Source organism: Lytechinus pictus, chromosome 10 (genome assembly GCF_037042905.1).
Source record: "Lytechinus pictus isolate F3 Inbred chromosome 10, Lp3.0, whole genome shotgun sequence".
NCBI classification, from domain to species: Eukaryota; Metazoa; Echinodermata; class Echinoidea; order Temnopleuroida; family Toxopneustidae; genus Lytechinus; species Lytechinus pictus.
In genome coordinates this window covers 20,896,557-20,968,645 of record NC_087254.1, presented here as the reverse complement: position 1 = coordinate 20,968,645, position 72,089 = coordinate 20,896,557, and the positions used below count along the sequence as shown (strand labels likewise).

The 72,089-nt window shown below is 35.2% G+C and overlaps 3 protein-coding genes across 5 annotated transcripts; 1 reads left to right on the top strand and 2 right to left on the bottom strand.

Annotated features, from left to right (window-relative positions):
- Positions 1-7,159: 7,159 nt before the first annotated feature.
- On the bottom strand, positions 7,160-17,541 carry LOC129269257 (uncharacterized WD repeat-containing protein alr2800-like). 3 transcript variants are annotated; one of them, XM_064106144.1, is made up of 8 exons: positions 17,435-17,541; positions 15,788-15,996; positions 15,151-15,331; positions 13,216-13,322; positions 11,990-12,139; positions 11,065-11,145; positions 10,161-10,373; positions 7,160-9,401 (listed from the first exon to the last, which is right to left on the bottom strand). In XM_064106144.1, exons 2-8 carry the CDS (start codon positions 15,986-15,988, stop codon positions 9,282-9,284), a joined length of 1,053 nt encoding a protein of 350 aa, XP_063962214.1. In that variant the 5' UTR covers positions 15,989-15,996; positions 17,435-17,541; the 3' UTR covers positions 7,160-9,281. The 3 variants fall into 3 exon arrangements, with proteins under 3 accessions (XP_063962214.1, XP_063962213.1, XP_063962212.1); XM_064106143.1 differs by having other exon boundaries at positions 15,788-15,993; positions 17,435-17,518; XM_064106142.1 differs by having other exon boundaries at positions 17,431-17,513.
- Positions 17,542-38,506: 20,965 nt separating this feature from the next.
- LOC129269255 (uncharacterized) lies at positions 38,507-60,412 on the top strand. Its single transcript, XM_054906728.2, has 18 exons — positions 38,507-38,846; positions 40,859-40,912; positions 42,842-42,871; positions 43,739-44,172; positions 45,010-45,039; positions 45,421-45,681; positions 46,085-46,190; positions 46,881-47,071; positions 47,632-47,702; positions 48,446-48,700; positions 49,107-49,283; positions 50,165-51,912; positions 52,439-52,604; positions 53,092-53,181; positions 53,792-53,992; positions 54,971-55,138; positions 55,375-55,467; positions 55,875-60,412. Exons 1-18 carry the CDS (start codon positions 38,803-38,805, stop codon positions 55,986-55,988), a joined length of 4,233 nt encoding a protein of 1,410 aa, XP_054762703.2. The 5' UTR covers positions 38,507-38,802; the 3' UTR covers positions 55,989-60,412.
- A 1,829-nt stretch (positions 60,413-62,241) lies between these two features.
- LOC129269974 (meiotic recombination protein DMC1/LIM15 homolog) lies at positions 62,242-70,829 on the bottom strand. Its single transcript, XM_054907414.2, has 13 exons — positions 70,779-70,829; positions 70,456-70,500; positions 69,921-69,971; positions 69,500-69,595; positions 69,181-69,263; positions 68,088-68,140; positions 67,004-67,118; positions 66,416-66,507; positions 65,989-66,062; positions 65,122-65,236; positions 64,385-64,445; positions 63,629-63,745; positions 62,242-62,772 (listed from the first exon to the last, which is right to left on the bottom strand). The coding sequence occupies exons 1-13, from the start codon at positions 70,827-70,829 to the stop codon at positions 62,703-62,705; spliced, it is 1,023 nt and encodes a 340-aa protein (XP_054763389.2). The 3' UTR covers positions 62,242-62,702.
- Between the last annotated feature and the right edge of the window lie 1,260 nt (positions 70,830-72,089).

Sequence of the window (72,089 nt, the reverse complement as noted above, 5' to 3'; positions counted from 1 at the left end):
TTATAGCATTTCTTTTTCCAAAGTGATTTTATCTTGCCTGCCATGACCAAAATTAGGGTCAATATCATATCATATCGACCCTAATTTTGGTCATTCTACTGTGAGAATTTTGCTTGCCCAATTTGGGCAAGTAGTTTTGGTCTTTACTTCGAAACACTTGCCGACTCTAACTTTTACTTGCCCCGAGCAATGGGGCAAGTGCTTATGTAGCACCCTGAATTATTAGTATCTACATGTAAGCAATTCATAGGAGCACAAGCTGAAAGATTTTGTTTAACTGATCTAAAAAATGGACCTATGTTAATGACTGTTTGCAGTGAAACACGAATAGAAAACATTTCTCACTAATCAAATAGAGTGAGCGCGAAGCTCAAGCTGAATTTTTTTTATTTTACGACATGAAAATTTGACATTCTAAACACTTTTTGTAATTATAAATTATTATTATTATTTATTCTGCATTTAAATATACATGAATTATACAATCCAAATTACATAAACAATGGGATAATATATACGTGACATAATACAAAGGACCTGTAATAGAGAAGAAAGGGCTGCCTGGGTTTGAATACCGGTAAGGTTAACTTTTTAAAATGACCCACAGGTCTTCCTTCCCCAAAATAATGTGTGTAATAACTAAACAATTCATGCGAGCTCTGACAGTTTTAATTAAACAATCTAAAAATGGACCTGTTAATGTCTGCAGTAACTCATGAATAGAATAAATTTCTCATGTATCAAATAGAGCGAGTGCGAAGCGTGAGCTGGAATTTTTCAAATATTTGACCTGAAAACTGGACTGATTAAGCACATTTCTATTGCAGAACACACTATACAAGCACGAAGCATGAGCTGAATATTTCTTCAGATTTAGAACTAAAAACAGAACATTTGAAGCAATGTTACCATGAAGAGGGTAGGCATTAACCTGAAGCGATTGTTGTGAGTGAGAAGCGCAAGCTGAAAGTTTTTTTATTATACATGTACAACCTGAAAAATTTGACATTCTAAACACGTTTTTAATCATAAATCTTGGGTAAGTAATAAAACAAGTAATGCCAGCGCGAAATGCAAGCCCTTTTTTTTGGATTTAGACTTGAAATCGGACCTTCTATGCAATTTTTGTAATCATTATAAAAAGGGCAACAATTAATTCTGCGAGCACGAAGTGCAAGCCTTTTTTTTTAAACTTCAAAATGGACTTTCCATGCAGTTTTTGTAATGAGAAAAAGAAAAGGTAACAATGAATGATGCAAGCGTGAAGCGCAAGCCTTTTTAAAAAAGATTTTAGACTTGAAATCAGACATTCCATGCAGTTTTTGTAATGATGAAAAAACCCGGTAACAATGAATGATATGAGCGCGAAGGGCGAGGTTCAAATTTTTAATATTTTGACTTGAAAACCATAACATTTTTACACGTTTTTATATAGGGAACAAACTCATAGTCCGCGTATGTAATTATACAAGCTGTGTATCTCAATAAACAAAATGCGAACACACAGCCAGAGCTGAAATTTTTTATTTACTGACCCGAAAAGAAAGCTTTAAACACTGTCCAAAATGAATGAAAATTTTTGAGAGGATATGGATCTTACTAAATATATGATGCGAGCGAAAAGCGCAAGTGGAAAATTTTATGACAATAAGACCTTACACCAGGATATTCTAATCTCTGTCAGTACAGAGAGCTTCCAACGTTCACATTTCAAGAAAAAAATCACTATTTAACGATCACTACTTAACGATAGGAGTATGCAATTTGGCATTTATCAACAAAGATAATGGAACTCAAAGACCGAGCAAGATCAAGGTAGATGGAGCAGTTGGAACAGCTCTGCGTTACCCGACAGTTTTTTTCTTTCCTCTTTCTCCCTTTTCTTTTCCTTTCGCCTCTTTTCTTAATTTTTCCCCAACAGCAGCGCAGATTTACCGTTGATATCCACACCCCCCCCCTTAGCGACGGCCCTGGACACCCAATATGCCTACATAGGCATTATCAATCAGCTAAAAAAAACAAAGCCAAATGACAGAATTTGTTTTTCACAATTTAGGATCACGCATGTGTACATGTAAATAACCATTTTGATGCAATAATTTAAGGATTTTGATCTCTATTTCTTATAATTTCCATATACTGCATATCATCCCTTCTATACACATACACAGGTTCTGAGCAACAAACAACATAAAAAAGCAAAATTAGCCATTGGGCATGGGATATTTATAGAGCAGTCTACAAGGTTATTATGTTACCTTGCATTCTATTTCTATATCAAGGCCCTTAATTGGTAAATATCAATGTCAACTCTAGAAAACCACTGGGTGTTCAATGATCACGTGGACTGCTGATTTTTTTTACAAACAAATACATGTAGTTAAAGATCTTTTCTCAAAACATAGGTTTTCTTTACATCTTGTGTTATCATTCTATATTTAGCATCAGTCTACCACTAATCTCTATGACCTGAATTTCTAGGGGAAATTTGAAACGATGGTTTGTGTAGAATTTGAAGTTCAAGTTTAACCTGACAAACATTAATTTAAAAACTAGCACATCAATGATGTGGAACTCACCCGGCATCTCGCAAAGAATTTTACACAATTTTTTATTTCAGCCCAGTTGACACTGTAGTGAATTATATTGTTGACATAAATTGAGGAAACAGAATTGAAATTGATGAAGAAATGACATGTATAGAAGAAGCATTTTTTGTGATGTATGAATAAATTCCGTATAAAATACTGGAAGCATAAATTTTCTAGTCAAAATTTCTAAATTCTGTGTAGAACCTTGGTGAACCTCATGTAGCTCTTGCATTACATGGAACAAACAAAAAATCAAAATCAGTCAACAAATATAAGTATTTTTGTGAGTTTTGAAAAATATGCATAAATTATTATATTAAATAAGTTCCAAAATTCTGTGTTGAAATTTGGTGACCCTCATGTAGCTCTACCAGTGGATGAAACAAAAAAAATTGGTCAACAAATAAAGAAGAAGCATGTTTTGCTTAAATCAGCATAAATAATTTTCTACTCAAAATTTCAAAATTCTGTGTACAAGTTTGGTGAACATCATAAAATTCTAACTGATAGAAGAAAAAATCAAAATCAGTCAGCAATTAAAGAAGAAGCATGTATGTGAATTTTCAAAAATACGCTTACATTAATTTTGCGCAAATTAGCATATTTAATGAGTTTCAAAATTCTGTGTAAAAGTTTTGAATCCCCCAACTAATGCTATCATATAAAGCAAACAGAATTGAAATCGGACTTAAAATGAAGAAGAAGAAGCATTTTGAAATTCGGTCAACATATAAAGAAAAGGCATTTTCTGTGATTTATGAATTTTGCATAAATAATTTTCTCCTCAAAATTTCAAAATTCTGTGTACAAGTTTGGTGCACCTCATAAAGCTCTACCAGATGGAAGCAAAAAAAAAAATCAAAATCGGTCAACTACTAATAAAGAAGAGGCATTTTGTGAATTTTGAAAAATGCGTAATATTAGCATATTTAATGAGTTTCAAAATTCTGTGTAGAAGTTTTGAATCCCCCACCTAGTGCTATCATATATTAAGCAAACAGAATTGAAATCGGACTTGAAATGACGAAGAAGATGCATTTTGAAATAGTGGACGGACAACAGATGACGGACGCAACGCCACGGCATAAGCTCATCTGGCCCTTGGCCCGAAGGGCCAGATGAGCTCAGATGAGCTATGAAAAGAGAAAAATCAAATGAGTCTCACACTGAAAATTTCATGTAAAATGAGAAAATGTTAACACTTCACGGCTTTGCTTATTTGCACCAAACAGTGGTACATGTACGCAGATCGCAGTTGATGTGTCAACGATATTAAACACAATTTCTTTTGTATTTTAATATACAAAAATGTAGAAATTACTCATATCATAGAAAGTCTAGAAAATACATTTGTTTATAAAATCACAGGTCAATCTTAGTCAAATGACTGGTATTGATGACTCATAGTTCTATACATGTATGTAGACCTGTCATGGTTTTCGAGAAAAAATGATGGACCAAATTACGAGGATACACATCACTTTCTTATAAAACATTATTTTGCTCAGAAATTAGAATTACCCACATTTGTTCCACAGTCCAAACTGAGGAAGACCTAGTTGCTTGTGCAGCTACATGTAGTGGGATTTTTTTTTTTTTTGGGGGGGGGGGTATTTATTTTCAGGGCTATTTTTCACAACCTTCTGCTAATAAATCTGCTGCATTGGATAAGCTTTAACATTGCTGTAAATGGAGCTTTTCCAGGGCTCTTGTCAGGCAGCACTTGCACTTTGGGGGCAAATTGACCCGAGTCTGCATGTTTTTCTTCTCTGCTTATGCATGCAATTCTTATTAATGCCCTCAATGTCATTATTCATATTTATATGACACCTAAATAGATCCTTGTCATTTGATTGGTTGCTTGATAATGATCATTCAGTCATCAACCGTGCAATTTTGGATCCATTTATCGTGCAATTTTGGATCCATACGATCGGATTTTGTCCATTGCACACGTGCACTGCTGCAGGCATGCACAACAAGTAAGGTGTTTGCAGTGCGCATGTTTTATATGTACGCGACAATCAACTGACCGAGAATATTTTGCATCAAAGTTAATAAATTTCATATAAAAAATAATATATTTTTATGTGTCATATTAACCAAATAATGACTGTTCTTTTCATTCGTGCAATGGACAAAATACTTAATTGGGTGAAAGATGAAATGAATGATCCATTCAACTCCGCTACGCCTCGTTGAATGGATCATTTCATCTTTCACCTCATGAAGTATTCTGTCCATTGCACTCATAAACATTCATTATTTGTATAATATTGTTACTACTATCGCCTTGAAAACACTGGACTTGGTATGAGCCCTATGCATTGTACCATCAATTTACAAAGAACCATTCACTTCATTAAAAGTGCTTCTACCATTAACTTTGTACAAGTGGTCACTTCAAACCATTCAAATCTGGTCACGTGTATATTGTATAACCCTCAGTAGGGAGAAGGTTGAAGGCTTGTTCATACATAGCGTGACAAAGATCACCAACAAAGAGCAGAAGTATATTAGTCCCGGGGGGGCCACTTACATTGACGAGTGGATACCATGCGCGACCAAAAAAACACGTAAAAAGGATGTCTTTTTCAAGATAGGGCACATTACGTACGTAACGTGATAAGGGTGTCAAAAACACAAAAATAATGAAAAAAGGGTATCTATTTCGCTAGGAAAGCTACGTGTTTAGGGTCAAATTTGCGGGGATGATGAAACAATAAAATGTTGTATAAAGGATGTCCTTTTTGCCCCAACACTACGTGTTTAGAGTCCCGATTTGCGCGAGGTGAGGAAAGTGGGGCTGTATAAACCAAATGGTGTGTAAATTAGGTAAAACCGACGACCGACGGACACGTGACACAACAATAAAATATCGCTGTATACTTGTTTAGGGGTTCATTTCAGGGAATACTTGCCAAGAGTATAGTTTTGTTTCCAATACATGTTAAGGGTAGGGTTTCAGACACCAATACTTGTTAAGGGGTGCATTTTCAGAACATGGAAAATACGTGTTTAGGGTGCTTTTTCGAGACCCCGTGGTAGCGCATGGTATCCACTCATCAATGGAAGTGGCCACCCCGGGATATTAGTATACAAAGTCAATGAGATATGATAAGGGCAAGGGCTTGCATCTTTGTCCCATCCAATACACTAACAAATCATGACAATTAAAAACGGCCATATTTGACTATCAAAATTCTATATTTTATTCTATCCTTGGGGTTTTCAAAATTTCCTGAAATATTGTGTTCCTAGTGTGTGTCACTGTTATGAGTAAAGGTTGAACTCCCTAACTTTCAAAGAAATGACCCAACATTACGAATTTGAATACTGGTGACTAATATCCTATAAACAAGAACTTTTGTTTTGCAATGTACTGTGTGTGCATTGCCTATCGAGAGTGCCACTATTTGTAAGCACTTTCACCCATTGTATACAACATGTAGGTCATATAAAGTGTTACGTTATGAGATATGATGAACACCAGTCTATATAATACGCAATCAATCATCAGCTGTATTATGATCTAGTTCATGAATCTATAATTAGCAAAGTACATTCCTGCATAGAGTTATCATAACTGACTGAGAGGGGGAGGGGGGGGGGGAGGATGGAACATGATGTATCATGTATCTTGTATCATAACAAAGACAAGCTATTCACATCCAATGTCACCCCCCCCCCCTCTCCCTTCCTCTTGTATTCCCTAAATCATCAAGCCATGACAAGACAAGGTAAGGGTCTATAGTGTTAAAAATTTATTATAAAAAAAACTACATTTAATACTCAGTACCTACATGTACCTACATGTATATCATTCCCGGTGTCATTCTGATAATTTTCAACAGAGTACATGTATAATGTAACTGTGGGTACTACAGAATGGACCACAAAAATTCTAAATCTTTTGAAAACACAAATGAAAAAGGTAGATTCAAGTCACTGTCATTCACCAAATTTCAACACAAGAGGGCACATGACATATTTTGCCAATGGATAGAGAAAGAGAGAATAGCATATTGATCATTCTAGATCTATCTGAGATCTATTTTTCTTTAAGTAGGGGATTGGGGACGAATCAACGAAGACCGGATTACCAAGATCTACTGTTATTAAAAAATGGGATACAAATGTTCAAAGTGTTTCTTGCGAAAGTAAGAGGGAACTATTCAGCCTAAGTTGGGCTGGCAATACTACTGTTTTTCCCTTAGGGCGAACCTCGCGGCCAGTAAAAATAGTAATTGTCATTCCAACGTCAGACAAATAATGCCCTCTATTCTTTCTTGAAGCTTTATACAGATATTGGAAAGATAGGAAAACAGGAGAGAGATTAAGATAACATGAGAATATGAAGAAGGGGAAGGGGTGATGATATTGTAGATATCAGTAATAACACATTTAACACCAATAGAGGGCTCTATAAGCCTCCACAGCACAGACAAGTTACATCACACATGACATTACATTTTTTTTGTTTTCTTCCTAGTTCGTCAGAATTTGTTTCACTATCGCAAAGTATTTGATTGAGTAATACTTTTTTTTTTCTTCCTTCATTCTTTTTTGCCATTAAAAATAGAGAAACTGCATATTCCTTGGAATAGCAAACTATTTGAATAGAGGAGAAAAACCTATAACCACTCGTTTGAAATATAGGTATTTCATTATACAGTCCGACCTCTCTAATCCGGACATGTTGGGACCAGTACCTATCCGGATAAAGGATTTATCCAGATCTGGGAGACTCAATATTAAATACGCGCAGCTGCCTCCCAATAGTAGCTACACGTAATCTATTGTAGTGGGCACACACAAACAGTATTCACTGCAGTGTCAGTGCAAATTATGGCCGTTTTTTTTACAGAAATGAAATCGATTGGTTGCCAAAACTCTTGGATAATTTACCTGCTGAAATTGAGGTATACATCGAGCATACCTCGAAAGAAAGAGAATGACTCTATTACTAAGTTTAAAAATAGGATCATTGTGGCGGGCACTGCAACTTCGCAAAGTTTGACTGTAGGCTCATAGATGGCGCTGTCTAGCGAGCGTGTTGTTTTATCCCAGAAAAAAAGAGAATGTGATAAAATGGTCACTGGAAAAATAACCTAAGTTCTTTTGGTGATTTGGGTAAGATATTTTCATAAAGAAATAATGTGGTTGTAGGTAGACTATATTGGAAAATGTATGTAAACAAAGTGAGTTTGCGTGGGAATTTTGAGTTAAGATTGAAATCTCATTTCCCCATGTACTAGATTGAAAAAAAAAATCTTGGCAAGTGTGCGTCCAGATAATAGAAAGATCTGGATGAGATGAAGCCGGATAAGAGAGGTTGGACTGTATTTTTATCTGGACCCTATAACACAAATATTTATAATCAATCACAAAATTTGAAGGTTACACAAGCAACCAATAAGAATTATACCTGTCAAATTGGCATTTGATTGCAAACACAAATACTGCCAATATTGAGTCATGGTTTAGTGATATCTTTGTAATAGTTGACTGATGGGAGGAAGGAACATTGACAGTTTTCTTTTAAACAGAAGCATTTCCCAGCTGCAATTATATGATTGCAATAAATCTAAATAGCATTTAAATCCAGAAATTTAAATTGAAGAATAGCAGTAATTTCCATTTATATAAACTATTTTGTTCTCTTTGAACCAAACTCTAGAATGCTACTGGGCAATTCCATAGGTTGGTGGACATGAGCTCAATGTGTCTTTGTACATATAGCCCATCTGAACCGTAACGTGAGTAACCACTTTATCTGCACCCCTAGTAAAAACCATGTGTTCTTTATTTTTTTAATTATATACAAATTTGTCTCCCTAATATACTTCTTTGAAATGGATATAATCAACTTTCATAAAAGCCTTGTATGAGGACACTTTTCACTTATGTCCACTTTTCATTTTATGCATGTCCAAATCATGTAACATGAGTAACCGACACATTTCAAAGATTTGCCAGGAGCATAATGAAATTTCCCAAGTTTTGTTTTTATACAAAGGATAGTCAGACTGCGTACTATGTTGTGATAAAGAGATGCTTAGTTCCTATCAATAATAATGGAGTTACAGCTCCAAGTATGAGTCAAGGTGTCTCCAAATGTAACGTGGGTAACCGTGGAATAGCCCTACTGACATAAGCATAAATGCATCATTTATTGTGAAATGCTATGTTCTGATTATCCTGATTATCACTAACTTTTCAAGGAGTAAGATATATAAGATATGCTAACTGTATCATCTGTGATAAATGGATTTCCTAGAATTTTCCATTGTAACAGCCTCTTACCCGTTAAATAGTTAGCTATCTCATAGATGCTAAATGTGAAGTCTATGAGGTCTGCTTGAATGGTTTTCTTAGATTTTTAACAAACTAATCATCACCAACCTGTAAAAGAGGTACACATACCTATCTAAGAAATACTAAGTCAGTGATACTGATGAATTGCTACTCTTTAATTTCGCACCATGGTATAAATCATTAACCTACTGGAAACTTTGCTAGCTATTAGAGACACTACTTTCACTGTTTATCTATTCTTTGAAGTTAACGTTGGAAGGATCACTTACCTGCTGAAGAGCTTAGTTATCTAAGAAACACTACTAACTGTTTGATGATCTACGTTCTTTGAATTTAACGTTGTAAAGATCACTTACCTGCTGAAGAGCTTAGCTATCTAAGAGATGCTAATTGTATTGTCTGTGATGAACCACCCAAAGCAAACAATCTTCCACCATCAGTGCTATCCAAGGCTTGTACTGTCTTTCCTTTGAAATCAACTACATCAATTATCTGCAATAAAAAGGATGAAAATACTTTTAGAATAACCTTCACAAACTATCAACAATACACTACTTCCATGAATGGTTTAGGTAACTCTACAGAAATCACATACAAAACTACATATGATGTGCCACATTTCACAGTGGCATTTCTGATGACTAAATTTATCTGTGCAGAAATTGGAGGATTCAAACCTCCCAACCCATGTAACTACGAAATGGGGATAGTTTGCTTTAAAAAAATAGAGAAAAACAGTAATTTCCATTTGATTGTACAGTAAAGTTATCAAACAAAATTAGTAAATCAAAGTGAAAGAAAAATAGGAAAATCATATCAAAACAAGAGGTCAGATTGGTCAAATATTCATACTTTTCCCTCCAGATTCAGAATGGTTGAGATGTCTGAGGATTGTCAGGAAAAAAAAATGAATGGGATTTTTGTTCAAAGCCAGGGTTAAAAAATGGCTCAAGATTTTAAGGTACCCATGATCTAACATACCAATGATGGAGATCCCCTGGTCAAAGTCATTGAAAATTAGATTCATTTTTGCCAATACAGTGGCCTGAAAAAAGGGATTTCTCATTATTCTTTATCCACAAATTTTGTTTTTTTAAATATTTTTTTGGGCTACTTTTCACAACTTTTGCCTAAAGCTGCAACATTGGATTTTCCAGGGCTCCCCTTTTTGTTTCCAGGGCTCCTTTGAGGATTTCGGGGGCTAAATCGCCTCTAGCCTACATGTAATTTTTGTCCCTGATGTCAACTTACATCAAAGGTATCAGTCTTGATCGCCTGAACATTCATTGTACCACTACCACCAGCCAATACAGTGTTGTTATCACAGAACTGGGCACAGTATAGGAACTCTCCTTCCTTATTGTCAGTGTCCAGGTCCAGTGTTCGGTCAAGATTACCACTAGAGAAGTCCCAGATCTGAAGACTGTGGTTTTGGACCCAAGAGGCTGTTAAGATCTTCCCATCCTGTGGTCGATAAATAAAGAAAGGGATTTTATATCCTGCACTACGCAGCAAGCTTCATGACGCACCTGTGTGAAATATGAAATAATCCTGCACTGATCCTACGATGCTTTTACAGCGTGTTTAAGTGCACAATCTGCAATTTTTGCATCCAAGTGATCTCAAACATCACTGGTTTGCAGAATCTCCTTTTACAGCGCAGTGTTTGGTGCAAGCATTTTGAAATTTACTTTAATTTACTTCAATTTACTTTTCCAACACAACAAAAACTGATTGTCCAAGATCATGGTTTAAACCAATTAAAAAAAAAAACACCATGTAATGTTTCTACAGAAAAAAGCTTAGATGTTCCCTAATTGCCAAAAAACAAGCCCACCACCTCACTGCATCTACGAAAAATAGATTCAAATAAAAAATAAACATGTCAACATTTAAATTTAGGAGGAAAAAATGTCAAGATTCTGCCTCTGGATTTGACGCTCCTCACCAGTGCCGGTCCCAAGCTAAGAAAAGGGAAGGGGTTGGTGTAGGACTATCAACCTTACCCTTTAAAACTTTTAACCATTACAGAACAGCAGGCAAAGATCAAACTGAAAATTTGAATGTGAAAGACCAAGATGGCATTTGCTTGCTGCTAAACAAACCCAGCCAGTGTTGCAAGAACTAAGCTCAAGTGTATGAATCTGATAATCACCTGAATGTCTAGTCCACTGCCACAGACATGAGGTCCTGAGATAGTACGTTCAACCCCGTGCTCAGTCCTTGTATCCCATACCTGAAAGATCAATAATGATGGGTAAAATATTAATGATTTTCCAGATTTGAAAGAACCCTCAAGAAGTCTCTCCTTATGCCGCACTGGCCGTAGCTACTTTTTAAAATATTAAAATGCATCATATTATTATTTCATTTTCTGTAAGGGAACACCTCACTTAACACAAGCTTCTTGAGGTGCTACCTACTATTATCTTGTGTACATTTAACATTGGAATATCTAAATATAAATGAACTGAATTTAATTAAATTATACAATTCTTTATTCACTTTGGAGAAATATAATACAGCAGTGTTTTAATTAGGAACCATTTTATGCATGACAGGTGACCCTTCTGTGAGCAAAATCACATTTTCATTTATTAGTATTTCTACATGCTCTACTTGCCACCCTACCTGTTAAGATATGAATTCTTGTTATTAAGACTTAGGGGGTGTTGCAAGAAAATATTTGCAATAAATCGCAAATATTCTGTTGCAATTTTACAGTTGATCACTTTTAACTATAGCAAATCAGATTACACTCCTTGTTTCATGGAGCAGATTAGCAATCAATCGCAAATTTGCAATTAATTGCACGGCATATGCTTGATTTCGGGAACAAAAATAGACTTGCAATTGATCGCAAGTCTCTTGCAACGCCCCATTAGAATGCACTGACACTCTCCACTAGAGTATCAAATGGGTACCCAGTGTGGTGCAGATACAAATGTACTATGGCTAGAATTTGAATGGCTAGAAGGAAAAAACAGGGTTACCATTCAGGAGTAAAATTGTAGATAACTTCTGAACCAACCTGATGATAATGTAAACTTTCACTTCAAATTTTAAAAAATACTTCTCACCTTGAGACAATTATCCCAGCCTCCAGTCACAAAGATATGATTGTCATCAGGATGAAACTTTAGAGCAAAGATTCTCTGACCATGACCTGACTCGAGAAGATCATTACGCTCTGGGACCAAAGCATTGGATCCTTGATACAGCCTTGTGAGCTGAAACAAAAGCAATTTAAACTTCCATTACTTTAATCTTCAAAGAAACTACCAAGATCTACAATCTATACAAGCAATTAATAATGATGATGCTGATGATTATGTCATAATATTTCATCCAGGGTAGCCACTTCAGTTACGAAAACTGTTCTCCCAGCAGGAGCAGCAGCTTAACATGATAATGCTATTAATTAAACACTAATATTGGTGACAATAAACCAGTTGCAATTGATTTGAGGAAACATTACACAAGGGTGTACAGTTTTATGTCCCTTTCAGGTATGTGAGTAGGATAAGGGTAGCGAGGAAAATTCCTCAAAATTCCTCATATCTGTGATTTTTTTTCTTGTTGATTTGCAATGGTTTAAGGAAAACTTTTTGTTTGATTGATGTCTAAAACATACATTCCCAATTTCAATAATTCTAAGGGGGCAATAGTGTGTATCCGAGATATGCCCAAATACCCATGATTTTTTTTTAATCATCACGATAGTTCAGTATTATATAGTGCAGCCTTAAGGCCTGGTACCACTGGCCGACTGACACAAAACGTATTCATAACGGATACAGCGGACAGGAACAATTTTGGGGTGGCTCCATCCATTTTCATCCAGACAATGGACAAAATGGGTGAACAATGATGACATCACAGTGGATGGATGCTCAGGGATATAGAGTATACAACGGATGCATAACGTTTTCAAACAGATGGCAAGATTCTTTTCCGTTTTACATCCTCTCTGCATCTGTAAGTGCAGTGGGACCAAGCCTTAATATTTGCAACATAAGCAACCCTTCAACCAAAGTACCATGGACCATTAAAGCAAGTGAGGTGATGATATACATTTATTTCAAAATTGATAAGACTGGAAAAGGATACAACCTAAATTTTTACAACTAGAGACATTTTTACAAACATAAATTTACAAAACATTGAAACAAGAATGAAAGTTCTTCTTCCTCCTATTGCCAACATCCCCCCATAAGAACTGCTTTTATTACAATGAGGATTATCATATGGCACATCATAAGAAAATTCTTATTTTTGATTTGACCGTGACCTAGACATTCCTTACCTTGTTACTATTAGCATGATAGAGTCGCACGTTTTGATCTTTGCCAGCTGTAGCATAAGTATCTCCCTGAAGACTGAAGTCTAGAGCATTGATCTCGTTTCCGCCCTCTAAATAAAAACACAATCAAAGCACAACTTTCTCTTACTTCAGTCATCAATTAATGATTAACCACAAATACTTATCTGTTCCATTCCATTGGGGGAGAAATTTCTTATATTGCTGTACATTCAATGATCCCCCCCCAAAAAAATCATATAAACAGGATTTTTCCTTGACTATTTTAGACGTGATACGTACTTGACACATTAATGGTGTCAAAGTCAAACAAGAGTCGCTGAGCGAGCACAAAATATGCTCATCTGTAACCCGGAAAATGGAGTTATTGGTCAAGCAAGAACAGTGGACGGTGACGACTTGTCTTGACCATTGACCTTTTGACCTCAAAATCAATAGGCTTCCTGGGATCCATGCTAGTATCATACACACCAAATTATATGAGCCTAGGTTAAGTTAAACTGAAGTTATCATGTTTACAAAGAAAAGTGGACAGACAGCCGGACACCGAGCGTGATACCATAATACGTCCCGTAGGACGGGCGTATGATAATAAAAATAAAAAATCATAAAATGAGTGTATGCATCTTTTTGTATCAGTTCCTTATAAACTATTGGTCTTGATTTCTATGCAATCAAAATTTTGAATGTTTTGATTATTGCATGTTTTTAAGTGATCACATTTGATTAAGGGATAAAATAGGCAAAGCACAAAATTTTTTATAGAGAATAAATTATGACCTATGAGGGGTGATTTTTGAGAACTTAAGGTCGCAATCATGTACGTGTATAGCAATATACAAAAAAAAGATGGATACCTTACAAATCCACAGTTTAAGGAAATTTTCATCTCTCAAATAATTTGATACCATATTTAGGTGGTATGTCTTCATGCTTGGATAATCAGTATTAAGTATTCTTTGCAGTGAAGAAACTTTTGTTTTGCACCAAAGTAAGGCATGACTGCAATTAATGAATCCAGATTTCAATGATGTCATAATCCTGCAAGGGCTGCATTAAAATCCAGTGCAAAGCACCTTTTCAAAAATTAACATTAGAATTGTTTAATTAACACTTTTAGTATCAATTCTCAATTTAATTTCATCAAAAAGGGATTTGCAAATGCTTGCTAACTAGGATTATGACATCATTGGAATCTGGATTCATTCATTGCAGCCATGACATACTTTGGCGCAAATTAAACTTTACATCACAGAAAAAAAAAACCTTCTGATTATCCAAGCATTAATATAAATATATCAAATTATTTGGGAGAAGATACTCTTTCTGGCCATATAGGCCTATAACTATGTGTTCATGACACATTTTTTCTTAAAATGGGGATTTAGTGAGGTGTCAATTTTGTTTTTAATAACACTGTAGACAGCCTCCCCCCCCCCCCCTTTTCCCCTGAAGCAGATTCATAAATCTTGTAATTTTCTTTCCTATTATCTAATGCAGAAATGTGATAGACACCAATTTCTGTATGCCATTGTCATTGTAATACGGTGGGATTGATAAAATTCATATATTTTTCTCAGAAAACAACTCCAGGTGGGTGTTTCATTAAGCTGTTTGTAAAGTTAGGCACAACTCTAACATATTCTTTGGTCATAAATCAATTATACAGGGATATCACTTAGCACAAGAAAGGATCACCAGTCGTGTGTAAAGTCATTCCTATCTTACGAACAGCTTTATGAAACACCCACCACGGACCACTTGGTTCAGAAAGGTGACAGGTTAACATATGTGGTGATGCTTTACTCTGCCATTTCTGAACACTAAAATATTGTAGGGAATGTCAAGCCATGTTTGAAGAGGGCAGTTTTGAACCAATTTATCCTTGACAAAATTGAACATTATCATTTGATAGCTTACCAACGAGTGTATCAATTCGCTTGTTTTCAGCCATGTTCCAGAGCGATATGACTCCATCTGAGCCGGCCGAAACAAGTACATCTTGCAAACCAGGATGAAAGCTTAGGCACATCACAGGAAGAGTAGCACGGTCACCATGACTTAATATCTTCTGCACAGCACCAGTCTTGCTATTAAACAACTGAAATTAAGAAAAAAAAGTGTTATTCTTCTGTACATTGAGTCCAAGGCAATAAAGTGATACTATATCACAAGAAAAGAGTAACCAAATAATTCAACAAACTCCCACCCCCTACCCTTCAACAATACATGTTATTATGTATATTTTGTCATTTCATCGAACAAATAAATTCAAATTTTTCAAATGTAAATTCATCTGATTAATCAAAATTCAAAACAAGATTCAAACTATAATACCCCTTTCACATTGATCACATAGAAGATTTAACAACCAGTAAGAAGAAGCAATTGAACTTGCTGCATGTGAAAAATGTTTAACTGTAAGAGGATAGATTTATCATTATCTGTAACTTCATCCTTCATAAATCTGAAACAGCTCTCCGCTAGTATCAGATCAGAACTCTCCTGTAGGATACTGCATGCAAATAAGGTTTGTTATTCACTCCTTACAATGTACCTTTATTCCCCCATTGCCTGTTCCCACTGCCAGACTATCACCGTCATGTGAGAACTGTAAGCTATACGTTCCCATTGCTGCCTCATCAAGCTGGATAGAAATGAGTTCTTGAACCTTTGTGAACACACCAGCACTCTTCTTCTGTTCGGAGTCGATAGCCCGGCCCGTACGAATGGCCATTTCTAGACGTCTCCTAGCCATGATGACTACTGCAGAAAGACAAAATCACAATTTAATTGGAAATTAATTAGTAAATCAATTAATAAGGCCATAAACAAATAAGAGTAAAGCAGGAGTGTCAATCCATGGTTCGGATTGGGGTGCAAAAGTTGAAAACTCCAATATATTCAAATTATAAGACAAAAGTTCGCATGTAGAGCTCAGCAGACCAAGAATTGAGAATTGTATCTTTGACTCTATGCCAACAATAATTGTTTCTTTGTTTTCCAGTGCTTTTCCAAACCCAATTTTGCATAACTCTCATAAATTTTTCAAGTTGTCAAAATCAATACTTGCCCCCCTCCTATTAAAAGGGGCAATCACCCCCTGCCTTTCCCTCTAGGATCGACAGCCCTATAGTAAGCAAGCAAAGTGAAAAGTACATCAAAATCAGATTAAAATTATTGAAATTCACACACTTGCATTAAGATTGCGGCAGTTATATGCATATCAATGTCATAATCAAGAATACATGCACAAGAGAGCTGATATCATCATCTCCTCCACCAATGTGTGGTCGTGGGCATGGGAGAGATGATTTCTAGAGTTTCTTCTCTTTTCTAATTCATGTTTTAGAATGCAACTAATTATAATACGTTTATTCAGAGTCTAGATCTATATATAATTATAATTGTAATAATACTCGTTCGAACAAGAATCATAGTATCGCAGGCATTGCAACACCCTCTTAGTCTTAAGTGTTAAATTGCATTCTAATCTAAGTTAATGGTAAGATAATCTAACGTTAGAACCTCCGTGGAGACCAGGCCCAGGCCCAGGGTCATAACGTCTACCGATCAAACCCCAGGCCAGGCCATCCAGGGGCCAATTGCACGAAAGGGTCTTTCCAATTAAGGACCGCCTTTCGTGTCGCCCATCTTTTATGATGCGCTATAATATTAATAAGCGGGGTGTTTCTGAAATTTGAGATTTAAAACAAACAAATATTCGTAAGCTTGCTTTTAAATCAAATTTTATACAAAATTACAATTTCATGAGATATCAATTATCACATCATCATTTTATAAACAAACATTTTGTTTGTTTTAACGGACGAATAAAATAAGTTTGCAGATAATTTATTTGAGATGCGCTTCACATGGCGCATCATAAAAAATGGGCGACACGAAAGACGGTCCCAGCAATTAATGCAAAGACCCTTTCGTGCAATCGGCCCCAGACTACCACAATCATAACCCAGGCCAGGAAGCTCTGCCTCTAGGCTCTAGCTCAGCTCGAGCGCTCCGGCCCGCGAAGCGGGCCGGAGCTCCCTGTGTTACCACAAGCAGAGGCTCTAACGTTACTAGTCCTACCGTACCGGTAGTCCTACTTTCACTTTTTCTCTCAACTCCCCCACATCTCTGCTCTTTTTCCCACTATGATGGATATTATCTTATCAATCTGAAGACCATATACTATAATACTTGCAATGACTATGGGTCCACTCCTCAAATTCGGTCTGCAGACTATAGCTCAGCTCAGCGGGAGTCAAAGCTAGAAATTCCCGACAAATCGTCGATCGATCGAGACAGCGCGCCTATATAGTCCGGGGGCTGGGATGAGTTTATTCAGCTGATCGGGTACAAAAGGTTTGATGGTCCCATCATGTTGGCATGAAGGCAGTGATTAAGGAAAAGTGTTGCTGCCGGGCCATATCCTGTACGGAAGGCCCTGATGGCCCCAAATAGGGGCCCCAAAAATGTGTTTATTCAGCTGAAAAGGTACATGGCTAATTCTTTTTGCAATGGACCGAGTATACATTGAGATTTTAAAAAATACCCATGCCAGCAACTATCCTGTACGGGGGCCCAGACAGTAGGCCCAAAGGGCGGCCCGGCCCCGAACATGGGTTTATTTAGCTGAAAAGGTACATGGCTAATTCTTTTTGTAATGGACTGAGTATACATCGGGATTTCCAAAAATACCCATGCCAGCAATTTTATCCTGTACGGGGGCCCAGACAGTAGCCCCAAAGTGCCCATATATCCTGTATATGTCCCACAACTAGTTTATTCAGCTAAAAATGTATATGGATAATTCCTTTTGCAATGGAGGCAGTGTACATTGGGATTTTCAAAAATACCCATGCCAGCAATTTTATCCTGTACTGGGGCCCAGACAGTAGGCCTAAAGGGCCCCCCGAAAATGGGTTTATTCAGCTGAAAAGGTACATGGCTATTTCTTTTTGCAATGGACCGAGTATATATTGGGATTTCCCAAAATACCCATGCCAGCAACTTTATCCTGTACGGGGGCCCAGGCAGTAGCCCCAAAGTGCCCATATATCCTGTATATGTCCCACAACAAATTTATTAAGCTAAAAATGTATATGGATAATTCCTTTTGCAATGGAGGCAGTATACATTGGGATTTTTAAAAATACACACGCCAGCAATTTTATCCTGTACGGGGGCCCAGTCAGTAGCCCCAAAGTGCCCATATATGTCCCACAACTAATTTATTCAGCTGAAAACGTACACGGATAATTTCTTTTGAAATGGATGCAGTATACAATGCGATTTGTAAAGAAAAACTCATGCCAGCAACTTCATCCTGTACGGGGCCCAAACAGTAGGCCCGAAGGGCCCCCGAAAATGGGGTTGTTCAGCTGAAAGGGTACATGGCTAATTCTTTTTAAAATGGAATCTGCATACTTTAAGGCTCACAAAACTACTCATGCCAGCAACTTTACCCTGTACGGGGGCCCAGACAGTAGCCCCATAGTGCCAATATGCCCCACAACTAATTTATTCAGCTAGAATGTACATGGATAATTCCTTTTGTAATTGAGGCAGTATGCAATGGGATTTTCAAAAATACCCATGACAGCAACTTAATCCTGTATACGGGGCCCAGACAGTAGGCCCAAAGTGCCGCCAAAAATGGGGTTATTCAGCTGAAAAGGTACATGGTCAATTATTTTTTGAAATGGAATCTGCATACTTTAAGGCTCACAAAAATACACATTCCAGCAACTTTATCCTGTACGGGGGTCCAGACAGTAGCCCCATAGTGCCCCTCCCCAAAAAGTGTATTTTAGGCTGAAGACATACATGGATAATTGTCAATTTCAGCAAATTTACCCTGTATGGGGGTCCAGATAGCAGCCAAAAAGGAAACAGATGTCTAACAACCAATTTTTTTTCGGCAGAAGTGATACATGGATATAACTTTTTTGGATGGAATTTGTATGCACTCAGCTAAGGTTTTTAAAAGATACCAATCATGCCAATGCCATCAAGTTTATTCTGTATAAGGCCCAGACATGCAGTTAACCCTAAAAGTCCCTAGGATAATAGGATATACTAGTACATGGATAATTAATTTTGTAGTGTAATCAGTATACCTTGGTCCTTATTTCCAGTAATATATGCCTGAAAGGGGCCCAGTGTGCAATATATAGGCCTATACATGTAGTTTCATTTGGGGATATCGAATATATGCTTGGAACTGGCGGAAATACCACACTTGATTTACTGGGCTAAATACATAGAGGGATAATTATTTACATGACTACATTATAAGTGAGGGTTTACAAAATAGATTGAAACATGCATATTTTTTTCTTGAACTGAAATAATGACAGTAGCAGTAGCGAGCGAAGCGAGTGCGCAGAATTGCGTATCCCCAAATACCTCTTTCAAGTGAATTGTCATTATCACAACAAGTGCTATGGATATGGGAGTAGTTTGCCGTGTGCCTAATACTATCATCACTTTTGATGATTACAGTTAAAGGCCCGAATATAGTAAAATAGTATTTTAATTTATTAACCTGAAAGGTGTGATATTTTTGGTTAATTCTCTTTCCATTTCCACTTCTATGTATTTTTAAAAACTTCTTCCTCCTTTCTTGTTATTTTCCTCTTTTTATCCCTCATTATCCTTTGTGTCGCCATCAAAGGTACGAGGCTGCTTCAGCTTCCAAGATCCTACTTCATCTTCCCATATATTTCCCTTTTCAATTTTTTTTTTACGAGACGGCAAGGGCTTTTGTTAAAAGAATCATTTCTTCCATTTACTGTTATTCATTTCTCTTTTCCCTAGTATCATTATGATCGTCTCTATATCATGGATGTTTCCTCAATCAATTTCCTTAATCTAATTATCCTTTTTCTCATTTTCTCTATCTTTTATTATGTTCTTCCTGTATCTCCTAGTTTTTATATTTCCTCTTTCTCTTCCCTTCCCCTTCCCTCTCTTCTCTATTTTTTTCACTCTCCCTTTTCTTTAGTCTCTCCCAGTTTCCTTCTCTCTCTCCCTTCCTTTTCTCTCCTTTTTTTTTATCTTCCCCATTCCTTTTCTCTCCCCTCTTCACTCTTTCCTTCTCATTCTTTCTCTTTGTCCCCTTCACACTCTCTCCCATCTACATGCCCCTTCTCATTTTCTCTCTTTCCTCCCCTTCCTTTTCTCTCCCCTCCTCTAATCTCTTTTCGTTTTCTATTTCCTCCATTTCTTCCCCCTTACTTTCTTCTTTCTTTTCCACTTCCTGTCCTTTCCGCTCTCCCTTTCTCCTCTCCCTCAGTCCCTTTCCCTTCTCCCGCTCTTTTCCCCCTCTTTTCCCTTCACTTCTTTCCTCTCCGGCTCCCTTTTCCCATAGCCCCTCACCTTTTCCCTCCCCCCTCTTCTTTTCCTTCTCATTTCCTCTCATTTGCCAGTGACGTAGATCCGGTCCTAGCAGTGGGTGATCATAGAAATATTGAGATTAAATTCAAAATTTGGGGGACAGCCAAAACACGGGAAAATATAAGCATGTACCTGGCTAACATTACCATCTTTCTTGTTAAGCCTATGACAATTATTAAATACCTATATTATAACAGTTTTCTCAGTTACTGAAGTCGGTATAATATCAATATGTGGGCGAGCGAAGCGAGGTGGTTTGTAATCATCACAACAAGGGCTACAGGAGTATATTGCCGTGTGCCTAATACTAACATTTATTCATTTTGGTGATGATAGTTAAAGGCCGGAATAAAAGCTTATTTTGATTTATGAAAGGTGTGGTATTTGCGAATTCTCCTCTTTTTCTCATTTCGGTTAGTTTTCTTTCTATTTCCACGTTTATATATTTTTAAAACTTCTTCCCGCTTTCTTGTTATATTCCTCTTTTATCCCTCATAATCCTGTGCGTCGCCATTTAAGGGACGATGCTGCTTCAGCTCCCAAAACCCAACTATATTTCCCAATTACCTTTTATTTATTTTTTTTATTTTATACGAGACGGCAAGGGCTTTTGTCCAAAAAAAAATACATTTTTTATTATCCTTTCCTTTCCCCCTATTATATGATCGCCTTTATATCCTTCTGTTTCCTCAATCACTTTCCTTTATCCAGTTATCATTTTTCTCCCCTTCTCTATCTTAATATATATATATATATATATATATATATATATATATATATTGATAAGACACCATTCTAATGGGCCCTGCATGAATTCTGTTTTAAATCCCACACAGGTAAAATGCTGCCCATGGCAGGGTAAAAAAGCTGGCATAGGTAGTTTTGTGAGCCTTAAAGTATGCAGATTCCATTTTAAAAAGAATTAGCCATGTACCTTTTTAGCTGAACCCTATTCTCGGAGGCCCTTCGGGCCTACCGTCTGGGCCCCTTTACAGGATGAAGTTGTGGCATGGGTTCTTTTTTTTCTTTTTAAATCGCATTGTATACTGCCTCCATTTCAAAAGGAATTATCCATGTACATTTTCACCTGAATAAATTAGTTGTGGGGCATACGGGCACTTTGGGGCTACTGTCTGGGCCCCCGTATAGGGTAAATTGCTTGCATGGGTAGTTTTGTGAGCCTTAAAGTATGCAGATTCCATTTTAAAAAGGAATTAGCAATGTACCTTTTCAGCTGAATAACCACATTTTCGGGGGCCCTTCGGGGGCCCTTCGGGGGCCCTTCGGGCCTACTGTCTGGGCCCCTATACGGGATAAAATTGCTGGCATGAGTATTTTAGAAAATCCCAATGTGTACTGCCTCCATTGCAAAAGGAATTACCCATGTACATTTTTAGCTTCATAAATTAGTTGTGGAACATATTATACAGGAGATATGGGCACTTTGGGGCTACTAGCTGGGCCCCCGTACAGGATAAAGTTGCTTGCATCGGTATTTTGGGAAATCCCAATATATTCTCGGTCCATTGCAAAAAGAATTAGCCATGTACCTTTTCAGCTGAATAAACCCATTTTCGGGGGGCCCTTTGGGCCTACTGTCTGAGCCCCCGTACAGGATAAAATTGCTGGCATGGGTATTTTTGAAAATCCCAATGTATACTGCCTCCATTGCAAAAGGAGTTATCCATGTACATTTTTAGCTTAATAAATTAGTTGTGGGACATATACAGGATATATGGGCACTTTGGGGCCACTGTCTGGGCCCCCGTACAGGATAAAGTTGCTGGCATGGGTGTTTTGGGAAATCCCAATGTATACTCGGTCCATTGCAAAAAGAATTAGCCTTGTACCTATTCAGCTGAATGAACCCATTTTCGGGGGGCCCTTTGGGCCTACTGTCTGGGCCCCCGTACAGGATAAAGTTGCTGGCATGGGTATTTTTTGAAATCTCAATGTATACTCGGTCCATTGCAAAAAGAATTAGCCATGTACCTTTTCAGCTGAATAAACACATTTTTGGGGCCCCTATTTGGGGCCATCAGGGCCTTCCGTACAGGATATGGCTCGGCAGCAACACTTTTCCTTAATCACTGCTTTCATGCCAACATGATGGGACCATCAAACCTTTTGTACCCGATCAGCTGAATAAACTCTCCCAGCCCCCGGACTAATATGATCTCTAGTACCGGCCGTACCGTGCATGCGATATGCTCAGCGACCAATAACGAAGGAGTAAAATAAGAAAAATAAAAAAGGGGACTGATTCATATTTATATGGACTGCATGCATGCAGCAGTGGCGTAACTACGGGGGGGGGGGCATGGGGGGGGGTACGTGCCCCCCCCCAATAGGCTGACCCCCCCAAAAAAAAAACGGGGAAAAGGAGTAAAGGAGGGAGAAAGGAAGAGAAACGAAATGGGGAAAAAAAACCTATTATAGTGCATATCAAAATAAAGTTTACACTTAGAAAAAATCCTGTAAAATTATACATTTGTAATATCCTGAAGATTTTTTCACATTTTAACATTGGTACAGATCCATTTAAACAAATGACGATATAACTGTCGAAAAATATTTCCGCTTGAGTGAGCACCACTTACTTTTGAAAAGCTAGTGAAAAATGATTTGGGCAGAACTTTGAAATAGTTATATGCGAATAAAAGTAGAACTTAATCATGAAGAACACGTGTAATTTAGCTAGTAAAATTGATTTGAAGATATCTTTTACCTTTTTTAACTTGTTTCCTTGCCCAAAACACTGCGAAGAGTGCATTGCGCGCCCCACCCCACTCCCCCCACACACCGAGGACATCGTGACGATATTTGCTTTGACTGATCGAGCTGTGATTTACATATAAAATGTCTTAGGCTTGATTTTCAGTTTGTTAATCATTGTCAAGCTTGGAAAAAGTGTGGAGAAACAGGTTTAAATGAAAAATGAATTGTAAACCCACTTTAAAAGATAAAAACTTAGTGAAAAAATGCTGGAGATGTCTGATATAAACATTTGTTCAGATCCCAGGACCAAAATCCAATTGAAACCAGTTGGATTTCCAACTGGTTTCAATTGGTTTTAACTGGAATATAACAATTTCCAGTTGAAACCAGTTGGGCAACTGGAAATCCTAACTGGAACCCGTTGGGCAACTGGAAATCCTAACTGGAACCAGTTGAGTAACTGGAAATGACTTCCAACTGGAAATGATTTCTAACTGGAACCAGTTGGGTAACTGGAAATCCTAACTGGAACCAGTTGGATAACTGGAAATGACTTCCAACTTGAAATGATTTCTAACTGGAACCAGTTGGGTAACTGGAAATCCTAACTGGAACCAGTTGGGTAACTGGAAATGACTTCCAATTGGTTTCCAATTGGAAATTTTCCAGTTACCCAACTGGTTCCAATTGAAACCAGTTAATTTGCATATTATCTGCCAGTGTGCACAGATTAATGTTTTATGTGTCTGATTCATCATCATTTAAAATGTATCTATTTAATTCTTTTCTTTTTCAAGTAGCATACTTGTTTCAGATAAGTGTTTAGAATGCTTAGCAGTGAAAACCATGTTCATAAATGTTATAGATTATAATTAAAACAGATTATAAGATAATTAGTACACCACTAACTGTTACCAAATTACATCAAATACAAATACATATATTTGAAGATCTTTCATATAAATATATATACATTATGAAAGTCTATTTTATCAATGCCCTTTACATTGGTATTATAGACCTATAACACTGCTTCTTTGTTGGCATGAGCAATAGTTAGTGCTAAATCTAATTAATTTGTAACTAATTAAGTCATTCCAACTGGAAGTTCCAATTGGATCCAGTTGGAAACCAATTAGTTTCAACTGCAGGTTCCAGTTGAAACCAGTTGCCTCCAATTGGTTTCAACTGGAACCAACTGAAACCAGTTACCTCCATTTGGATTCAACTGATTTTAATAGGGAAATTGGAACAACTGGAACCAATTGAAACCAGTTGCCCAATTGGTTTTAACTAGAACCAGTTGGCAACTGGTTTCAATTAGTTCCAGCTGTTCCAATTTCCCTATTGAAACCAGTTGGCCAACTGGTTTCAATTGGTTTTGCTCTAATTGGTTTCAACTGGATTTTGGTCCTTGGATTCAGTTATGTCCTCAGATCCAGCCACTAAAAGGATAAAGAATGTGCTTATTAAGTGTTGAAATTTCAATTTGGGTGGCAAAAATTAATGGTTACAAAATGCTTGAATGTATCCGTTTTATTTCAATTGACTAAAAGTGCAAGGGATTTGTAAGATAAATGTATCGCAGAGTACGTTTGATTTCGCCCTTTCCCCTTGACACAGCGTGAAAACGAGCATTTCTGTGCCAACAGATATCTGCAAGCTTTACAAGAATGGACAATGCTCACTCTGCAAGTGTAACATTCTGTCAAAACTTTTACTTTCATTGGAAATACATGTCACTACACAGATAATGTGAGTGCCGAGAGTGAGCTGAATTTTTTTAAAATTCTGACCTGAAAGCTTGATTTCCAGCATTTTTGGTACCAATGATTAAGGTGGTTATCTAAAAGAACAATAGATGCGAGCGCAAAGCACGCGAGCTGAAAATTTTGATATTTCGATCTGAAAAAACTGACAGTTTAATTGACTTTTTAATAAAGAACAAGATAAATAGGCCTATCAAAATAAACGATTATTGAAAATCGAAGCGGGAGTTCTTTTGATGTTTATAACTGAAAACGGGACATTCTATTCACCTATTTAATCATGAAAAGTATGATTTTTTGCTCAAGAAATGATGCGATCGCGAAGCGCGAGCTGAAAATTTTTATATTGCAATCTGAAAAGCGGACATTTTGAGCACGATTTTAAATAAAGAACGAGTTGTGTTTCTCAATCGCGCTTACCGATTTCTGTGTATCATGACAATCTTATTTTATTTTTGCACATCCGGAATTATTGGGGGGGGGGGGCAAAACGATATGTTCCCCCCCCAATATTTTCATTGGTGGGGCAATCGCCCCTGACCCGGACCCCCTCCCCCAGGTTCGACGCCTCTGGAGCCAAACACTTTGAGAGGCACGGGTGTCGGCTGTGAAAAAAAAAGTACTGAAAGAGATCGAGAAGCGAGAGAGCAGAAATTATGAACGTTCAAACAAGAAAATATTATGTTTGGATTAAATTCCGGAAATAGCATCGCTTCTTACCCCCTTTTCCCTTCCCTTTCTACATTGTTAGAAAATTTATCCTTAAAATAAAAGAAGTTCCTGCAGCAGAGTCTCGAGAACACCTGTAATCTTACCAGATTGCGTAAGCTTACAGGAAATTGGTATTTGGTGTATGAAATCTTACAAATTTCCTTCAATAAAACACCCTTTTCCCCCTTTTAAACATACCTGTTCTGTTAAATTGCAGAAAAATTCATGTTTTATGAATTTACAGAATGATTCTGTTATTGCTTTCTGCAAAATCTTCTTTTTATCCTGAGTAAAATCACGGTTTTTTTTTAACAGTGTATATGCCCTAGCTGTCTGTATGTCGGTGGCAGAGTACGAAAATGGGTATCTATAGGCCTAAATGGTATACCCGAATCTCCGAACTATTAATGAGATACCCGTTTAGCGAGTAAAAATGAATGTGTGCTTGTTATAGTGTGTCCTATAGCGGCCTCCCTCTGCATCCTCGGAGTCTTATAAGTTCTGATGAAAACAAACAAATTGAAAAAAAATGAATTGACCTATCCCCAACGCCGATTTAGGAAGAAGGCAGACTCGGGTCAATTGTCATTAAGGTGGAAGGCAATATTGGCATAATTATGTTCCCACGGATGTTTTTTTTAAAAGTTGATTGTTCTTGAAATTTACATTTTACTCTCACTCGCGATGATTTGTTGAGAAACGTAAATTCATGATGGCTTCAGCCTTTCAGCCAAATAGGGTGGCAGTGGCGTAATATATATTATTTTTAAGAGGCACTTGGTATACGTATGGGGAACGTAATGTCCAATAAGTCGGGAGCGAGCCAAAATTTTGACCATTTTGAAATAAGTATCCAATTTTATTCTAGAATTAAAAAGAGAAACAAAATTAATGGAATGCCACCTATCCATTTCCTTCCCCCTTTTCTATATTGATATTTAAACATTTTCCATATAACTTAACGTTTATAAAAAAAAAAAACTTCTCGGTTGTTGTGTGTCCATAGTCAGGTTGTTTGTTCGGACAATCGATTTTAAACAACCAATTGGAAAAGTTATCAAGCAAAGTCTCATCAATTTTAGTACAAAATGTTGGGCAATATACAAGAGAACAAAATTGAAGAAGATTACAACTATTGAACTCATATTTTTGTGTGTAATCCAAAGACACACACAAATAAAAGTCGCTTCAAAAGTGTCTGGACATCCCATCCCATCCTACTCCTTTTAATGTTTTACATTACCCAGTCAACTGAATTTCAGAAATAGGAAAGCGTAATTTTACAAGTTATGTATGATTGCCAAATTTCGATTTGTCATGTCTACTGTCAATTTTCTATTGTATTAGATACATTATTTAGACAAGTACGGTGCAGTAATTCAAGAATATGTTGGTTTTTTTTTTCAGAATAAGAACAAAACACATGTGTATTTACACCTGAACATCCCCTGAAAATCACGAATATTCATGAATTGATGAATATTCATGAGTCTCATCTACATGTGACCTATGCATGTGACACGCGCGGTGTGCGCGTACGTACGCGTTGGGCCTTTTTAAAAATCAAACGGAAGCCATCATTTGGATTTGAAATGCAGCTGACGCGTACTCGCGAACTGAGCCAAAACTAGAAAAATAAAGACATTTGGTCCACTGAAAGTAGATTAAATGATCGACAAAAGAGAAATTACACTTGTACTTTGCTGACGCCGTACTTTCGGTAATTAGAGTTAACCAAACTGTTCTACAGCTACAGGAGGAGCTACTTGCAGAACTTGAACTCCGAGTCCGTCGTCCACCCTGCCTTCCTCCACCGGGGCAGACCCGGCGTGCTTGATACGTACCGTATCTATGCTGAGCTGAATGGGAATCGGGCGCGGGCCTGCGACAGTCGTGAAGCGGTTGATCAATGTGCCTGCCTTGTTTTTTTATGTTTAAGTTAAAATTTCAGTTCATGTCTGAAAGTGTCAATTGGGAGCAGTGTGTGTATGTCTGAGAATTAATTTAACTTCATATCATCCACCCTGTTTGTGTGAGACAGACTGAGCGAAGGGAGACAGAGAAAATGAAGCACAAAAACAAATCGATGGCAACGCCAGAAAAATCAGCAAGGCAGTCTGCGCCAGAGAGTCCCTTTCTCCCTCAAAAGAGGATAAATGACAGGTAGGTTCTTCTAGGTAACATGTAGATCTAAGGCTATGATTTATTTGAATTAAAGGCCAGGGGCAGGGGCGGTATTCTGAACATTCAGTTTTTTGTCTTTGTTTTTGTCTTTTCTCAGAGATATGACAAAATCTGTACATGCTGTATTTTGGTGGATGTCATAACTTTTGTCACAAACGTCATAAATTTCGTCTCTTCTCTTTAGCGCGCACTAAAAATTCGCAACTTTAAATGCGCATAATCCTTTTATACAAGCAAAAGATATGACAAATCAAATGTTATGACGGGGGTAGCAGTCACAAATTTTGTTATTACTACTAGTAGTAGTAGTACCAAATATCCCAACACCCTTCGGACTATTAATGTCAAGCAAATAATGATATTATTTATATTAGATTGTGTTATAGTTTCAATTATTTTTTCATGCTACAATTATTTAGGCCCTACTTAATATTAATTCCTCCTTTTTTTCTCTGTTTTCCTTCTTTTCTACTTCTCTAAAATCCTTCAAAGCTCCCTGTCTCTCTTTGTGATTAAGTGCATAAATATACGCGTAGTTGCGCTATACCAGCAACTGTATTGGGGATACGCCCTTCCTGCCACGGGGCCTTCCTATTGGCTAGAAGGGCTCCCACTGCACTGGGAACTAACAATGATTTTGATTTACCTTGGAATTTACCTTGGAAGTACCGGTAGGCATAAAGTTATAGGCCTACACAACTTATTTGCCCCTCTGTATCCAAACGTTGGTACCTTAAACTTATTTGGCGTTGAGTGGCATGGGTAGAGCATGGACAAAGAAAATTTTCATCTGGATTGTACATGTTCAGGGACCTTTCTTTTCCACACCTTTTCCAAACGTGATTTGAACATGTTGACAGTTCGACTGTTCACAACTTCATCTGGTAGATTGTTCCATTGTGTGACAACTCTCTGAGAGAATACACCTTGTCTCAGCTTTGAACGAACCCGATTCTTCTGAATTTTCAAATTGTGTCCACGTGTTCTCTCTGATCTAGACAGTGTAAAGAACTGGTCTGCACAAAAGTCGTCAATACCAGTCACTAATTTAAAGATCTGCAACATGTCTGATCGGTGTCTCCTATAGGCAAGTGTAGGCAGTTTCAGGCTTTGGAGGCGTGCAGGGTAGCTTAATGAAGTCAGAAGTTTGGTGGCTCTTTGTTGCACCTTTTCAAGCTTCTCAATATCTTTTTTGTAGAACATGTACATGTATACATGTAGGATGCCATACACATTGATTGGTTTGCCTCCGAAAAGATGGGCGGGAACTTTGAGAGATATGACAGGGAAAAGACAATGTTCGGAATACCGATTTGTGGCAATCATAGCGGTGTCACATCTCGGAGAGAAATGACAAAAGTTTTTATACAGTGTTCCAGAATACCACCCCTGAGGTAGATCCATTTCATTTGATCTCAGATAAAATAAGGTATTTTATCTCCGTTAAAATCAGTGAGATTAAAATACCCCGGCCTTAGAATCTCTCCAAATTGGTATTCTGAAAACCATTTATTTTATCTTTTATATTTTACCATTTTATCCCAAAATTTTCACCCCAAATGCAATAATACTAATAGCATCTTCTTTGGCTCACTTCATCAAAAGCACCAATGCCAACTTCTAGCACCAGTAAAGCAAATGCAGCTCTTCAACTTTGTGACAGACCCACTGAGAAAGTGAGAGTATACCGAGGAGATCATTTGGGTGTGGAAACGACCCACAATGAACAACAACAACATGTTATCTTCATTTTATATCTCTATAAAGAGACACCTATTTTTGAAGCAATATCCAATGAAAAACGCAGTTTATACATGTAGCTTTCTCATCTTATTCAACCAATGAAAATCCATTCCGCCAGGAGTGTGGCAAAGGAGCGAGATAGCATCAATTTATTGAATTCAAATGCACTTGCCCTATACCATGTATATGCTGGCGTGTCTTTACATAGATTTCTTTTTAAAAACAAATGACGATACTCCTTTTTTCGATGTCAATATCATTACAAGCTTCATTTCAAAGACAAAATTAGTCAAGAAAAAGCTCATGAAATAATTCCTAATTCTACAGCCATAGGAATAATGTTAAGGTGTTACAGTACTTTCAATAATTATATAACTTTTCTTCATTTTCATTTCAACATTTGGAGGTCATTCACCTAGGAATATTACTGAAATGAACGTCCCGTAGATTAAATAACCCCCACCCTATTTTAAGTTTATTTCAATTTTTCTTCAAAGTAACTGAGCGCAAGCACGTCATCCGCATAGCAATGCTTAGATATGCGATGGATACATGTACTGTATGTCTACGCAGGCACTACTCTGTCGCGTACCAACTTTAGATACGCAAGATAAAATTTACCGCAGATAAAATTTCAAATTTTATCTCAGAGATAAACTGACATCTCAGAATACCAATTTCAATTTAAGAGATGAAATTAAATATTTTAAAGATAAAATGACCTCAGAATACCACCCCTGACCCCTGGCCCATTTTCAGTAACAATGTACATGACTACATGTACTGTACTTGTTGTGTACATGTACAGTCACAACAGCGCCCCAATGTCATGATGATGAAGATGTGATGATGATGATGATCAATGATGATGATGATGGTGATGATGATGATGATGATGGTGATGACGATGATGATGGTGGTGATGGTGGTGATGATGATGATGAAGATGATGATGGTGATGATGATGATGATGATGGTGGTGATGATGATGATGATAGTGATGATGATGTGACTCCAGAGGAGTATTTTATGAAAGGACTTGTCAGAGTTTTTATCTGACATTTTGAAAAATCCTTATTTTATCGACAGTACTACAGTGTACATGATATTTATAGCAAAAGTGCTTCTCATGATCTCATGATTCTCATCTAATCAAAATCAAGAAAAGATGTCAGATGATCCGTTGACTTTTCAGGAGAAAATGTTGAAGAAACGCTTCCCTAAAGGCCTAATCTCTCTCTAAAAAAAGTGGAGGGATAATAATAATATAGGGTATTTATATTGCGCACATATCCACCTTGTTAGGTGCTCAAGGTGCTCCTATATTACCCGGCTAAGCTAGGCGTTCATAGCGCACACAGCTTTTTAAGGAATTACTTCCTACCGGTACCCATTTACCTCACCTGGGTTGAGTGCAGCACACTGTGGATCAGTTTCTTGCTGAAGGAAATTACGCCATGGCTGGGATTCGAACCCACGACCCTCTGTTTCAAAGTCCGAAGACTAATCCACTGGGCCACAACGCTCCACGATAAAGAGAGAGAGAGATTACAGAAATCAGAACTTTTTAAATTCACTTTCTAAATTATCATAATCAAAACTCTTATTACTTTTGATAACATGTACATGTATCCATCTTTGGCAAATGAGGGGGAGGGAACAATGATGCGAGTCACATTAATGCAATTATTGCATGAATTTATGTGACTTACATGTATACAAAATGACATATAAAAGGTCATTGATCAACTTAGGTAAATTAGATCGGACAGAATTCAATTTGACAGAATTCAATATGAAGTTCACTCTTTTAATGATATACATGCATGCCTGCCAAAAGGATGATTTCAGAACTTTTTAGACGTTTATATTCTAATCTTGTAAACTTAGTTTCAAAAGACTCCCCCCCCCAAAAAAAAAAAATGTCAGTTTTTAATCAATATTATTATTACAATTTCACAGACCATCCAAATTTGTTAATCCCAAATGAAACTGCACCGAAAAGTAATTTGTAGGCAGCTCTTTTTTGTGTTTGAATATTTTCAGACCTCTTCGTTTTGAAGAACATGTAGTTTATACTGTAAGAAATAATAGGGGTGGTTGTTTGAAATGAATTGGAAAAATATTAAAACAAATATGATTTGCACTGTACACAAGCTTTATGTACTTGTTCTGTATGATACAGCTGACATTAATAGAAATACCCAGTCACTAGATTCTGGCTTGCCAATATGCAGAACTTGTTTCCAAAATATATGTCTACATACATATTTTTTTTTGGGGGTAGTCTTAGCACATCCCCTCATAGTTTGTTTTAATTTTTGTATAAAACAAAGGGAGAGGGTACAATGTATGCTTGCCCCCCGACCACCTCTGCTCTGACAAAAGAGCAGCCATATCTATTGCATATAATATGGAGAATGGCAAAATGTAGATTGATGCCTTGCTGGCTTGTATAAATAAACACTCGTGCTATGATTGGATTCAAATGCATGACTGTCTGATTACAGGGCAAAAATGGTCATAGTCAGAACCACATCAGCACATGACTTCATGTCTTCATCTGAATAAGATTTATCTACATTTTTTTTAAATTCTGGTTGAGTAGTTTTTGACAAATTGCTGGTACACTAGACCAGGTAGAGAGAAAAATCCAGTATGTCATTTCATTCATGTACATGCAGTTGTACATGTACTTTATCAGTAGATTTCTCCTCAGAATGTTTTCACTAGATTTAGAGTAAATTGGTGTGGGCGCTTCCAAAGGGTGAGGAAATAGTTAAAGTAAAATAAACCCTTTATGGTACATGTAAAACGAAAAAGATTATGATTTGTAGTACACACATGATGACAATTCACAGGAGAGAGCTGAAAATTATTTCATAATTTATATTTGTAACAATTTGGAGCCCATATAATGTGTACATGCACAGTCACAACAGCACATCTGCAGTTAAAAAGAGCTTTATCTATTGAAAAAAAAAGTGCATGTGCTTGTGCTTACATGACTTGTGAGTTGTATTCCACAATAAATTATAATGGATCAAGTCACTAGAATCGTCACCCTTTTGATTGTGTCATTGCAGTGTAACCTACATGTATTACGACATAAAAACACATGATGTCACTTCCTTGCTGTCTCAGTTATACTTCTAGTATTGCCTAATTGATAGGAAGTGTGAGTAGAGCTTGGCTAGCATGTCAACAGTCTGAAAGGAGTAGTATTCCTCGAATCACATTGTATTGAGTGCACTGAACTAGAGGAACTGTCTAGTTAGAATAGCCACATCTGTATATTACCCCCCCCCCCCAAAAAAAAAAAAAAAAAAAAAAAATAAATAAATAGATAAAAAATAAATCAATCAATGAAATAAAATCAGTGAAAAAAAAAAAATAATAATGATAATAATAAGTAAATGAATAAAAAATTACTTGTCTACAGCTTTGACAGTTACTACATATATGTGTACATTTTGGACTCCCAAATTGAGAATTTTAATGCAACTAGAATATCCATGCACAGTTTGACACCAAAAAGTATTTTTCTTCTTTTTTTTCATTGTGCAGTGCATGCACTCATACATGCTGTCTACTACCACAATGATTAATAGTGAATGAATGGATTAACAAATGAATAATGCATGAAAGTGAACCCTACACAGATAAAAGCATTGACATGTACATGTAGCTTCTAACTTTTCATTAGATCTACAACATTTACATTGAAGCTGCGAATGCTGTCCAGAGCTTTAAAGTGTCGCATATGAAATTTAATCATACTGTTAATGAAATTGTAGGGATAATAAGTATTTTATTTGACATAATTGAGGCATTGAGCAGTGAGAGAAGCTCACTAAAACAGGCACCAATCAAACGAGTATCAATCTAGGTACATGGATAGTAAATTGGGCTATTATTATTAGCGATCCATAATGACTTGCATGTGAGGAAAGGGATATTTGGCTTCCTACAGTACTTGTACAGACAGCAGTTTGTCAAGGTAAAGGGTACAGTAGTAGTCCAATTCACTACATGGTGCACTGAAAACAGCACTGTAGAAAAGAAAATCAGTAAAATAGAGTTCTGATAGAAAGGGGTCCTCTTGATAATCAATTAAATTTCCACAAAATTTCACAATAATCATTGTGCACTTCACAGTTGTGCACATTACATGTAGGATAAATGAGAGAGTTGCGTGCACACTCACTTTATTGTTTTATTCATTTTTTGTACATGTACATTACATGTAACTCTTGAATCAGTCATGATGATTCTACATGTACCAGTCTGGTCAATGTGCAGTCGCAGGTTTTTATTAATTTCAATTCTACATATTACAATAAAAATCAAAAGGGCACATGAAAGGGGCACCTGTACGTAAGCTCTGGTAATAAAAAAAGAGACATGGATGGACCACGGCCATGGTCTCAAATGGTATTTGATTAATTTAGCCCTGGAGAGTCATCTTCTGTGTACCAAGATATAATTTTCCGAGCAAATATTTTGAATGTGACATGTCGAACTCGGGGGGGGGGGGGATTGTTAGAAAATACAATTTTGATTGAAGTGTTTTGATCCATTACGTGTACAATATTTTACACATTTTACAGTTCCATGTTTCATCTTACATCAATTATTTGGGTGTTAATAGGACCCCTATTTCGACTGTGTACATGTACATGTAGACCGCTGTACTGAAAATAGACTGATCAAGAATACTGTATAATGTTTTTTATAATTTGTAATGACACATTATACATGTAAACCCAAATTAAAAGGGGTTGGGGTTGGGGTTGGTAAACAAATGTACCGCTACATGAACAGTTTACAATGCATTCTAGAGTTAAGGTGACGCTTTCCAGGACCTGATGATATATATTGATTGAAGATTTCAGGGTATATTATTGATTTAAGGTTTCAATTACAAAAGATGACGCCCAGACTTAAATGTTGTGTAGCTGGAAGAGTGCCAAACTCACTTTGAATGTCTGTGTCTCTCAATAATAAGGTCAGGAAATGATTTTGCTTCTCAAATTTGGTTAGCAGTATTTGCATATGTATGTAGGCTATTGGGAAATTAAAATAAAAGGATAGAAAAATGCATAGAAAATCATGATTTTTTTTTTCATCTTTTGTTTTAACTGGTACATGTAGTTTCATATGTTTATACTCAAGTGTGTCTGTCAACTAAAAGTGGAATGTTAGATAATGCAAACATACATTACAAGTCAAGTGTGCACAGTTCACGAAGCTGCAGAAATTACACTGTATTATTTGCATAAGGTTAGCCGAGATCATGATAGGTCATGGTTGATATTGTTTCTTTTTTGACAAATGTGCATTCACATACAAAATGTAGGATGTCTAGTGGCATTATAATTTCCGAGACTGAGGCAGGGCTCAGTTCCTGTTCTGACGTGTTGGACAAATTGTCCACGATCAATGACCTCAGTGATCATATCAAAGAAATGTAAAAATTACACTTTACACTATCTACAGTATGTTTTCCGTCAGTGTATTAAAATTTCATCTCTTTTCAACTTCTTTCCTTTGTGTGTGTACACCAATACCATATTAAAATGTTGTTCTGAATCTGAATGATGTAGGCCTACATTGTACATGTAGTTGGAGTGGGACATATTTTTAAAAATTATATATTTCTCTTTATTTTCTCATATACCTCCCCTTCAAATGTAAATTTGATCCATACCTGTATGTTTTCCAGTGTACTTGGATTTTAATAAAGGGGTATTCTCATGGTGATTTATGTCTGTAGGTACTGTACATGTTTCTGTACATGAGCTGTATTTATAGATGTACATGTACTGTGCTTTCATTTTACATGTATGACAAACTATTTGAATATATATCCAAGGGAATAATCTTGATGAATCTGCTGCTCATTGTTAGAATCTAAAAAATACAATATTTTAATTGGTATGAATTGTCATGGTCATTGAGCAAGAATGCAATACAGATTGATTATAAACTTTGATAGTTATCTGGGATTGTTTACTCTTTGGCTCATTACATCAATTGTTTGCATAATATACATGTACACGTAGCCATCATCATTCATACATGTGGATGTACATGTACATACATACACAGTTGAGCCTTTACATGTACATCAAATTGTGAGCATGATACCATTATTATGGTACATTGTATTTGATTTTATTTTAGCCTTTTGTTCAATAATCAAGAAACCAGTCAAGTTGTATAAAAATAGAAGAGCTAAATGTATATTCAGATGCTTTTGCAGTATTATCAATATGGCAGCTCTATTCAATTTTATGCAATACATGTGCATTCACATATTTAATAAACTTTGTACCGATCTATTGAGAAAAACATGATTCTATAAGACTTGTATTGGGGCTTATTTTTTTAAATACATGTACATAATTCCAAAGCCAAATTGCTTTTTGATTTTTATTATTTACACAAATAGAATTAACTACTTGTACAAGGGTTCACTGTACGCAGTTTCTGAAATCGATTGATTAGCTGGATCTTTCATTAGACAATCTAAAGATTTTTGCCAATCAATATTTTGAATGAAAATTCTTCTTCCATGAAGAAAGACTAAGAGAAATTACTGGTCTGCAACCTTGTACATGTAGGCTAATCTCCTGAAAAGATTCAATTGTTTTATTTTTTTCTGCTGTACATGTACAGTACATGCCTGCTATACTGTAGTAGGCCTATTCATGTACAGTATATTCATTTCCCCCTCTCAAGTCCCTGATCTGAGCTATCATCATTTTTCATTATTCTTCTAAATCTGTTTAATAAATTTCTTTGTGGATCTTGATGAACATACTTATCTTTAACTATTTTTAAAAGATATATATTTCTATTTCATGATTTTCATAAAGTCCCAATGTGTCATGCAATATTAGCAGTAAAACCCCAACTACCCCACAGTAGATTGATTATTAACTGTGTGGAGTCACCTGCACAATCAATCAAACCAATTGAAAGGTGATATACCTCTTGATCACCTTTCACATAGATGTGATATTGATTTCAAAGGAGAAATGTTTGTGACTATTTCCTGCTAAATGATTTAATAGCACATACTTCAACCTCAGGGAATATTGACATCAGTGGCAGGTAGAATGTGATTTGAGGCTTGATATCAAATGGCAAGTGCATTGGACCGACCTGCCCCTCCCCCCTTTCTCCCTGAGTCCCCTTCTTATCCTTCCACATTCATACAGTGTATGCACATATTTATCCAAGTAAAGTTTAGCCTGTACAGATTCCCTAGTAATGAGATTACATGTAGAGGTCAGAGAATCGGATAAATTTGAAACTTTTTGATTTTTTTTTTGTCATGCATGTAGAGGAAGAAAGAGGTGCATTGTCTTCAAAGAATGGATGAAGATCATTGCACAAATAATAGTCTACATTTGTCCAACACATATGTGTACAGTATGTTTATGGGAAACATGATGTGTTGACTTTGAGAGGAATGTATATTTGATCATGTAGGCGGGTTAGCTGTCGGTTGACATCTATAGCCTAGGTCACTGAATTGACATATTGGAATCATTGATGGATTTACAAGGATTGCATTCTTGTTGAAAATGAAACCGTCATCGAGAAGTAATCTTGTTTGTAATATCACAACAAGTCATGCAAATAAATGAATAGCTTGGTAAAAATGCATAAAGTTTGGCTGATCTTGAAATGAAGACAGTGTGCTGTTTTCTTGTTGCCACATTTCAAGCATTTTTTTTTTTTTTTGGGGGGGGGGGGTACTCAACTATAGTTTGTGTATTCATGATAGGCCTACAATTACAATGTGAGCCTGCATGATGTAGCATTGTTTCATAGCACAGTAGACTGATATATTTTCTCATTCATGTATTACCCCCTCCCCCATTACTGTATACCCAGACAGATCTACATGTACAGTATGCTTGAGGGAAAAAGGCCTATGGATTCTGTGTTTTAGCACCTTTGGCACTCTTCAAAAGTTGTAACAAACCGAAACATCCTGAACCTTTTTTTTAAATTGAAGGATCTGTGTACATGTACATAATTATTGGTTGAGATACTGTATTATGATTGTATTCAACCAATCAGGACTTTGTGAAATGTGGTCCATCATTCATAGAGTACACTTTACTTTAGCCTCACTTTAACACGTAGTCCTTTGTGCAAAGGTGCATTTTGTGTATTAATCACATTGTTTCCTGGATGTGAACGGGAGAAATATTCATGCATCCACCATTTCTTGCATGGAGTGAGACTAGGCTTTGTCTCTGTTCTGATTTGTCAAGTCAACTGAGTGATGCTTCGTGCAGTTTGAATATCAACAGGAAACAGATCCTTAAGGAGGTCAGAGGTTTTCCAAGTTCTACTTCCTGTACTTTCCTTTCGAGGTGCCTGGCGCAGTCTCCTTTTACACAAAGGCATTGTTCACACTGCTCATTATATCTGCTGTTTAATATCAGTGGTCTTTCTTTTCACTTTAACTTTTTCTACATGTGCACAGACACAGGATGCTGTCTGCATGAACACTGTACAATTTGATGTATTTCTTTGGAAGAAGTGTACAAACCCATGCACAGTATTTGGAGCTATGGGGAACAATCCTAACTGAAACTAGAGATAGCTATCCCCTGTTTCCTTTTGTTTTCGATGCTCCCTTGAGGAAGAGTTAAGCTCATGATCTCGGCTAGACGTTTCCTGGGTAATAATGACACCAGCACAAACGTACATGTACAGCATGGCATGCATTCAGAAAACAACTTCCTTTACATTGGTAGTACCAGAAATGGTCCGGTCTTCATTCAGGGAAACTTGCCTACCAGTCCAATTAACGGTAATACTTCACGCTGGGAGTTTACGGCAATTTTTTTCGAACCGGTTGAGAATATTGAGCGACATTAGTTTTTTGGATTTCAATTCTTGATCTTGTCTATCTATCTGGTATTGGCAAGGTCAGTGCCAGAATTCAAATGGATATTTCCCCGTGAGATAACTTAAACGATGATTCAAGACCAATGACAATTGATATGATCCTGTTTGCATGGATTCCTCTTTAGCTTCTCATGTGCCTTTGTCAGGGAAGAGGTGAGTTGAAGCATTGACCGGGTGGCTCTGGTAAATTGACCTATCCCGTATGGACGGGACACTCTGGTCAAGTCATTAATAATGTAAACTAGTGATGGTGATTGATGTCCTCAGTAAAGACCAATATCCTGGCTGCTATTGGATGTGTCAATTGATTTTATAGAGCCTAGATGTAGACACATGTATAGATGCTCGAACCATGTACATGTATAGAGTTATTCTCCATGCTCAAACATTGGAGATAAACCAAAACCCAAGAAGAGAAGCAATCTTATTGGAAAGAGTAAAATGAGAGGAACAATTTAAAAAAAGTTTCATCAGAATCGGTTATGGAATAAGCAAATTATGGACTTGGTCTGGGTCTCACAGACTTCTGTCTAAAGAGTCTCCAAATGTGACAAAATGAAGATTTGTCTAAATGTCTTTTACATGTACATGTATACTGTATGTTTTCAATATTTGAAAAAGATTCACGCTTCACTGTGGAATGGAAGTTAGCAATTTGAAAAATTATTCTTTTTTGAATTGGTGGTGATCTTTTCAAGTAATTCAATCTTTCAAATATATTTGGTGTGTATTATTCCTTGGCTAAGTATTGGCAATGTGATATATTTTGTGTGTGTGAATTCCTGATGCATGTCCATGACAACTAGTGAAAACCAAACTCAAACTGAGATTAATTTCAAATTACGTAATCAAGAGAAAGGAACTGATAACAATCAAAACTAGAGGTTGATTTGAAAACTAACGCAACTCATTACGACAGGATTCTCTGCATTGTGCAAAGACCGTAATCAGGCTTTCAATGAAGTGCCTTACTTACAGTATATTGAGACCTAAATAAAATGTTTTGAAATCTTATCAGAATCATACATGTATTTTGACCAAAGGTTATATTGGTCCATTAGTCCATATGTACCAGTGTCTTTGATCTTTTCAGAATCATCTCAAATTTGTATTTTGCCCATCCCCAAAATTCAATTTCTTTGTTGAATGTCCTTGATTCTTTCAAATATTCCGCTTTTATACACCTTGCACAAGAGTTGTGTTCTGTTGAAGTGTTTAATTTTGATCAAACAAACAAGTCAAATCTTGACAATTCAAAGAACAAATATAGATCTTGTTAATATTGGGAGAAGGTGTGGACAAGGCTGAGATGTGTTTGTTTGAAAATATGTCCGCACAATGAAAGATGCCATGTGCGATGCTGAGTATAATGCAATATATTATAAGTACTTTCTGAAACTTTTGGTCTGACTGTTCCATATAAATAAGGCAAAAAAAAACCTGAGTGGAAATGGTCTTTTCATGATTCCTTACATATATTTGTATAAAAAAAAAATCACACATCCAACATTGCAAAAAAATGTACCAACATTGCAAAATAATGTAAATTTACATTATTTTGCAATGTTGGTTGTGTGATTTTTTTTCTTCAAAAATATGGAAGGTCTCATGAAAAGGCCATTTTCACCCAGGTTTTTTTTAAATCCCTCAAAATACTGCAATTTTAACATGGCATGTAGGATGTCCAGCTGGTAGTGGTATCCAGTGTTTTTCCTCTTTCACCATGAAAGGTGTTTTAATGCAATTACTACATGTATGTACCAGACTACAGTACCAGTTTAACAGAGTTGTTGATATTCCAATCCACAACATATATAGGTTCGTGCTCAAAGTTTAATACGTAATGTAATAAATTGTATTCACTCTTAAAAAGAGAAACAAAATGTTTATACATATTTTGTATTCATAGAGATCATTCAATGTTTCTCTACTTCATCATGGAATACAGATTACATTAAAAACAAAACAAATACCTGTATACATGTATATGTACATGTACAATAAGCATAGGCAAATGTGTACAATATACTCTAGGTTCTGCCTTTACAAAATACTGAAATGTGTGACCTTACAGATCCAAGACAGAAGATCATGAATTAAGAAGCGATATCATGCTGATTGATTCTAACGTGTATTTTTTGTATATTTTCAAATTTCATCTACAGCCCCCAGCTGAGGTTCAAGAAGCCTGAAGAGACGGAACAGTGGTTGTTATCAAGGTCAGTAGCAAAAGTCCCATCTTCATCAGCCTGAGTTTTTAAACTATCCCACTATTTCTTTAATACACAGCAAACTACCTCTTGATCAGAACAAACATATTACAGTGAGAGAGCAAGACCTATTTTTATGGGTTTCATCTTGATTATTATTATCCTGACATGATAAAATTTGGCAATTTGGGGAATTTTTCAGGTAATTTGCCAGTGATAATGCAAAAGCTTGGGATAATTCATACACCTGTACATGAAACCAGACCAGTGCACACTTGGAATGTATTCCAAAGTCTGAGCCATGTCGGTCTGAAGATTAATTTCAGGAATCCCACATTCCTGCCACCTACATGTACATGTAAACCCAGGCTGATGAGAAATGATATAATATTAAAAGGATTTACTTTAATATTTACTTGTTTTATATATCAAAATATTAAATAATCAATCAATTGATTTACCAATTAATCTACTCAATTAATTTCATTTGTTTTTAATTAACTTATTTATTATCTATCTACTTATTTACTTATTTGTTTATTATTTGATTATTTATTTATTTATTCTTTAAATTTATTCATTAATATATTAGTTAAATATTGATTAATTAATTGATTTTATTTATTATTCATACATTTAATTATTCCATTTTTTTTCTTCACTTATTTTTCAATAATTAATCTGTTTATTTATGAAGTTTAATATTGTTTATTTCATTCATTCATTATTAAATCTATTCATTGGAGAAGGGGGCAAATCACAGGGTATGTGTAAACGTTTTTCAAGAAAGATTAGGCTCTTCAGATCTATCAATTCAATAGACATAGGGTCTCAGAAAAATCTCTGTTGCATTGTTGGGATTGTTCTCTATCCACTAATGCTGGTCTCTGACAATGGCATGATGGCAGTGCTAAAGGGAAGTAAAATAGGTCATGAATAGATGAATGTCCCTTCTACACATGTCCTTACAATTAAAGTGACAGTATAGAAGATGTTTTTGTATTACAAAGAAGAACTTGATCTTGTGCATTGCTTCTTGTGTCAAACAGACACATATTGAAGGATATAAATGTGAGAGAGTTATCAGGAATCTAATGAGCATTTCATAAAACTTAGTGATTTCTATTGACTAATTCTCTTTCAGCCTATCAGATGCAAGGGTTTACAGTAGCTTATAACAATAGTCATTTATAAAGTACAGTATTGCATGAAATGCTTTTCAAGGTTATTGTCACCTGAAGGGGGCTGCTAGTGCTTCTTAAATTCATAAATGAAAGTCATGACTTCTTGAACTTCCCGTTGGAAGATGTGTCATGGTCACAGACCCACACTTCAGTGTACATACCTCTCAATTGGATGCCCACATGAACATGGAACATCGAACATGGATCCAGAACTCATAAATAGACAGCAGGTCGTGACAATTTGTGTTGAAGAACTCGCCATCAAGAGGATCGACTTGAATAGATTGAACCCTCTACTCTTGCGAGTGTTACCTGCAAACAAATTTGTGTACATTAATTTTCAATTGCACCTAGATACTTTGATGTTGCCATTATGAGTCACAAAATCGGAACACTGTCAATGGATAGACATATCTATGTTCTACAAAATAATAATAATATGATAGAGATGCAGGATGAGAGAATGATTCAAGATGAATTTGTCGGGAAGTGTAAGGCAGAAGAGGTTTTTAGAGATAACAGTATGGCCATAGAAGTAATTGGAGGTAGCACAATCAGTATGCTCAGAAATGGAAAAAGATGGCGGTCTGTAATAACAATTATTGTCAATATGGTGTTTTGACGATGCATAAAAAATGCCTATTTTGGTCTGCATGATTAGCCTGTGCAGTACAAGAGCGTATTGCACAAATCATAGAAATATTATGAATGATATATTAATGTTTTTCCTAATTATTGCTCTTTTTTTCTGCAGAGAGAAGACGGACTACACTTACTCAAGGAGGTAAAAAAATGTATTTTTTTTCTTTAAAAAATTAGAAGCATGAACTATTAGAATTGTGCTCATATTCTGTAGCATAGGAGTATGCTATAGGTTAAATCCTTCAATTTGATATGAGATGTATTGAAAATTATTAGAATTAGTATGGTACATGTACAAGTATATATTAGAACAAGAAAAACATTAAAAAAACAGTCTCCGAAGAATGAAATTTCCAGTGTCAAAAATCAGAGTACTACATGTATAATCATTATAATTAGGAAACAAAATGACAAATCAAATCAGTTACTTTTTAAACCTAAATATATAAGGATAAATGTAAGAAAGATTAATTGAAAAATTAATGTTGATTAATGAAACATACAGTACAAACATACAAAAAAAGGGTATATGACCTGATTGACCTCTGTTTGACACTCCTTATTCTGCTTCAGACTGCTATCTGTAATCATGAGTTGTACTACAAAAAATCAAGGTATCATCCATATCATTGAATGATTTTATTTCTTTAGGACAAAGTAGTTGTGCTTAGCCAGCATTAAATCTGCAAGACCAAATGAACATTAATTCAAGTTTTCTTGCTTTTATTGACGAAATTCTGTATTAGGTACATTTTTTCAATGATATAAAGTTATAAATGCTATTGGTAATTCATACATGTAACTGAAAAAAAAATATGAAGAGCAAGATTCAAAGCCTTGCCATTCTGTTCATAGTTCAGTGTAGAACTATGAGCTGATGCTTTTACTAGACCATTTTAATTGTGTAAGTCTATTTTACACCTTTTGTATTTCAGGTGTATTAGCGAATAAAGCCTTTTTTTCAAATATTTCTTGATTTTGATGTTCTCATAATTTTGTGTTATTTCAGTGCAAGTTACTCATCGTCGTTAAGCCAAACTGGGTCATTGCGAAGGCTTGCCAACTCTTACGATACTCCAATCATGTCTAGGAATGGTCAAGATGAAAGTGAGCTCCTACCCCAGACACCGCACTCCACGCAACCAAGTCACAGATACGCAACAAGATCATCTGCGAGACGAAGCAATAGACTTGCTGGACAACATGAAGGACAATATGAGAATACACCAACACGTGGAAGATCAAAATCAAGGACAAGGCAGGTCCCGAAGACCGCAATGCATATGTTTTCTGATGAGATGCAGGATAGTAATGTAAATGGAGAAACTTATAGCAGTATTCATGAAACAAGTATTTCGGATCGCTCTGGTGTGATATCGGATACTAGTCATAGGGGAATGATGACACGGAACAATCAGAAGAACAGGAGCTTGCATATGTATGGTCAGTAATCAAACTTATAATAATCTTCAGGGTACACAAAAAGCTTTTATAGCAATATGATTGTGATGCTGATATTATTATACTCAATCAATGCAATTTATCATTGAATTCTGCCACAGGATTTATCACTAAGCTTTATGTCGAAGGACCAAGGTTTATGTATATAGCGCATATCACGTTATCATCTAACGTCTTCATGCGCCTCCAGAAGGAATGTTATTACCCTGGCTTTTTAACAGTCTGCCGAGTCTTTATTCAGTGCATAAGCATTTCAAAGATTTAATTCTTTCCAGTTACCAATGGATTTGTGGTTCAAGTGCAGCAAATGTAGATTAATGTATTGCCAAAGGACATTAAAGCTGTGGCAGGAATTTGAATTCAGTACCCTTTTTGTTTGAAGTCCGAAGACTTATTCGCTGAAACACAAACATAACATTTTAGTTATCAAATTTTCTTCATGGGGTTTAGTCCTGGGAAACATTTCATGATAATTTTTGTCAGTAGTTTTCACTGACTCTTGGGCAATCATATGATATGGTTTGCAGTAGCTTATAACAATAGTTTTTTTTTTTCACTGACTGTTGAAATCATGAAATGTTCCTGAAAAGTACTTTATTCTCTGGTTTATATGGACAGCTAAAGAACCATTAGATGGATCAACTTCAAACCTAGGTCTTGTAGTTATATGGGGGTCACTTTGAAAATGGGTTTATCAAGGTCCATCTACATGTAGTCTATTTTGATGTAAACCTTTTAATTATTTAGTTGTTTGTTTATCCAATTATGGATAATTTTCTTCAGCCAGTCATTGTTTTCTTCTTTACTTTTATATTCTAGGTCTGGATGGTAATGAGAGTGATTATTCTGGTGAGTATGTTTACTAAGACATTTTATAAAATACATGTACGTACATATTTCTTGTTCTACCGATCAACAGATGACATTTGTTTGTATTTCTCCACAAAAGGCACTACTGTGTCGAGCACCATGTAATTGGGCTTGAGTCTGTCATGCTCTAATGCTGGAATCTGTCTGATGTGATCATTTTGAATGCAGACCCTCCTTCTATATATCAAGCTCCAGCTTTGGAATTATTTAAGAATGTTTAAATAAGCATATTTAATGTGCATAGTGTCTGCCTAGAATAATTCTCAGTTGAATATGTAATAGATTTACATAAAAAGTGCTATATGTCTGTGATATATCTCTGAAAATTACAATTTCTTTTTTTGTTCATTCTATTAACAGAGAGTGATATTATCTCAGGTGGTACAAGCACAACTACCATCACCACCATCACAACAACCACATCTACAACTTGGCTGCAGCAGCAAGGAAACCGTTACCACAAGCAAATGGGAGTCTTCCCAGTGTTCATGAGTTCACTTATCTCAGTATTAGTTGTCATAGAAACTATTGTGAGAACAGTGGTTTCCAAGACAATTACAGTTGTCAAGTCATCGTCATCAAGCTTTAGGTCAAAGCTGTCATCAGCAGGGTATTCATTATGTGAGTTATGTTCAGAAAATCCACCTTGAAATCATGTCAACGATATTTCAAGAAAGAAACACAAGTTCATTTACTTTTTATTTTATAAGAAAAATATTAACATTTCCAGTATATGTTATAAAATTGCACATTCGTACCCCCAAAATGGCCTTATTGAATTATAATGATTTGATTTCCTGTTAACCTTTGTTTCAATCGACTAGAACACAACATAAATTTCTGTAGAATATTTACCATCATCAAATCAGGAAAGCATTTTATTAAATGTACATGTACCTTAAAAAAAAGAAATGTTGAAGTTATTGAACTGGGAATCTATGGAAAATTTTATTTATACTGAATTGTTATGAACTTGTATTCCATCAATTAATGTTTTATACTATGGTGACTTCTTCTTATCTAGGGGATCTGTTGCTGTGGTTATTGTCATGTTTGTGGATGTTAGGGCGAAAGGTAGCCGGGGCATCTAGGTCATTATGGTATAATCCTTGGTTCTATAGCTTTAGAAGGTAAGTTTTCAGTAAAACCATTAGTTCAAGATTTGAGATTTATTACTCTATTCTGTTAGCTGACTTGATTGACAAATGATTCAGAGGTACACGTTCTAGAAATTCTGCTCTGAACAGTGTGCACTAGATAGATGGTGCATTACAAATGCTTTACCAATACAATGTTATTATTAGTATGATGGTAATGAGGATTTTAATTCTCATAATCCTTGAATTCTACCTACCTATGCACATTTTCCTTCATGGATGATACAAGTAATTTGCCATCATACTACATGTAGCAAATCATTTGGACTTTGGTGAGCTGAGTAGAATTCCTGATCCTAAAATACCAGGTATATTCTGTGATTGGGCAGGTATGAATACATTTATTAAGCTAATTGGTAGGTGAAAAGCAAAACTATATACCATTGGTGATGTTGACTAGATTAAAAACTATAATTCAATTGAAAATACATAATGACCTTTATCATATTCAAATTGTGCATGGCTACATATTTGTTCATACACTCAGGTATTGCTTACTTAGGAACTCTTGTGTTTGAGTGATATGTGCTTTTCAAGCACCATTCAATATTATCAGAATCATAATCTAATCTTCAGAATTGCATTTGAATTAACATGACTATAGCAGCTGTGTTCTGGAATACATATGGCATTGGTAGTGTGTATATCATTTTTCTAATTCAGAGCACCCATCACCACCTTGCAACATGGTCCACAGTATCGCACTGAGAGTGAGATGTATGCAACAGGTGGTGATTACACAGAAACAACTACCACCACTACCACAACAACTATATTGGAAGAAGAAGAGAGAAGGAGAAGAAGGGGCATCCCATTATGTTGCTTTTGTCTTCCTTTACTGCTTTTGCTGTTGGGTGAGTTCGGTACTAGATATATATATATATGAAAGGAATATGAAAAGAAATCTAGTTTTGCTTAATTTTATATTTAATAAGCATCTTGATTTATGATAAAATGTGACAATTTTTACATGGTCATTTTTTTCTTGTGAAGCTTAGTTAATAAACACAACCTTTTAAGCAAATCTTACATTAATCTTTACAGTCATTTACATAATACACTCACAAATGTATGGAGTGCCAACTGCAACGTCATTGGTCAAGTAAAAATCAGTCTTTTCCTTGAGTGAAAATGTTAAGATTCCCATGATATCTGACATTGGCAAATACATTTTCTTTATGTAAAATTTGTTTCTCAAAATGCAAGATTAGCTTATTACTATATGAGATTATTTTTCAAGTTCAATATAACAATAATCACAGTTCTTCCATTTTTTTTTTACCTTTTAAACAAACTGTTCAAGAAAAAAATGACTGATATTGAACAAGTGCTTGTCCCAATATGGAGGCATTGTTTTTATCTTCATTTATGACATTCATGAAATTAATTTTTTTTTTTTTTTTTTTCTGTGTAGTCGCATCGGCAGCCACCAGCAGATACTTCTTATTCCCGCTAATAGCAAGAAATGAAACCAATGAAACAAAGGTAGATAGGAAGGAATTATTAATTTATTTTCTTACAAACTCAAGCAACTTCTTTTAATAATAATTATTGATGAGCCTTTCATTATCTATTTTTTTATCTATCCGGCAATATCATGAATAACACAGTTTGTTTTTTAACAAAGTTTTAAGAAACCTTTTTGTGTAAGTAATGTAACTAAAACAAAATTAAAGTTCTAATAATCCCTGCTGATATTTGTCTCTGAATTCTATTTGAAGATGGAAAGTAGGATTTGTCTAGTGGGGTATCGTGAGAAGTTTATGTTCAATTGCAAATCAAGCGCAAGTCCTTAAATTGTAATGTGTCATTGCAAGAAAGTTGCATTTAATCAAAGGACTTGCGTGTGGCTTTTGGGGCTTGATTTGAAAATTGAACGGAAGTTTCTTGCAACGCCCCATGGATGTATCAACACTACAAAAATAAAGATTAACTTCAAGGTATCTTCACGTACAAGCTAACCTTAGATTTTAAATGACCGTAATGTGTAACAGGAATTGCCCTGATGATGCTTAGAAAAATACTACTTCTACTACTGATAATAATAAGAATAGAAATGATGATAATAATGATGGTACATGATAATGGAAGGCATTCAATGATAATGAAAATAAATACCAAAAGCTCACACCACTACTTCATCAAATAAACATAACATAAGCATACAGACAGATTTGACCTGACAGTAATGTCAAGGGTTGTTCTTGTTTTCTTGAATCCTCTATTAGGGAGAGTCCTCTCTACATCCAATCAACCAGCAGTTCATCTCCTTACAAGAGAGGATCAATTATTGGTTCACCCCATCCTCAAATTCTGACCAAGAGCCGCCAAACCAAGGGGCTTTTGTTGCTATGGCAGGGGTAGAAGGATGTATCAAGTGCCTAAAACAAGATCAGTTGATGGGTTGGATTGATTCAGCTGTAAAGAGAGAGGTTGCAGAGCTTCGCATGCAGCTTAACAGCCAGAAAGATAAAATTGTTCTAGTGAGTACTCTTTATGCATTTCTGTAGTAGTAAATATCCCGTTCAATTCCCTACAAATCACAGGGAGAATAAAGATGTGAATCTGGCTTGAAGCCATGCGTTTATGCAGATTTTGTGTATTAACTTTGCTTAATGGAAGTGTCATTAGACTCACCTCAGGACAAGTAGACCGTGTGTTCAAATCTCACCAAGGCTCTAGTACCCACTGGCAAGGTAACAATTAACCAAAGGCATTGGTTTTCATTCGCGATGACATCACCATGACCTACTTGCACGAAAGCGGGTTTAAAGTTCCTAGTCTGTTCAGTAAAATTATATGCATGGTTGATTGACCAATCAGATTGTAGGGATTTTGATACTCAATATTTATTTACATATATTGTCCCTCCTTTTCTTATGTTTTCAGCTTCAAGAGCTTCGAGGCAGGCAATCTAAGGAGATTCAAGCCCTTCAAACACAACTCACCGATACTATAGCAATCAACTCAGCTTCTGCACCAAACAAAGCCACAATAGATCTCATTAGCTCATTGGAATCACAGATTTCAGATCTAAAGGCAGGTTTACGGATGTTACAACTCAAGGTATGGAAAAGTGCGAAGTTTTGAAAGGGGGGGGGGGGGGGAGGACACCATGGGATATTGATTATTGAAGGTTAGGTTCAGTCGTGGATTTGGCACTCTTCACCTCTGTATTGGCTGGAAAGAAAATAATTTCAGAAGTTGATGTTTGATATCGATATCAAATACAGATGACATTTGTTTTTATAGATAATTGTTTAGCAATTATGACATGCCAAATATATAAACATGCTAGGATTATTGTACAGATCTTTCACTTCGATGAATTCATGCTATGTGGAAAATATGTATTTCGTGTCACTTTTTGTTTTGGTATTTCAAGTGAACCTTTCAGTTTGTAGACTATGTACACATGAAAAAATTCTATAAACTTAACTTTCAACAATCTTCTGTATAAATTCCTTGTAAAATATATTTTCCTGTTTTTTCATGTAGATTGGCAATCCCACAAAAATGTGTGATGCTGTTATCAACCTATCTTTGGCTTGCATGCCTGTTATGTACCTGGTCCTCCGTTGTACTGTTTAATGACTATTTGTGAGAACACACTTGTTCTAATACCTGCACTCCATTATTTTTAGCCATTTTCTGCTTGCACTCATGATATTGTGTTACTTTTAATGGAGTTACCAGAAAATTGAGCTATTTTTACAGAACAAAAATGCATTATGAAACTTATATTATACTGAAACAATTCCTAGGGAAAAAGCAACCATCTTTTATTCCAAGGATTGAGTATTTGAGACTATCGACGTGATCATTTCTACCATGAAAAATGAAGTGATCTGACAGTTTTTCTCATGTGGAATATTCCAGATTATAGATAATGCTATAACAATGATATTACTCACTCATGTTCACTTTTGTGTGTTTATTCTCACCAGGTTGACTCTTCTGCTACAGAGCAGACAGACAATTTGTCCCCTGCGACAATCAGTCTACGCAAAGACTTCACAACTTTGACAGGCAGCTTAGCGGAACTCAGAGGATCCTTGCAGCGATTACATACCAAGTGTTTAGCAGACGCTGAACTGGCAAAGTCATCAAATCGTCAATGCAGAGGCGATATCAGTTCACTGAATGCAAACATGCTCACACTCTCTCAGAAAATTGCAGAAGTCCAAAGCCTTGAACTGACTTTAGTACAAGTTAAGAGAGAGATGGAAACCTTTTCGCAAACTGATGGCCACCATTCCATGCAGCTCTCGTCGGTGGTAGAAAATATTAACTCTGTAGAAGCAAGTCTTACGGCGATCCGCAAGGAAATGCGTGACATTGAGCTTAATACAACAGACGCTGCATCACACAGTGGGACGTCTGCAAGCCATCTGTCTGCTTTGTATGAGGACATGTCAGTGCTGAGGCAGGATATGACAGATATGAAGATGAAACATGTTGGTTATGAAGGTTCTATAGAAGGTTTGGCTAACAAGCATACATCTCTGTTGAATGCTGCAAAGGTAACAGAGACTGACCTCTCTGAGCTGAGAACAGCAGTCAACCAACTGATGTCTACCGATATGAACAGTATTTTGGAACGGTTGAGTCAGCTCCAAACTAGACTGAATGGGCTGGAGAAAGACAGTAGCCAGCTACAGCTCAATTTGAACACATGGCAGGCATCTAGAACAGTGGTCCAAGGTGAAAAAGATTCAACAGTCAATACAGAGGCCATCAACATCCTCCAGGCAAATCTCAATAAACTTGGCTCTCAGTTTGCCAGTTTACAAACTGACATTGCCAGCATCCAACTTAAGGTCACAGAACTGAAAACATCTATGTCGCAGACTACTCAGACAGCAGATATCCACTCTGCTAAGCTGTTAGCTTTGAGCAAGAGCATGAGTGCCTTAGAGAAAAGTTTGAATGGATCGGTGGTGATGCTTTCAGAAGCCGAAGGTGCTTCTCATTCGTTGATCAGCATTAGGGACATGAACGTCCTCAAAGAAGAAATGGATGCAGTGCATGTGGCCATTGGCAAACTTAAGAATGATCTTGCAGGAGAGACTGCTTCAGGTATCACCATCATCAAATCTGAATTAACCTCATTGTCAGGCCAGCTAGAACACCTTGAAGGTAGACTTGATGAAGTCAAACTTGAGGCATCATTGGCTAACCTTGATGGAGCCGTTAAAGATGTAACGCAGGGCCAGGTCAGTCTACAGAACGATGTCGTTAGACTTCAGTTCAACACAGACTTGATCAAAAAGCAGACCTCAAGAGCCAATGGTGATGCTATCCAACTGAGTGTGCTAGAAACTAGATTGAATGACCTTGCCACATCTATTCAAGTCTTGCAGAGTAGCAGATCATCTGCTGCTGGCGCTGCCACAGGAAGCACCTGTTCACAGAACATAGATTTCATGAAGGGAGATATCATTGCCTTACGCCAGACCCTTAGTGATATCAATGCCATCTTGTTTGCGCAAGACAGCTCCGACAAATCCACGTCTTCCTTCCTAGCTTCCATCCAGGATAGACTTGGTGCACTTGATGCTGCTTTGGCAGCTCTGAAGATCTCTCAAGATTCAAGGAGTGATGATCTTGCAGCTGCTGTTGCAGGACTACAGATGGAGATGGACAAACTGGGGCTTGGACTGGAAAGACTTGATGCTGCCCAAAAAGAGAGCAGGTATGAATAATTTGTCACCTTAAGCAGTCAGTAGGAATCATGAATGCATTTGCAGCTAAGATTGTTTTTTTTTAGAAGGCTAACTTTCCACAGGTCATCTTTGTTGGTATTGCAACATCACCACCTCCATAAAAATGTAAACAAAACAAAACCAAACATTGACCATATGGTGAGGTAATTGATGATGCTGTTAATCACAGTTTTCTTGAAATAATTGATAATGCTGTTAATCATAGTTTTCTTGAAATAAGTTACAGTATGAACTTCCTTATTCAACACCATTGATTTCGGCATCCGACCCCTCCTAGCATTGGATTACAAATATGAAAGAAGAATTCTGATTGGTTGTTGTTCAGTGTTAAGAACAAATTGCGCATGCAACAATGATCTTCACGGGCCATTGCCATTTCATGATTGTGCCATTTACCCAGGTAAATGATAGTGCTATATGTGAGGTGAGCTGTACTTCGATTTAACTTTTTGAATCAAACTCATAAATCAATTGATTCTTGTTAATCCCTTTCAGTGGGGGTATCGGTGTTGCTGCTGGATTAGCAGGTGCTTCCCTTGGAGGGGCTGCATATGATGATGATATCTCTAAGCTCAAGGCGAATGTATCTCAGCTACAGCAGCAGTATGCCCATCTAGAAGTAGATGTCATCAACTGCTGTAAGAACAAGACAGGGGCAGCTGTAAGTAAAAAAAAAAGTTTGTAGAGTCATTAAGGAATGATGTGAGGGGAGGTTGTGGTGCATTGTTTTAAGTATTTTACCAATAACACATAGACTCAATGAATAATTTGCCAAAATTATATTTTGATGAAATTATAAAAGCGACATATCCTGATTTGCCTGTTAGTGTGGCATAATATCACAAGTATTTTAAGCCCCCAAAATGAAAATATGAGTTTCTTCATGATTTTTTGGTTATCTTTTTTTTTACATTCTGCACTAATTAAATAGACAATATTATGATAATGATGATAATAATTAATAGTGATGCAACTTCTATTAAAGTGTCCATATCCACGCTGCAGAGTGCTCAAGGCGCTAATTGCAATTATTACCCTTGTTGTATGAGTGGGATTCGAACAACCTACCCTCTGATTGAAAGGTGAGAGTCAAAACCACCAAACCATGATGCTAGTATTAATTAATTTATTTATTAATTAATTTGTAGGGAATGCCATGGTTCTTTCCCTTCATATCGACCGGTGGAAGCGGAGAAGCAGGAGGTACTGCTGCTGCTGGAGGGAGCTTGGATGAAGCAGTAAGTTGGTTTGAAAACCTATGTATGGTGTGAACCGCAATTAAGAATAAGTTCTGGATATATTGAGAGGCCCATGCAAGCTTAAATGTACACAATTTTTTTTTATCACAACAGGGGAAAGGGGGGGGGGGATGGGTGGGAGCGGGATCAGGGGAAAACAACTCTCTTAACTCTGTTGCTTTATAAACTTCAACTTTTCAGGGGGGGAGCTGTATTTGTCCATGGTATAGCATAAATTTCCCTGCAGTTTCAACTATTCATTTTCGTTTGCATATTATTAGGATTGCAAGAGATGGCATGTGTTGCTTATGAATTTTTTCATTTCCTATTCGTAAACGTGATAATGATCCCCTTCATAATGGATGCCTATTGATGGATCTGATGGGCGTTTCATAAAGCTGTTTGTAAATTTACGCACAGCTTATGCATGACTGGAATGCTCTTTGGTACCTACCATCTACATATCAGGTAGCACAAGAAAGCGTCACCAGTCGTGCCTAAGGTCATTCTTAATTTACAAACAACTTTATGAAACACTCGCCTGGATTCCAGAAAGTCTAAATCATAGAATTTTGTCAAGATAAACTTTCTCTCAAATGTTGATTGGCAGCGTGTGAAGAGCATCGTTATCAACGCATTGGACATGTACAACGCTGATAAGACTGGGATGGTAGACTATGCTCTCGAGTCTGCCGGAGGAAGCATCATCAGCATCAGGTGCTCGGAGACCTACGCCTTCAAGACCGCCCTCTTTAGTCTGTTTGGGATACCTCTGTGGTATCTGAGTAATTCACCAAGGACAGTCATTCAGGTAATAGTGGAATAGAATTTCCAGAATTTGAATTGGGAGTGGGTAGTGCCCTGACATAGAATCAAGTAGCGAGACCGATTGTACTGGAGGAATTGGCTATTGATGTCATCTTCCCCTTGTATATAGCATGATGTCCCATTTCTATGCCAGTGGGGCAGTGTGAATTGAAATTTTCTGTAAAGGAGGTATTTTCTAGATGTGCTTTACAATTCTAAGTCATACTTTGTACTAAAAATAATTTTTCTGGTTTCTTCAATCTACAAATGCTTCTTCTGACCTTGGGATCGAAATGCTTAAGGCACATTGATTTTTTGTTTTGCTGGTGAAGGATTTATTTAGCATCAAGTTAAAATGACTCATTTTCCCCATTGGCTTTTTACAATTATGGTAAGTTTGCCATATATGGTAACATTACCATAATTGTAATTTTGATGCAATGTCTTTCGTCTAAGCCTATGGCAGATTTCAAACGTTCACTCATGATTTTCCATGATCTAAAAAATGGTCATTACTTTTTATGAAATAATACCAAATACACTCAAGTCTGCCTAAGTCGACTTTCTTTTAGTCAAATAAATGTCAAAGGAATTTTCAGACTGTAACTATCATCAAAAATATGTTATTCTTGACCTTTATTCATTTTTTTTTTTTTTTGGGGGGGGGGCAGTCAACTGTGTATTTCCCTCTTCCCAAGAGGTTTTGCTTGACCAATTGCGCAATAATGTTGCTATTTTGCACATCTCTGCAATTCGGCAATCTTGAAAATCTTATTTTTCTGTACTAATGAAACAACCAAATGGTTGCCTATAATGCGGAATAATTATCAGAATCAATAGTGAATAAGAAATTCAATAGAATACCCAAATAACAATTGTCATGATTGTTATCCCTTCAGAATTGATTCAGTGCCCAAAGAGTATCAAAAACAAACAAACAAGAGTGAACATTCTGTGATCCTTTTTTTTCCCCTATCTCTAGCCTGATGTACACCCAGGTAACTGTTGGGCTTTCAAAGGGACACAAGGCTATATTGTAATCCAGTTAGCAAGTACCATTAAACCTACAGCATTCTCCATGGAACATATACCTAAAGCCTTAGATCCTGCCGGAGTCATTGATAGCGCTCCAAAGAACTTTACAGTTTGGGTGAGTATTTGTTCAGAACTGAAAGCCTATTCGTGAGTTTTGGTAAAACCCTAACAAAAAAACGCTCTTCCTAATCATGGGATGTTGTGAAAATTCAGGGTGTAATATCTCTGTCTGTAGCTATCCAATCACTAAAGACATGTGCTTGCACGGACATACTGCAGAAAGTTTTTCACAACCCAAGACGATCATGGATTGCTTTATTTTATGGTTTATTGGCGTTTGTTTTTTACTAGGGATTACGTGACGAGTATGATCATGATGGCTATCTACTCGGATCCTATGTGTATGACGTCGATGGTAGTCCTCTTCAGTTCTTCCCTGTGCAGGTTAGTGTATAACAGGTCTATCTTTCTTCGTAATAAGAATGATGATGATAATGAAGATGATTTTAATGGTATTTCATTGTAAGACCATTTCTCAGTATGTGCTGGACTGTAATAATCATTTTACAGTTAAAATATAAATATAAATCAACAAAACTTATGTAAAATTATACTACAACAATATATACAAACCAAGAAAATGGGGATGATGTTGATATTGATGATGATATGATTGAATCAAGAATGATGATATTTATGCTAATGGTACTGATGAAGAGGGATTGAGGATGGTGATGATGATAGTGGCGACGATGATGATGATGATGGTAATTACGACTATGCTGCTGATGATGATTCCATATTTCATCTTTTCACTTCCAACCTGTCTGTATTTTGATTCCTTCTCACAGAACAAAGATTCAGGCCCAATACCGTTCATCGAGCTGAAGATAGGGAGTAACCATGGCAACATGGAGTATACATGTTTGTATCGATTCAGAGTGCATGGTGTGCTTCACAGATGATGATGTCTCCGCCTCAGTTTCATCCCATCTTCCATTCTGATTGTGTTTCATCCATGACGTAATCCACGTCAGTGTATTGAATGTTATCTCCACATTTATGTTATGTGATCGAGTATTCGCAAACTTCCAAGAAGTTTTGATTATCGGTAGATATGTGTAGGTCAGGAATACATGTACATTAATGAAAAGGTGGAACAAAATGTTATGTCTATGCAGGAAAAAAAAACAACCTGCAAATCAAACAGACAGTAAAGAAGTGAGTCTTGCCAATTATTTTTAGATGTGTACATCAAAGTGAAGTCTAGGAGGACCTTGTCTTAATACAAAGAGTTTTTATTGATCTGATCAATCTTAATTTTGGAAAACTACTTAACGAAATCAGTGACACTGTCATCTCTTGAGATCACTTTGGTTGGACCCTTGCGTTCTAGATGATGAATGATGGTGTTATTGGCTTTCCATATTTGAGATTGATTTGAATTTGTCAACACAGACAGGTCCATTGTAAATCAAATATGCCACTGATGTGCTGTGGTTCAAATACACTAACTGTAAATTGACAGCTTGTTCATGAAAATCCATTTCTCGAGCCTCAAAAGATGTGCTTTTCACTGTAGTTGTCCACAGTAACTAAATACTTTGTTCTCACAATTTCAGTCCTTGGTTTTGTTTTGGCTGAGATGCACATGGAAGTGTTTCATGAAAAGTTTTGTCAGTAAGTTTCACTGATAGATGTTATAATCTACTGGAATCCCTTGCATCTTATTGGGTGAGAGCAAATTAATCTGTGAAAATCAGGACAAAACTCTTCATGAAGCACTCCTGTGGTTGGAGAAAAGACAACTCATCTGTAGGGACTGTCTTTATGAAACTGTACCCTGAATACATTGTAAATAAGTGTGTGATTATCTGTAATCAGAAATTGAACATTTGTAAAAATAATGTATTCTATGAAGAATTTCATCTAAAAATTCAAATCGCTCGATACTTAAATTGTGTGTAATCACACTCTGCGCCTCCAATGCAACTTCACTGTAGCTGATACATGGCCAATAACCTTTTAAAAGTAGTTTGGAAACAAATAAAAAAAATATTACACAACAGTTACACCTTCCCACAAACAAGTTTGGAATAACAGATTTATTGAAGTACTATCTGTCTTTTTTTTTTAGATATGAAAAAATATTTTGGCACAAAGAAAATGTTCTTGAATTTTTGCTGGTAGAATATTCTTCTAGCCCTAATCAATTTTTACCAGGTATTTGTATGCTGTTGTGGCGATATGATCGGCATATGGATGACTTTAAATGCTGTGCTTGTTAATACATGTTATAATAATCATTAACAAGTATTGTTGATATTCATATTAGAATTTGCCTATGCTCACACCTTATGTTTATGCATGTAGAAATACCAACTCAAGGATTTCCACCCCCTCCCCCCCCCCCGATCAATTTTTTTTACCCTCAAGAGAAATACATCTTCATCAAGTAACTTCTGTATCAACAGATTACTTTCATTTTCATAATTTACCCCCACCCCTTTATTTCAGTGGCCCCATTTGTTTCTTTTGATGTGCTCGTAATATATTTTATGCGAGAATCTCTTCATTACATTCATGATACCACCTTACAAATTACAAAAGAAAAGAGTACATTCTGTTGCAAGCATTAAAAAACTTTTTTTTCCAAGACGGGTCTGCAGCTATGCAAAGGATACATATGTAAATACATTGTACATTTTAACAATACACAACACATTAATGTAAATATGAACTTTGCAATATGTATATTTCTTGTAAATAGTATTATTGATTTGATATTTTCCATTGATCTTGTCAGGAACCAAAAGTGTAAATAAAACATTGCATGCAGTAAGGTTTTTTTTCACGTTGATAATACAACTCATCAGATATGTCATTAAGCCGTATCACTTTACAAATGAATGGGATTGGAACTGTGTCTGCTATTAAAGTTTTGATAAATATTTATGTTTATTATCGTTTACATTATTTTCCCACTTGAAGTACAAATTTTTGCCAATTTAATTATCTCTTGTTAGAATTGAAATATATCTTGAAAATTCTGACATTTCATATTTAAGTCATTTGCAAAGTGATTCCTGGCGTTATGAACTGCTCCCCAGCTGAAGTAACTATAGGAAGAGCTCACGGTTTTTTACTGAAATGTACATTGTAGTTTACGCAAGCAAAATATTCAAAGCTTTTTGCACAAATTACTGTGCTATGTGTTTGTATTTAATAAAAGCATATTGTACCCATTTCAGTAAATTTACATTTCCCTCAATCCCATGGCTGAATTGAACATTTTCCTGTTTATTATATCTTTGCATATTTTTAATGAGTTGGTAAAAAAGATTTAGGCTAAATTTGTATGCTTTATTTTAGATTCTTGAGAATTTTTGCAACATGAACTCCAGTTGTTTTGTCTGCCATTTTTCTGTGAAGCCATCATTAACCACTATTGCCTGTTTGAAAAGTTGCTCAATATGTATTAGAATGATGAAAGATCTGTGATAAGCTTCCACTTATGTTTAATAGTGTTCAAATGAAAATATTTATTTCTCAATTTTTGGCTGAAATAGAGACATTTGTGCAAAATGTTTATATTTAAGTGAAATCCAAGTACATCAACATCATTTAAATGAGGACTTCCTTTTGTGTAAAATCACTATATTTTCATCAAATTTACTTATATAGATATTTTCGATCAAATCTTGCCTGTGCCAAATAGAGGTCTTTTTGATAAATCTATTTATGAGGAATGTAGTAGAATTAAATGATTAAAAAATCATATGTGTACAGATTGTAATTTATGACATTGTAAATGCATGTTTATATAGATTTTTGTTGAACTAATGTTTGTCTTAATAACAGAACAGATTCAAATTTATTATTTTTGTGTGCTACCTTTTTGGTTGCGTTTATGTTGGGTATGTAGAAAGGAATGTAGTTCATTTTGGTTCATAGCTTATGTATATTTTGCCCTCTTTGATTTGTTGTTGTTGTAATATAGTGCACATTAATTGAAAAATTATATTATTTTGTGTAAATTTAGAGTAGTATCACACATTTCTTTTGCAATGAAAAACTTCTGCATGTTTCGGTCTTCAACTTTAGGTGCAATTTCAAGGGAAATATGGATAGAACTCATCATATACATGTACAAATATAGAGCTTGCCATTGGGCATTATTGAAATAATATGCATGGAAGTTTGATTTTTGGTCAGATCATTTTTTTCCATTTGTTGATGATGATATTCAATATGAATCTGTTTACTTAGGGGATAACCAAAGATTACTGAATTAACATGAAAGTGTATTTTGTATTAGACAGTCTCCTCCAAATTCTGTTTCTATTTCACTTCCCTTGCATCAGTTATACCATATTATTCTTGGTACCTCTTGTATGAAGTAGTCTTCTTCACACATATTTAGCACAACTGAAGTTTTCTTTTTCACCAATTCCTAGCATTTCATTGGCAGAATTTACAAAGCTGGGTTAATTTTAATCATTGAGATACATTCAGAACTTGTGTAAAAATGTGTTTTACAGATATGTGTAGCAGACCTGCCAACCAGTACGTTTTTTTCAAAATCGTAATTTATTGAGAAAAATCATCTCTATATGTCTCTATTTCATAAAACGTACACAAATATGGTTATTAGATCAATGTAATTTCAGGTAACTTGTTTTTTTTTTCCAATCATTTTGTAAAAACCAGGGTGAGATATACACAAGTTTCAATGGTTTTTTTTTTAATCTGCAAGAGCAGTGCGCATTTTAGCTTGCATGCAGCTTGAGCGCCGTGATGGGCGAGTGCGCCAAGCATTTTATTATGAAATACACTTTTTTGGGGGGAATACAGTTTTTTGTATCACAGAATACAGTTTTTCATTCCCAGAGGTTGGCAGGTCTGGTGTAGTTAGTTACCCTTTGAGTCTATATCCAAGATCAGCATAATGTGAAATATCACCTTTTCTCCTTGTTCATACTTTTTTTTAGCACTTTGGACTGTGATGCTCTCATCATCTTTGCTTTTCACTAAACCTTACTCTTCAACGATATCTTATGAAATGAAATAGGTGCAACTACTTTTACCAGTTAGAAGGATCTGTAATATAGTTGTTCTGCATTCAAATTCTTGCAAAGTCAAATACATATCTATTTGCAATTTAGTGATTAAGAGAAATTCAGCTTGCCAGTGAAATATTTTTAATAGTGTATTAGGCATTCCATGAACTCACATACATGTGGGGAAAGAGGTTAAATTAGAAAGGCTTGAATGTACTAGTGTCAGGCTTATAGTTCTTTAAGGTTGACAATCTGCACTTAGAGAATAACACTTTGTATTTTTAACACTTGTAGGTATCTAATAAATATGAAGTTGAAAATATAGAAATGTGTCTCTATATTTAAAAGATGGAAATAGTATATGAATTTGAGGAAGGGAGATTTCTTAACCTGTTGGAGACTGAATGATTTTGCTGTAACACATGTTTTCCAGAGACTCCAGCACACATATGGGATCAGTCTCCAAAAGTTCAATAAGAAATGTTTTTTTTTTTACATTTTATTCCTTTTATATATATATATATATATATATATATTATTTTTTTTTTTTTGGGGGGGGGGGGGTCAAAACCAGCAGAGTGAAAGAGAGAGAGAATATATTTTTTTACTTTTAAGTATGAAAGAGAACAATTAGAAAATAAACAGTTCTTGGAACATGAAATTGGAATTATTTAAAATGACACAAAACCTTTAATCAGAAAATATTAACTGGTATAATTTGTTTCTGATAATATCTCTAGTAGATATGAACAATATCCAAATATAACTCATTCTATGTACAACACTTTAATATATAACTTACATATATATTATTTATATTCATAAATATATATTTGCTGAGTACTATTAATATTATTTCCAGGAACATTCAACACTGTCACTTTATTCAGTGTGTCCAATCGATGAAAAAGGGCTTATTTTCTTCTTGATATTTGAACTAAAGTGTTGAATGCTTATAATCTCACATAATTCCTGTCTTAATATGGTCTCGGCAAATTCCTTAGATACTGTGCTATCACGTTTTGCCCTCCGAACTATCTACATGATAAAACCTAAACTTTTTAAAACATGTTTATTTCAAAATTTGTTTTGAAACCTGTTGAGATAGTTTGTTAAACATGGGTTACAATATAACCATGTACAGAATTCATGGAGAATCATGCTAAAAAGGTGGTTTGTTTTCTTTTCCCACTGCGCTTTCTATAAAGATGTTCAGAATTTGAAGGAAAAAAGACTAAAAACAAAGTCAAAGGTTTAATTATGTGCATACAAACATTTTTAGAATATGTACTGTCTATTTTTGGTATTGAAAGCTAAAAAAACAAAACCCCGGCATATATATATATATATATATATGTATGCCTTGACTCTGCAGTACTATCATGGTAGAAATAAATTCAACATCTGTACTGCCAATGATATAAACTAGACAGATTTTGTTTAATCAAATCTACAAAAGTATTGTTCAACTTGAAAATGTGAAGAACACCTTTTTTACATGAAAACAAATTTGTCAAATAGAAAATACATCTATAAATATCAAAAATTGGATATGGAATAAATTTGGGGAAGCTGGGCGGAAGATGCAGACAGCTTTTTGGGGGGTTAAGGTTTAATAAGATGGAACTGTCTAAAAAGTTCAATTCTAAAATGGAGGCATGTGAATAATTGTACTATACCACCATGATTATGCATTACAAACTAAAAAACAATTAAAAAATAAAAACACTTGATTAAAATTTCATCTGAAAATGCAATAGAGAAAATCATAATTTTCATTCATCAATAAAAACAAATGAAACATACTTTTTAACTATTTGACAATACCCATTCAGTAACGTACTACGAAATAAGATAAAGGTTCGATATACAATACTCTGAGCAGTACATGCATATAGAAGAGCTGCATTCAGGAACAGTTTTGTTCTTGAAGCCTTGGTTTGTATGACTTAAATATATAGTAAAGCAAATATATCAATAAATACATAACATATATTTACAAATTCTGATAATCAAAACATTCTATAAAATGCTAATTTGGATGGGTTTATACATGTTCAATTACTTGACTGTGACACTTCTAATGACTATGAATTTTTGCACATTTAATACAAAGTGATGTGACGTGTGAAATCTGCATTGCTAATTATTTGCTTGAATATTAATAATTAATTATTATTATATTAATCTAAAATTTCCCCCATTTTTATGAACATAGCCCTGCATTTTTTCCCTTTCTAAATCAAGTTAAGATATAGAAAATACAATTCTTTAAATACATGCCATTTACACCTCAAAATAGTCTGATACAATTTTTCACTTTTGAAATAAGTTTCTGAGGCCAATGTTGAACTTTTTTCTTGAGACACAAACCATGGATTGCTGCAAAGTTATAAATAATGATAACCATTATGTTAAACTACACTTGTAACAGTGCACAACATGTAATTGAAATCAAGGGTCCTTAATAATAGTTACTTTGATGCAACAGGGCCATATAATAATTATAAACAACCAACTAGAAATTTCAATATCAGAATTTATCACAAATATTACTGATTTTCAAGATGCCTATAGCAATTCTGAGGAAAATGGATAAGGAGAATGAAATGTTTGGCATTATTCCTTGGCATCAATGATCCCTCCGGTAGAAATAGCAAATGTAGCTTCACTCTCTGGCATGTCGGGACTACATGGATTAGAAAATACACACAGCAATTACATCAGAAAGTTGAACTAATAATAATATAATTCTTAAGAAAATTATTTTCATTCCTTTTAGTCAAATTTGCATAAAAAGGGGTTCTGAACCAAAATTTGAGAGGAAAACAATTATGGTTTTCATTGTATAGGCCTAAATCTTTTTAATTCTAGTCACTTTCTAATGGTATAGTTCATGAAAGTTATTATCATTTGTATCACTTGCTGAACCATCAACTTGCCCTTTTTTTTACTCTGAATACAAATATTCAATTTATTTTGTGGTCACGAGTCACCATAAATTTGAAATAGGAAGATAGTTGAACAACTCTTCCTCACACCTATCCTATAAATTGCTCAAAAGATTGAAAATCTGATCTCATATCACAAATGGCTCCATACGTATCAATAAAAACTTGGGCATTATGGCCTTCGAAAAGGATCTCAATAAAAAGATACAGTAAAATTCCAATAGTTGAATAACTGCATAAGCATCATTTCAGACCAAAATATGTGATAATAGCATGCAATGACTCAAATCTTGCAAAAGTTGAACAAATTTCCTGGTCCCAAGAGATTCAACTTTGGCAGAATCACCTGCAAATGACTGCATGGAACCAACAATAAAATATGCACATGGCCTTAAAAAAGACTGAAGGACAGAGTTTGGGCTTTACCTTTCAACTGGCATCCAATGTCCTGAGCGGCATATCATCAAAAGTATCAAATGGGAACTTATCTGGTGAGAATAACTGAATGTTTGAATTTGATATTGATGCATAGTATCTGGTAATCATTTTGACAAGAAATCAAATTACATAGATATGAATTTTTATTTGAAATACCTGTCATAGATCTTGGCAATTCTTGTCTCTCCTCGTCCCTTTCTCAGGCTGATGCGTGTTGTAGATGCATGAGCTAAGATATGACCTCCTATTGGCTTCTTTGGGTCAGCTTGGAAACTGAACGAATGGAAATAGAGAAATTCTCATTGATTTTAATGAACTTGGAGGGGAGCACTTCATCAACATTTTTGTCCAAGTTGTTAGATCTGACAACTTTACTTGATTTTGATTGGCCCAAAAACAGTTACTATGGTAATTGTTGGATGAAACAGGACTTTCACGATTTGCTGTCAAATGCTCTGTGTTTATTAATCATCATGTCAATGAATGCTACAATATCATCCTTAGAAACATGTAAGATCTGAGGTTTGAACCTATCAGAATATCAAGCAACCCTTTTGCTGTTTTGTATAATTTCAATTTGAGAGATTAAAACATGAAACATGTATAAAAAAAACCCATTTCATTCTCTTACTTTGAAACAGGAATATGCATAACTAATTATATAAAAAGTACTACAGCAAAATGGTTGCTTTAGTTTCTTTTTTCTTTTCCCTATTTTGTTTGGGAATGAGTGAAACAATTTATCCAATGGTCGCCTGATTGTTTCTGGATTTAAGTTTAAACTTTTTGAAACTGACATAAACAATTAGAGTACTAGTACATAATACAGTATTTGGCACTTGATATTCTTTCATTCCAAATCCATGAATAAATTTGAGAAAAGCTTTATGGAACACCCATGTGTTTACTTGCCTCATAGTAGCTCCTGGATCAGATGTCATCTGGTTTGTTACAAACACAGCAACATTGTACTCTGCAAAATAAATCATTTGAGGTATAGAATGACTCATACTTATATGCATTTTTCATTTGTAAATGTATGTAGTTGGAGCTGATTGTGACAGTACTTTCAAACTCCAGGGGCATTTTTAAAGACTTACAACTACAGTAATTGTGCCATTATGCTAAGGGCTCAGTCGCCACCAATCACAAGGTTTCCATGTTACAATAATGACAAAGCTACCACAGTTGTAACTCTTTTTGAAACAGACCGCTGATCACATATCAAAATGTTTTATATCAAGAAAAAAATAATCATTGAATTTCCTTAAGAAATAAGATGTTGATTAAGATGTCCTTTCCGATTGTTTTACATCAATCAAAAGAAAATAAGTGTAAAGTATTTAATTTTTAAAATCTCTTAAAGAATTAAAATGTAGAAATATTGAAGCCACAGAGACAAATATCATTTCAAGAATGCAATACATGAGAACCATTTGCAATCAATTGCAAATAATTTATCAGTTGTTAATTTGAAATAAAGGATCAATTTCAAATATTTCAGTCATACCAATTTATGCTTTTATGTTACAAATAACCAATTAGTTTGAGCTAGTATACAAATTTATGAATGATTTAAGACCCTAATATTGTGTTGCAATTGATTACAAGTTCCTTGCATCAAATCCCCTAAGAGTACTAATAGATACCTTCAGATATCTTCTGTAGTTTTGAAAGTAATTGAGCAAGTTTCTGTTGTCTATCAGCCAGCTCCCCTCTTCCACTGAAGTCTACTCTAAACAAAGCCATGATGGAATCAATGATCTGCAAAAAAAAAAAAAAATGGTTTATAAGCTTGATTTTTACGACATGATATTGCTAGATACCATAAGAATGAATTTAATAAAATTGAAAAAAAATAACAAAATTTAATTAACAAACAAAGTTTTGATTATAATTATATTCCATTTCTTTGACATTTCAATTCATCCATCTAACATATTTAAAAGTTTAGAAAGATACACCTGAAGCTACATAGAAATATACAGAATGTTTAAGAAAATTCTGCTGGTATATTATTTATCTATGGTTTAGATGAATTATGAATATGGAATATGTAAACATGTATTATAATGAAATAAACTTGTGCTACAGGTTAATATAAATACACACATGGTGATGTAAGTATAAAGCAAAAGTTGCCTTTAAGAGGTAGGCTATTCATTAATTCACAAGTATCCTAAGATTATGATCTGGGTTTATTTAAATTGTAATAGTTGATGTGAAAATAACTCAATTTAAATAAAACTTGACTTTATTACAATGATAAAAAAGGAAGAAGAATTTCACAATAATAAATCATTTACATTTTGGGGATGTATTTTAGTTTTACCCACATTATCCATCTGCTGCTTACAAGGGGATGAAATCCAAGAACAACATTTCTCAGATATTGTAAGGCATTGATATGACAGCTAATGCTATTGAATGACCCCACCCCCTCCCCTTTCTCCATCCTATGTAAAGTCAATGACAGTAAGAAACTAGTGAGGAATATTTTGAATATTGAACTATACCAGAAGTTTGAATACACCCGGTTCTTCATGAAACTTGGCTGCAGCATAGTCCAACAGTTCAAACTGATGCTCACCTATTCACACAACATATTCAATTAGTTGATTTAGAACATGCATCTATATAGCATATTAAACTTTGAATTGCAGAGTATTCTAACAAGAATAAAGGATTGAAATGATACATCAAAATATGTATATGATGTAAAAATAATCAATTGAATTGCAGTTCAAAATTGCAATATGATCCATCCACGTAAACACACGATAGACACAGATTTTATTAACTGCTTAAACACGAAAATAAATCTGATGTAGGAATTTCTTAACCTTAAGTGCTAGATAAGAGATCTTTATATGACATTTGCCATTTGTAAATGGTCTCTAGTTAGTTTGATTATTAACAATTCATTTGAAAGCAGAGACTTACTTGTATAGGCCCTTGCATAGAGGACATTGTCCAGCATAGCACTATGATCAAGATTGAAGCGATCGGCAATGTCCCTCAATCGATCAGGTCGACTGATTGCCTCAAGTTAAGGTTAAGTCACGATAAAGATTGTGTAAATTTTTTTAATGAATACAGAAAGATATAAGTTTTGAATATGAAATTAATTGTTTTTTTCATTGATTTTCTTACATTTTTGTTTGAATAAATGTCTTTTTTGATGTATCTAGTCAAAATCATTATCCATCAAATCCACTCAAGAAAAAACAAAAAAAAGTCTAGTTCGATCACCACCATAACTGGGAAAAACAATAATGAATATGATAGTTGTACAGCAAGCTCTTCCAGAGAAATATTTTTTAAATAAAATAGGTTTGTTAAATTAGAATGAAGGGAAGGTTACCAGGAACCTATATCAATCAAAATTAAAATCTAGGTTCTGAGTATAAAAGCAATCATAATTGATTTTAGTCAACATTCGCAGATTTTCAAAGTTGTGGTAATTGATTGGCAATAAGTTCATGCAACACAGGTATGCAAATAAGTTATTTGATTTTTATGAAAGGATACAATGTGTTTTCTGTATCAATGAAGATGACCTTTCCACCTGGATATCCATTTGATCCAGGTAGCTGAGTACATACACACAGGGTATGAGACAGTTGAGTCTTCCCGGTACGAAACTCTATCAAAAGTTGAACATAAACAAGCATTATTATTGTATCCTTACTACAATATCAATATAAAAGGGTGAATAGCATGAAACAGCTTTCGTGGAGAAGAATCTAGTAAAGATACCCTACATGACAAGATCATACAATCGACTTTAATATTTTAGAATACTATTTGCCATAGACTTATGACTGATGTCAATCAAAGAGTCATTGCATGTTTCATGTTAAGGGCCAGGAACACAGAATCAAATATGAGGCTCAGAATATGCAAATAATCACCATTTAAACATTATAATAAAAATAAGATATAAAGATCATAAGTGTTTGGAAAGGGGAAGGGGACACTGGAAGAAGTAAAATATACACCAAAGGGTGCAAATATAATTATAAAGTGAACAACAAGAGCATAACAACAATTAACTTTCAACATTTTAACAAATATATCTAGCATAGTCATGAAAGAGAAAGAAAAAAACTTGAAGCAATTTATTTCAAAACACATTTTGGTCACAAAAAATACAATCTGAACACAATTGATTGTATTCCAATAATATTAGATCAAGGATGATGCTCAAACTTTCAAGGAGTTTTAGTCTACACTACTCTGGATTGCTAGGTTTAATGCATTGTTTTATCTATTGAATCTTTGTATCAACTTTTTTTTTATAATTTCATCAAAAAACCAATGTTTGAATACTCTTCCCTGTAGAACTCAATAATTCAGGGGAATTTAATACAAAGCTTAGTAAGCAATATGTAAGTTTGATTGAACATAATGACGAATGAAATCAGGAATAATTATCAGCCCTATGAACAATTACTAAGCTTTGTGTTTTGGGCCACTGTACTTGCTGAATAAAAGAAAAAATTGGCAACATGCAGTCCATAAATCAAATACTACATATGAGATTACCATCAATGCATAATAGAATAAGATGAAAAAAAAACATGTTTATGAATAAATATAGGATAAAACTTACCCCCGAATGCCTCTGTGATAGCCATGCTTTCAATCCCACCACCAAGAAGTTTGCTGGGAAAAAGAGCCAAAATACATGTTTACATTTCTGATCTAGGCCTAAATGTAACAGCTTTTTAATTGGCCATGCACTCAGCTTTTATTCTCTCCATTTTCTAATGAAGTAGTTAAATTACTAGTACGTTATTAATAAGATAAGAAACATTTTGAATTTATCATTTCAAGTGCTTTTATATCTTCATAAGAAAGCAAAGTAGTATATAATTTCTTATTTTTCCATCTCAATGTAGAATCTTGAAGGTGTGTTAAAAAGAACAGTTTGCACATTGACTAATTTGGCATAGATGGAATGAAATTTACTCCATGCCTTTTCAAATATTTCAAACATACCGAAGGTAACATTAAATAAATCATTCTGAATGGTTGAAATATTTAATGAGATGCAACATTGCATGTTACAAATTGATTCCCTTTACTATTCATACATTTGAGAGATTTTTCATGCAAAATACACATTAAGTTCATATAGTATTAGTATATATTTTCTATTTTTCCATCTCAATGTAAAATCTTGAAGTAGTGAGTGTGGAGGAGCAGTTTCACATTGACTAATTTGGCATAAATGGAATGGAATTTACTGCATGCCTTTTCAAAATTAATTTCAAACATACCGAAGGTAACACTTATAAATAAGAAATCATTCTGAATGGTTGAAATATTTGATAAGATGCAACATTGCATGTTACAAATGGATTCCCTTTACTATTCATACATTTGAGATATTTTTCTTGCAAAATGCACATCAAGTACATTTCCATGCAGCATATTATATTAAGTGCTTGGAGCAAAATGCTTATTTTATAATAATGTCTAATATGTGATTTTCCTTTACAAACAAAGTCATAGTTGGAATACTAAATTATCCCATGGATGTATTTTTCTCAACCTTAGGTCTTAAAATTTGAGATTAAATTTATTTAATTTGATGACTTTTTTTTCTTTTTCTTTACTAACACTAAAAAGTCTCAATTTAAAAGTAAAATCCATAAATAGGGATCAAGTTGACAACAATACATACAATTCAACAAACTTACTCTAGCTCAGAGCTGCCAGTAGTGATTCTGAAGACATTTCTCCTCTTAACACTGTATTCTAAAGCCGTTGTAAAGCCATGGTCCTTCATAGAAAATAATGAAAATAAACTGAGATTAATTTGTCTCACACTAGGGTATTTAGAAGAACAATTTTCCTGCATATATTTGGACACATTTTGATGACATAATGCATATATTTTATACCGTATATTTTAAAGTCAGTGCTATATATTTTTTTTCATCTTGCCCAATATTGTGCAAAGAGATAGCATATACAGTCTTGATTTTTAATAATGCAAGTTTGACAGTAGATACTTACCTCAAGTTTTGATGCAGCTTCTTTGATTTTTTCCATTTTAGCTTCTGAAATGCCCTTGATGTCACACATTCTCTTACGTGTAGTCATCAAAATGCCCTGAATTCAATCATATGGAGGAAATAAATATGCACATGATTAGTAGAAATACAACTCAGATCATATAGTTTATTTCATCACAGTGTGTACTACAAGCCAATTATATATGGATGTTTTCATTTATTACATTTTTATTATGCCTTCTCGTATACAAAATCATCATTTTGGAAAGGTTGAAATTGAATGTTAGATAAAATGGAAAATTTATTTTCCCTAATCTTTATCCTTCTTTTCTCTTTCTGTGGACCAAAAAAATCGGGGGGGGGGGGGGGGGGAGAAAACTTTTCACATTTTAAATCTATGTGAGGGACGAGACGTAACTTACCCTGATGGTGCATATTCCAGAACTTTTTAACTTCTTAATGTCTGCCATGTTCTGAAAGAGAGAATATCAAGAAGCTCATTTATAATCAATGTGTCTTTAACAATAAATGGAAGTGCCAATTAAATAGTGTCTGCAGTATTAAAGTGAAATATATTTTTAACAATGAATCAAGTTCATTGGTACATGTGTGTTTAAGAAGGGGTTACTTGAAAAGTCTTTCAATCACAATGTCTATTTTTTCCAAAACAGTTACCCTCCCCTTTGAATCTTAAAAACCTGATACTGTCTAAAGATATGATTAGAAGAAAATAGGGCACTGTGAGAAAAATGAGGAATTAACTTCAGAAAAGCAACATCAAATGATTTTGACAATATCACCTGGCTTCATATTACTAACAAATATCCCTTTTTTTCCAATAAAATTACGAATTCACAACCTCTCAGGCTTTCTGGCATAATTATGGACAAGTTTGCAAACTCTCCAACAAAATATGAAATACTTAGTATTGAAAATGACGAAGAAAATTGTACTCACAATTCCATGGTTCTGTAGCATGTCAATATCTTGGAAAAACGATTCCTATAATAAAAAATATAATAATGAACAAATGATAGTATCACCATCAGTCCATTAGTGTTAAATGAAGTCTAAAATAAATACATGAAAAGAGCTAATATTCATTTCAAAATTTTAAATTAAAAAATACTATAATATGAATCAAAACTAGACATTCATTGCAGATAAAGCAAGTCAGATGTTTCTTTTTTCTTGTAGTCTATTGAAATGTCCTAAGAAAGGGCATCTTTTCGTGGAAAAGTACATACGGTTTTCATTTAAGAGATTTTATTGTAGATTACCTCTTCATCTTCAATTCCATCAATGGTTTCATCAACTACTTGGTCCTGCATGATGTATTGGAGTGCACACTTCTAGATGTTTATCAATCCTGTGAAAGGAACAATCAGCATCATGGTGAGAAATAAACAGAAGAATAAAACCAAGGTAAATCAAACCTGGGATGGAATATCTACAGTTTATTGTATGGACAGTGCACCTTGTCTGCAGTTAAGCAATCTCAGCACATTGTTATGTAACAATTTCTGACATTTTACAATAATCAAGCCAATGTAGTTCAGCGGAACAACCAATGCACAGAGACTGAAGGTTTTAGTCTAAGTGCTTGTTTGCATAAATGAGAAATTTAAAAAAAATTGTAATTACAAATTGTAAATATAAAAGATCTACACTTTTCCAATTTAAAATTAAACCGAGAGATTTATTGTCAGTAATCTAAAATGAATACGAGTCTGTTTAATTAAGTGAAGAAGGCGCTTTTTTTTGCATGTCACCATACTCATAGTCATAGTCTGTAACTTTTTTGACTCTAACTATTAATGTCGACTTTTTTTTTTATTCATGACTCATGTCTCAAATCAAGACAAAATTTAAAAACACCCATCAAATTATAACTTTTACTAGTTTAACGTTACAGTCTTAGATTGCCAGGAATTGTTTAGTCTAGTATTATGATTTATGTGGCTCCTTGGGAGTTGAGAACACACAAGAGTCAAGACGTCATCTAGACTACTGCCTAACTTGTCTAGCCTAGCCCTAGACCAAAAGCTTCGGTCTCTGTTATGTTGGTTGTTCCGCTGAACTCCGTTGGCTCCACTCACCAAATACAGAGACCAAAGTTCTAGCGCGATCTGTACAGGGGACTCAATGGCTATATCTTATGTATGGCAGTGTATCCTATTGCCGGACACCTTTATTTCAGTGCTTTAAAAATGACAACTAGAGGAAATACAATCAAGAAAAATTCACACTTGCTATTTCAAATATTATGAAAATTATGAATATGATAAAATTATTTTATATTTACCAACCGATTTCTTTGCATCGCACTTGCCGCATACCCCTCCACGAAAAACAATTATTTTCGTGCGCGACAAATTACATCATGATTCCGGACGCGCGCTAACGGGGAAAGATATCCTTGTTTATATTGATGTAAGAACAAATTTTTGTGATTTTTTTCTTCTTATATCATATCATGAGTAAATTCTAAGTATTATTTGCTTTTTTTATATCGAATCTGAGCAGATGTTGGTAATAAATTCGTGTTTGATAACTTATTTTATTTTGTCTTGTTAGCTGCATGTTCCATG

Bases quoted from the DNA above. Each gene is read 5' to 3' on its own strand.
- LOC129269257 (XM_064106144.1), bottom strand. From the start codon at position 15,988: ATGGCTAGGAGACGTCTAGAAATGGCCATTCGTACGGGCCGGGCTATC. The intron at 11,146-11,989 runs GTGAGAAGTATT...TTGATCTTTCAG, and splicing joins GCTGGGATAATTGTCTCAAG to GTATGGGATACAAGGACTGA. The intron at 10,374-11,064 runs GTGATTATCAGA...TATCGACCACAG, and splicing joins GCAGTGGACTAGACATTCAG to GATGGGAAGATCTTAACAGC.
- LOC129269255 (XM_054906728.2), top strand. From the start codon at position 38,803: ATGGATTCCTCTTTAGCTTCTCATGTGCCTTTGTCAGGGAAGAG. The intron at 40,913-42,841 runs GTCAGTAGCAAA...TTTTTTCTGCAG, and splicing joins GAACAGTGGTTGTTATCAAG to AGAGAAGACGGACTACACTT. The intron at 55,468-55,874 runs GTTAGTGTATAA...TCCTTCTCACAG, and splicing joins TTCAGTTCTTCCCTGTGCAG to AACAAAGATTCAGGCCCAAT.
- LOC129269974 (XM_054907414.2), bottom strand. From the start codon at position 70,829: ATGCAGGACCAAGTAGTTGATGAAACCATTGATGGAATTGAAGATGAA. The intron at 69,596-69,920 runs GTAAGTTACGTC...GATTGAATTCAG, and splicing joins CTGGAATATGCACCATCAGG to GGCATTTTGATGACTACACG. The intron at 66,508-67,003 runs GTATCCTTTCAT...TGAGGCAATCAG, and splicing joins ATTGATACAGAAAACACATT to TCGACCTGATCGATTGAGGG.